Source organism: Rana temporaria, chromosome 4, assembly GCF_905171775.1.
Source record: "Rana temporaria chromosome 4, aRanTem1.1, whole genome shotgun sequence".
NCBI classification, from domain to species: Eukaryota; Metazoa; Chordata; class Amphibia; order Anura; family Ranidae; genus Rana; species Rana temporaria.
This window is the reverse complement of record NC_053492.1, coordinates 84,600,152-84,671,870: the sequence shown is the minus strand read 5'-3', so window position 1 is coordinate 84,671,870 and position 71,719 is coordinate 84,600,152. Positions and strand designations below refer to the sequence as shown.

Genomic DNA, 71,719 nt, shown 5'->3' with positions numbered 1-71,719 from the left:
TCCACCCTCCCCATAAGACAATCATTCATTGGGTGCAATATACATATAGGCGTAAATACATACAGTGTGTGTTTAGATATAGAGTTGAGAGAGGAAAAAAACAAGTAAGAGAAGGAATTAAAAGAGGGGGATAAACAAAGAAAACGAGTGAGAAAGAACATGAAAGATGGATAAAGAGCGATAGATAGGGGGTGGGGACAAGACATTAGGATAGAGCGAGATAAAAGGTAAAGAAAGGAGAACAAAGAGAAAGAGTAGTACATCCTAATGCCACATACACACGATCAGTTTGTCTGATGGACCGTTTTCATCAGACTAACCGATCGTGTGTGGACCCCCTTTGTTTTTTTATCCATCGGTTAAAAAACTAGGAACTTGTTTTAAAATGATCTGATGGTTAATTAGCCTATAGAAAAAAAACGATCGTCTGTGGGTACGTCCATCGGTTAAAATTCCATGCATGCTCAGAATCAAGTCGACGCATGCTCGGAAGCATTGAACTTAATTTTTCTCAGCACGTCGTTGTGTTTTACGTCACCGCGTTCTGACGCGATCGGTTTTTTAACTGATGGTGTGTAGGCACGACTGATGAAAGTCAGCTTCATCGGATATCTGATGAAAAAATCCATCGGACCGTTTTCATCGAATGAACCGATCGTGTGTACAGGACATAAGGGGTTTAATACTGTACGAGTGGAAGGGACTCGGCGTGCTAAATGTCCGTGGGTTAGGGGTGCAAATTACTTGCCTTGGGTGCTGACAACCCCCGCTACGCCACTGGGGCTGCTATGAAATAATTTCCAGGGCTGGTTTTTATGCCCAGTCCGGCCCTGCACACTAGTGCTCTTGAGTGCAGATGTGTAAACAGCTGCTGAGTGCCCTCTCCTTTAGACTGAGGTAATTTTGATTTGAATTCTAGTTACAAACACATCAGCTAAACACCTATGTAAAACATATTTCTTGAATATAATCAAGCCTATAAAAATTTAGTTAACCCTGTATCTTCAGAAAACATTGGGCCGGATTCAAAGAGATTTGCGCATTATTTACGGAGGCGCAGGGCAACGTTTTTGCCCTGCGCCCCCGCAAATTTGCTCCGCTGCCCTTGATTCACGGAGCAGATGCTCAGTGAATTGCGCGGGCGCGCCGGCAAAATGCCCGGCGCTAGAGCACGCAATTTAAATGATACCGTAGGGGGCGGGAATCATTTAAATTAGGCGCGTTCCCGCGCCGATCGTAGAGCGCATGCTCCGTCTGGAAACTTTCCCGACGTGCATTGCGGCAAATGACGTCGCAAGGACGTCATTTGCTTCAAAGTGCACGTGAATGGAGTCCAGCGCCATTCACGATTCACTTACGCAAACGACGTAAAATTCAAATTTCGCAACGCGGGAACGACGGGTATACGTAACATGGGCTGCCCCTGCTAATAGCAGGGGAAGCCTTGCGCGAAAACCGCCGTACGTAAACGACGTAAATAGCATACGCAGGGCTCGCGCAACGTTGTGAATCGGTGTTAGTATGCAATTTGCATACTATACACTGAGCACAACGTGAAGGCCACCTAGCGTCCACCGCAAGAATGCAGCCTAAGGCCCCGTACACACGAGATGATCGATCCGCTGAAATTGATCCGCGGATCGGTTTCAGCGGATAGATCCGCTGGTGTGTACGATCCAGCGGATATTTATCCGCGGATATATTTCGGGCCGACCGATTTCCAGCGGATAAAAATTTCTTAGCATGCTAAGAAATCTATCCGCTGGAATCGGCTCCAGCGGATCGATCCGGTGGTCTGTACAGACTCACCGGATCGATCCGTCCGAACCCATCCCTCGCATGCGTCGTAATGATTCGACGCATGCGTGGAGTTCCTTATATGACAGCGTCGCGCACGTCGCCGCGTCATCATCGCGTCGACGGCGCGACACGTCATCGCGATGGGAATTCGGCGCGGATTTCGATCCGATGGTGTGTACACTCCATCGGATCAAAATCCTCAGAGGATTTATCCGCTGAAACGGTCCGGAGGACCGTATCCGCGGATAAATCCTATCGTGTGTACTAGGCATAAGATATGCGGGCATAAAAGCCTTATGCCGCGCAGATCTTAGGCTGCAGTCGGCGTAACGAGGTTCCTGAATCAGGAGCACTCGTTACGCCGGGGCAAGTAAGCAATTGCGCTGTGTAACCTATGGTTACACAGGCGCAATTGCTTCTTGAATCCGGCCCATTGTATGTAGTGGCCGAACGGATGTGTCTGAAACAACCGTTATTTTCTAAGGTCCTATAAGCAAAAGCAACAACATGGAGCAATATGCAAGTTCATAAAAACAATAATAGGGACACAGGAGAAGTACTTACCTTTTTCAAGCATTCTCTTAATGCTCCTTAACTGTTCCAGCTCCCTCAGTTTCAGGTCTGACCACCTCTTTCTGAGCTGCTCCTTCGATCGTTTCACCCCAAAATGACGATCCAGATTTCTTTGCACTTTATCCATAATTTTGCCCTTCCTTAAATTATGGTGGGTATAGGGCCCATGCTTGTCATCGTAATCAGACTTTAGTAAGATGTCCATCATTTGCACCATTTCCGCGTAGGACATGTTAGATGCCTTGTATCTGCTCCATGTTTCTGACGTTTCCTCATCAGGCTCTGGGCTTGTTGTGTCGTCTTTAGACTAATTTATAATTACAGACACTTGTGTGGGGGTGCAGGCTGGCGCTGGTTGTCCTTAGGCAGTCTCAGTGGGGCAGATTCATCAATAGATACGCTGGCGGATCTCCTGATCCGCCGTCGTATCTGTGAGATCCGACGGTCGGATCTGTGAGATCCCACCGTCGGAGCTATGCGACTGATTCATAAGAATCAGTTCCGCATAGATCTCCCTTGGATCCGACTGGTGTAAGTGACTTACACCAGTCGAATCTTAGGCTGTAATCTCCCACCGGCCGCTAGGTGTCGTCGCGATTTTTTACCCGTCGCATATGCAAATGAGGAAAACCACCGATTCACGTCCGTACGCCCGCCCGTCGCTCGTTTTCTACGTCGTTTGCGTTCGGGTTTTTCCGGTGGATAGCTACCCCTGCTTCTATGAGGGGTAGCTAATGTTAAGTATGGCCGACGTTCCCGCGCCGATTTTTAAATTTTCTACGTCGTTTGCGTACCGCGATCGGGAATACCGATGGCCGCAAACGACGTACCCGCCGCAAACAATGACGTCGTAGCGACGTCATTTGGAGCATGCGCACTGGGCTTTTTCGCCCCGGCGCATGCGCAGTTAAATCGGCGCGGGAACGCGCCTGATTTAAATTGTACACTCCCCCTAGCCGCGGAATTTGCATTCCGCCGGGGGGAGTTAGGATCCGACGGTGCAGTTTGCGAGGTAAGTGCTTTATGAATCATGCACTTGCCTCGCTAAATTGGCGAGATCGTAAACCAGGTAGATCTAGCGGATCTAAAGATCCGCAGATCTATATGAATCTGCCCCAGTGTGTTTAGTCCGGGTGATCACCCATGAGAGAGATCTCAGTACAGGAAAATAAGACACAGACGCGATGTAGCTGAAATCATCTCTGGCTTTAGTGATAATATCATGACAATATATGCATTACAAAAAGGGGAAGGGCCGTATTATCTAAACAATATGTGATTGGCTAATAGAGATTTTTCTATTCATTAAGCGAGGCACCTGCATGGACTTATTGGAGAAAAAGGAGTAAAGTAATAGACATAGTTGAAGTTATACATAAGAGTGTACAAAGTTAATTAGTTTTAACAATTACTATTACACCTGTGAAAATAATAAGGGTAAAGATACATTTTTGCCTATTACTAAAGAATGTTGCATGTGTAATGTTTTGTTCAGAGATAAGAATTAACAAGCAATTATATGTATGCAAGGCCATCTTAGAATTCTACTAACAAGAAAGAAATAATATTCACTCTGAAAACCTCTTAACATCTTACAGTATATGTAACAGTTAAGGAAGCACCCTAGCTTCAGAACCTTAATCCCTTACAACCTGCTCATCTGATTCCGCCACGTCGTTGTTTCTGGATGATCTAGGCCTAATAGGAGACACCTGCTCATCTGATACCACCACGTCTACTTTTTCTGATGAACTAGGTCTCATTTCAGACACCTGCTCATCTAATTCCGCAATGTCGTCATTTTCTGATGAACTAGGCCTAATATCAGGCGGAATTACACCGCTTCATCAGGAAAGCCAATCTGTAGAATACATAATAGAGTAAAAACATGTACTATAATTCAGCAGTAGAGTATGTGGCGCATAAGGACAATAATAACTTGATGAGTAAATTGATAAGGCACGGAGCCGGGCGGCCCAAATGATTCCCCCCACGGCGGACATGGGGGTTTTTATAAATAAAATGGGACCCATAGCATGGCAGAATTGGGAAAGGAGGGGTAGCTCCATTGAACTGGGTGGGTAGCTCTAGGTTTAGCCTTAGCAACTATTTCCTTGCCCCCACCTTCCCTCTTTTCCGCTGTTTTAGTTAAGCCAAAAGCGATTTAAAGAGTCATTGTAATAATTTAATGAAGATTTTTATTTTGTTCACTTTGCCACATTCAAATCGAAAAAAAAAGTTTCTGATTCGGCTAATTCAAAATGTATCAATTCAAACGTTTCGACACAGAGAAATCAGTAAATTCGAAAAAGACATAAAACTAATTCTGAATACGAATTCAGCGAATTAAACAAAACAAAATAACTAGATTAATGAACCTAAACTAAACAAAACAATTTTTTTTTGTCATTTACCTGTCTAGTAAAAGCATCCTTCAGACAGTTAGAAAGCACCCCCTAGGAGCACATTTAACCCATTCCCTGCCACTGTCACTAGTGCAGTAACAGCCCATTTTTGTTAGCCCTGATCACTGTTTTAGTGTCACTTGCCCACAAAAAAGTTTCACATGTGTCAGTTAGGTGTCTGATTTGTCTGCCGCAATGTCGCAGTCCTGTTAAAAATCCCTGATCGCCACCATTACTAGTTAAAAAATATATATATAAAAATTCCAGTATATCTGCCGAAGGCGGTCGGCAAGTGGTTAAACGCACATGAACTTTAATAGCATCCGAGTCTTAGTAAGTAATGTTCAATATTGAGTTGGCCCTTCTTTTGCAGCTATAAGAGCTTCAACTCTTCTGGGAAGTCTGTCTACAAGGTTTAGGAGTGTCTACAGGAATGTTTCACCATTCTTCCAGAAGTGCATTTGTGAGGTCAGACACTGATGTGGACAAGAAGGACTGGCTAGCAGTCTCCACTCAAATTCATCCCAAAGGTGTTCTATCGGGTTGAGGCCAGGACTCTGGGCAGGCCAGTCAAGTTCCTCCACCCCAAACTCGTTCATCCATGTCTTTATGGCCTTACTTTGTGCACTGGTGTGCAGTCATGTTGGAACAGGGAGGGACCATGCCCAAACTGTTCCCACAAAGTTGGGAAAATTAAATTGTCCAAAATGTCTTGGTATGCTGACACCTTAATAGTTCCCTTCACCGAAACTAGGGGGCGAGTTTCGGGTAGAGGAACATGACTGGCCTGCACAGAGTCCTGACCTCAACTCGATAGAACACCTTTGGGATGAATTAGAGCGGAGACTGCGAGTCAGATCTTCTCGTCCAACATCAGTTCCTGACCTCATAAATGCACTTCTGGAAGAATGGTCAAACATTCCTATAGACACACTCCTAAACCTTGTAGACAGCCTTCCCAGAAGAGTTGAAGATGTTATAGCTGCAAAGGGTGGGCCAACTCAAAATTTAACGCTATGGACAAAGACTGGGATGCCATTAAACTTTTCGCCGCCAGGTCTGTACACGTACGGACCTGACAGCAGGGGGTATCAGACACAATCCCTGTGGCTGCCGCCACCGGGATTGTGTGTGAAACTGACAGACAGACTCCTGCCTGTCAGGTGAAAGCATGCCACCAGCAGCGCTGCCGTGCGACTTCTCACACACACCCCGGTACCGTCGCCCACCACATCCCGCCATGCTTTTCAGGCTTTGATTGTCTATCAGTGGGCCCAGGAGTGAGATGGCGGGTCCTGGCGGCTGGAGGTGAAGGAGAAGAGCGGACACACATCCGCTCTCCTCCCCTTCTTGATGTGACCCGAAAAGCAATGTATATGACATCACTTCCAGGTCAAGCTCTTGGTGTCCCTGGCAAGCTTAACTGGTTTCTGACCAGCTCACGTTTTTTTATGGGGGCAGTATGGCACCCCTGCGCGAAACCCCATAAGGGGTTACCTTTAAGAGCCGCCAGAGGGCGCACGCTGCACAGCAGGGGAACCCATGCGCATGGCCGGTGGTCGCAATCACCGCCAGCCACACGCGATCACGTGCACGAGAGCCAGTACGGGGATTTGTGTGTGTAAACACACAAATCCCTGCTCTGTCAGGGAAAAGGAGACATGCCATTTGTTCCTACCAAGTAGGAACAACAATATGTCTCCTCTCCTAGTCAGTCCCATCCCCTAGTCAGTCCCATAGTTGGAACACACTGAGGGAACACATTTAACCCCTTCATCGACCCCTAGTGTTAACCTTTTCCCTGCCAGTGACATTTATACAGTAATCAGTGCATATTTATAGCACTGATCTCTGTATAAATGTCAATGGTCCCAAAAATGTGTCAAAAGTGTGCGATCTGTCCACCACAATGTCGCAGTACCGCCATTACTAGTAAAAAAAAATGCCATATATCTTACCCATAGTTTGTAGATGCTATAACTTTTGTGCAAACCAATCAATATACGCTTATTGCGAATACATATTGGCCTAAACTGATGAAGACATTTTTTCTTTTTTTTGGGAGGGATATTTATTATAGCAAAAAGTAAAAAAATATTTGTTTGTTTTTTCAAAATTGTCGTTCTTTTTTTTTTTTTAATAGCACAAAAAACGCAGAGGTTATCAAATACCACCAAAATTAAACAAAAAAAATATATTTTTTTTAGATAAAATTAGACCAAAGCACATCCCCACAAATACACACATACGAATGCAACTGCATGCGTCGGTGGTATCTACGTGTGAAAACTTTCATTGCGATACATGTTACATATTGCTGCACACGCCAGAGGGAGAGCAATAATTCTACCATCACCATCAGACCTCCTCCGTAACACTAAACTGATACCCATAGGGGTCTTTTTAAGCATATTGGGTACTGAAGTTTGTCACCATTTCCCCGACGCACAAAAATTTAAGGTTGGAGATGTTATCATGGGCGTCCGCTGAACTTTTTTCAGGGGGGGCATCATTTTAAGGTCATCCATGCTCGGTCCCTTTTTGACAATGTCATGAAGGGGAGGGGCTTAGTCATTATCACATAAAGCGCAGGCATGCAAAGGTCTGAGAAACCTGATGCAACTATCAAGCAACTAGCAACTTCTGTGGACACGCTGGGGCCGCCACTCTTAAGGGACTACATTTCCAATGATGCCCCCAATCACCAGAATCTTCTGATTGGCCGCTGCTCCATTTACCAGAGGACTCGGCAGCGGCGCTGTGACAGGGAGAGGACAGCCGCGGGCTGGCTGTACTGTATATCTCCCCCGATCACCCCCTCTCTGTCATCTGGAGCTAGAAGAGAGAGAGAGTGGCTCTAATTGGATTCGCCGTGCCACTGCCTTGCTTCCTGCCCGCTGTTTTTCTCCCCGAGGATCATGGCACTGGTTTCTAGGGGGGGGGGGTGGCAAGCGCCCTCCCTTGCCCTATGGAGCGGACGCCCATGGATGTTATGTATCTATTTACTTGGCACAACCTCGTCTTTTATATTTTAAGTTTATTGCGTTTGTTTGCCCTAAAATTCACTTTAGTGTGGGTTTTTTTTTACTGAAATTTTGCAGGCCCCAGACCATCGCAGTAATAACGTATGACATACAAAAATATTCTCTAGGGTGTCTACTTTCAGAAAATATATAATTTTTTGAGGGTTTTGTGTGATATTCAGGCTGAAAATTATTTTTTAAACGTGTGCAAAAAAAACGCAAAAACGGCTCTGGCAGCGAAAAGGTTAAAGTTCATGTGCGTGTAAAGGCAGGTGTCCCAATAATTTTGACAAAATAATGTATGGAAATGCAATACACCTATAGCAAGGCCATCATTCATCAGAGTTTGGTTTTATCTACAGACATCTCCTATCCGCATAGACAGCTTTTTTGGTAAATGTGAACTATGCCTTTAAGCCATTCTTATTGGCTAATTTAAGTTATTAAAAGTGCAAACATTTAGGACTTTCCTTAGGTCCCAGAAACTTGCATCTTTAAAAATCTAAATTAGCCAATGTATAATTTAAAGCTGAACTCCGGGCATATAAAAGACACAAATGAATGCAGTTCTATATTCATTTATATAGCTTAAAAAAAATGTTTTATTTATTTATTTTGACACCCCCACCTTAACAAACTCCTGGCAGGGGTCTTCACCCCCCCCCCCCCCCCCCGTTTTTATTTTTTATTTTACTTTTTTGTGTCTGACCCCCCCCCCCACCTTTAGCACCAAAACCACAAAATCTCTGATCGCCACCATTACTAGTAAAAAAAAAGAAAAAATATTAATAAAAATGCCATAAAACGACCCCCTATTTTGTAGATGCTATAACTTTTCCACAACCCGATCAATAAACGCTTATTGAGATTTTTTTTACCAAAAACATGTAGAAGAATACGTATCGGCCTAAACTGAGGAAAACATTTTTTTTTTATATATATTTTTGTTTATAGCGCAAAAAATAAAAACTGCAAAGGTGATCAAATACCACCAAAAGAAAGCTCTATTTGTGGGAAAGAAAGGTTGTCAATTTTGTTTGGGAGGCACGTCGCACGACCACGCAATTGTCAGTTAAAGCGGCGTAGTGCTGAATCGCCTATGGTGTAGGCGCTGGCATCTCAAGTAAGGGGAAGAGGAAATGAAGCCTTGCGGCTTCACAGACGGTTTCCTACTGCGCATGTGTGAGTCGGACTTGTGATGTTTCCCAGAAGACTGAGGGGGGGGGTGCAAACTTCCAGCTCAGATCTGACTGGAAGTGGGAGTGGGTACCTGTCAAAACCAGTGACCTGCTCCCCCCCCCCCCCAAAAGAAGTGCCAAATTTGGCAGTGGAGGGGGGGAGATGCAAACAAGCGGAACTTCCCTTTTTGGGTGAAGTTTCGCTTTAATCCTCTCAGATTTGTCTTATATGTTCAGAGTATAAAGAAGAAAAACAAGCAGCTGGCTCCTGGCTTTTATGTAAGGGTCCATTCACATCAGATGCGCTGGCAGTAGTTGACCAACGCATGCCAATGCATATACAAATCGAAAAATCAATGTAGTTCAATAGGAGCAATTCACATCTTGTTAGAACAGACCTTACTGTTTTTTTTATGTAAGTCCAATGCAACGCACATAAACACAAGAGTCAAAACAGTAAATTCATGTTTCTTTTATAAATAAAGCTTGGTGAAGCTTTTTTAAAAAAGTGTTTTAGTGCAGTTTAAAATGCAACATGTTTATGTGTGCTTAATGCACACTGTGTGGTATGAATGGACCATAAAAGTGATCTGTGTGGCCCTAGACCCGTTAGATCATTTTTTTTTTGGTACTCACAGTGTACAGAGATTTTTTTCTGCTGACTATGAACCCGGAAGTGACTATGCGATTTAAACCATCATCACTCAGCCATGCTAGTTTTGTCTTCAGCACTAGAGGTCCTCTTAAAATGAACATTTCTTTTTGTCCATTCACCTTGCCTGCCCTGGAAAATGTATTGGAAGTATTATATGCTATGTAAATAAATTAAAACAAATCTGATATGGACCAATCCTTAAAAAAAAAAAAAAAAAAAAAGTGCTTTATATGTAGTAGAGTATGTAATATAATCCAGTCCTATTGATCTTTTACTCTCCCTTTCTATCTGGCCCTTGTGTCCTCTGTGATCCTCCCTAATCTCCATAGCAGTCCATGAAGTAATGCATGCAAGTCTTGGCTGCTTAGTTCTTTTGTTCTGCTAAGTATTCATGATCCCTGTCGTAGATCTGGTTACCCATGGCTACAATAAACACACCGGCAATGTGTATACTTCTCTGTGCTATTTACTTCCACAACACAGCAAAAGCACAGCTCACATCCTCCACGCACTAATGAAATAAGTCAGAGCTCGCCTAATTACACAACGTACAAGAAGCAAGGGATTTCAACATTGGAACTTTATCCCCTTGTCTTGTTTAAGCAGACGCTGGAAATGGGCAGCAAACAGATTCCGTTAAGGCGGGTCACTTCAGCCGGGTATAGGATGCCAGACAGACCCAAAACAAAGCTGACATCAACTTCATCCGTGACGCTGAGCCACGTCGGGACCAAACATTCCCCTGTTCTGTCCAAGAAGGATGAGGAGCAGCAAACTTGGGGGGATGCGGTCAGGCAGGACCATGTATGGAGAGAGTTTGTGGAAGCAGAGAGGAGAGGCGAAAAAAATTGGTAAGTCATTGAGATTTAAAAAAAAATTGTAGTTGAACCAAAGTTGTGGGTAGGCGTTTTTGCTGGTGCATTTCTACAACTTTCACAATTTGATACGCTAACGATCGCTCAATCCTTCAAATGTGGGTAATTAATCACTACTACTTGCTACTTCACTCTATGGGCCACCATTGGTTCCCAATATGTGGCGATTACATTATAACCAAAGGCAAAACTTTTTTTTAAGATTATGATAGAGAGGAGTTTGAATCACTGTCATGTTTTTTATTGCAACCTGTGTCCCCTTTAGGGAGATAACCTATCGAAAAGGCCCCTTTCACACTGGCGGAGGCCTTTACCACGTTATGCCAAAGTAAATTTGCAAAACATCATGACTGTGGCAACGTGAATGGATCTGATCACTCAATTAAAGGGGTTGTAAGGCTTCGATTTTTAAAAAAAAATAAAAAACACATCAAACTTACCTCCACTGTGCAGTTAGTTTTGCACAGAGTGGCCCCGAACACCGACTTCTGGGATCCCTCGGCAGCTCTCGCGGCTTCTTCCCATGTCAGATAACCACCTAGGAGAAGAGCTCTCCGGGGGGTGGGGGGGGTTACCTTGCGGGCACGCTCCCGAGTCATTCACTCGGCATCCATAGCCGCCGAATGTATGACTCGGCCCCGCACCCAGCGCCCGCATCATTGGATTTGATTGGCAGCAGCGGGAGCCAATGGCTGTGCTGCTATCAATCTATCCAATCAAGAGCTAGGATCCCATTGAGAGAGGGACAGCGTGACCCCAACAAGGCAAATTCAGGGCTCAGGTAAGTAAAATGGGGGGCTGAGGGGGCGGTGACTGGCAGGTATTTTTTCACCTTAATGCATAGGATGCAATAAGGTGAAAAAAACACAAGGGTTTACAAACTCTTTAAGTTAAAGTGGTTGTAGGTACAGTAGGTGGTCAGGGGGGCTAGTAAACATGAGGATCAATCACCTTTTTTATCACCCCTTTACCACCTGTGAGAACTTAACTGTTCTGATGACCAATGTCACTGGTAATGAAAGATGGAATAAATCCAATATTTTGAGTTGCCACCAGAATGAAAATGGAGGGTAAGTCTTCCAAAGGGGGTAACTGTCCACACACAAATTTTCATTTGAACATTCATAGAAAAATCATTCATCAGAACATTCTTTCTTTCTATCACTGAGTTATTTAAAGTTCATACAACATACAATCAAAATCAGGTGGTCGATCCAGGGCATTCAAATCCATTTGAATTTAGTTTGAGTCTTGGAGGAGGCTTAATTTACCGTTTCATTTGGCCAGTTGTAGGGTTGACAACTGTCATGCTTTTTGCTAGAATCGGTTTAGCTGCCATGAAAATAAATGCCAGTAGATGAAACAGGTTATTTGTACAACTCAGGTTTCAGGTTTAATAAAGCTTCTTTTGAGTTTTTTGGAATATCTTTCCCGAGGAGTATATAGACCAGGGGTGGCCAACAAGTGGCCCACGAAGCCCTCTGATGTGGCCCGCGACCTCCTTCTCTGGAATGGCAGGTTGGCAAGTCCAGATCACAGGTTGCCGACCCGCTATACCACAACATCAGTGTTGTGCATGAAGCTGGTGGTAGAGGAAGAAAGCGGTTGCGGAGCAGAGCCCCATAAGCCGATGCTTCCTCTACAGCGCCGGCTTTTGCTACAGGCGGAGTCTATGGCAAAGCTCAGCTAGCCCGCAGGATAGACACGGGTGCACTACGCTGCACCCGCGGTGTGAGTAAACCACAGCACATCAGTGTAAAAGCAGTCTTAGGCCCTTTTCACACCATTGGCCCGGCCAAATGGGACGCTTAATTCACCTCTATAGAACGACAGATGTCTGTTTACACCCACCTACCTCCAACCTGAAAAACAGAAGATAATTCGTCCCCTTTCATCTGGGCGGATCGGAGGGCCTATAGACTATCCACCCACTCTGCTCATTGTGGCCCTCGACTGGTTACCAAGTTGCTTAAAGTGGAGGTTCACCCTATAAAAAAAATTCTAACACTACATCCAGCACCGTGCTGCATATAAAATGACACTGACCTTTATTTTTTTTTTGCCGTAGATATCATTTAGCCGTGGAATTCACCCCATCTTCCGGGTAGGGAATCCCGCGGGACTGGGCGTTCCTATTGTCATGCCAATTGATTGACATGCTAAACGACGGCGCACACAGCGCGTCACGACTTCCCGAAAGAAGCTCGGGTCGGCTCGGCTCTATTCGGCGCCGGTGCGCAGGCGCCGAATAGAGCCGAGCCGACCCGAGCTTCCTTCGGGAAGACGTGACGTGCTGTGTGCGCCGTCGTTGAGCATGTCAATCAATTGGCATGACAATAGGAACGCCCACTCCCGCGGGATTCCCTACCCGGAAGCCGCTGTGAATTCCACGGCTAAACGATATCTACGGCAACAAATAAATAAAGGTCAGTGTCATTTTATATGCAGCACGGTGCTAGATGTAGTGTTAGAAATTTTTTATAGGGTGAACCTCCACTTTAAGTGGCCCTCGCTCTTCCAAAGGTTGGGCACCCCTGATATAGACCAATTGATACACCAGTCCAATATCTTCTAATTTTGGGGCAATACCGCCATATGTGTAAATGGGTACCCTGAGTCTGACATCCCCATAAGCATTAATCAGAAACATTGGAGAAAAATGTTCCCAAATGCTGAGGGACCATGTACCAGTGCATGAATAATTTGAAATTAGATTTGATTGTCAAGTCACTGTTTTAACTGTAGAGATGTAAAAAAAAAAAAATAAACACATTTAGAGAACAAGCAAACTTTTTTTTTTAAGTTTTGGATGGAGTGGGGAACAATGATTACGCATTTTTAATTTTCTTTATTTCTGTCTTTGACACTATTCAGGATATGTTCCCTCACTTGTATTATGGAAAGGTCTAATCACACTTCTGTTCATAGTTGTATTGTTGCATTTGTTACCATTCATTTTCTATATGTTACCGGAAGGGAGGGTGCGGATAAAATGTATATAATGCATATGTTGTAAATATCTGTCTATCTAGCTAGCTAGCTATTAGTTTGTGTGTGTCATTATAGACTATATTAAAGACGAATTCCAAGCAGGGTACTGTATATGTTGACAAATTTACTTACACATTTACCATACTTGGCCAATGTACCTGGAAATCACTGAAGCAGACATCGCTATTCCAGTGATCTCTACTTCCTTCTAGGTCCCACGCCAAACAGTTGTCTTGCTGTATTATGAACACAGGAGGTCAGCCCCGTGGCACAGGTGCCATTCAGAGAATGCTTTGCATTTTCTGAATGAATGAAAACTGTTCTCTAACTGGAAGAAGTTGAGAGGCTAGGCAATGATGTCGGGGGGGTCGGCCAAGTATGGTATATGCATGGTAACATTGGAACAAGCTGGACCAATGTAACTATGTATAAAATATCTATACCTGGAATTCTTCTTTAAGCTGGTCAAAGCTGCTATCAGTATAAAGTAACAAGTAACGAAGATGATTTTTCTTTTGCTTCATCTAGGCATGAAAATTGGAGCTTCCTAAAGGAGTATGATGCACTGGTAAGGCAATCTTTTAATAATTGTTAAAAAAAGAACTGGAAAATAAATATTGCCTACTAAAACTAACCTTCTGAAAATGCTAGTTTTCTGTCTGTATCTGGCTTTGGTGTCGAGTATCTGTCCTAGAACAAGTATACAGCAAGAGAATTCCAGATCTGCATACTTGTGTTTTGACTTAAAGTACTAAAGTTGTCATTTGCTCAGCATACCAGCCAGGCAATCAGCATTTTTAGGAGAGGTCAACAATGACAGAATACATTCTCCCACTGTGCCCTTTCCCATGAAATGTGACAGTGGATCTGCAAAAGACTCCCTCCAACCCAGCTATACTGACCTGCACCCCCCTAGCGCTCCTTCCTTTGCTGCAGCTGGCTGAGGCTATCCGGTGCTTCCAGGCATGGGGGAGCATCTGACGTCCATCCCTGTGACAGTTCTCAGGCCTAGAAATCTAGAAAGTCGAGAGAGATGTTATCACTCCTCTTTGGCCAGTGATTTCAGGGTGCTGGTAAGGTGCATATAAGGAACGGGGCCTTTGCAAAGACAGTGGGGGAGATTTACTAAAACTGGAGCGTGCAAAATCTGGTGCAGTTCTTCATAGAATCCAATCAACTATTACCGTATTTATTGGGGTATTGCGCACTCCGGCGTATAGCACGCACCCCTAAAGTGAACCCGACATTCCTGTAAAAAAAAAGATTTTAGTACTTACAGTTTTGGTGTCTTGCGCGGCGGCCTCGTCCGGTGTCCGTCTGCGGCTTCGGGTGTCCTCTTCGTCGGGTCCGGAGTCCTTCTGCGGCGTCCTCCCCGCTCGATCCCCGCGCCGAGTTTGAATACTGCGCCGGCATATACCGAGCGCAGTACACTCGTGTATAATCGGGCAGGCTTGGCTACTCTCGCGCTCACGTCCTGTATGTCCAGGGCGCGAGAGGAGCTGAGCCTGCCCGACTATACACGAGTGTACTGCGCTAGGTATATGCCGGCGCAGTATTCAAACTCAGCGCGGGAAAGCGGGTATCAGCGTATATCGCGCACCCACGATTTTGCCCTGATTTTCAGGGCAAAAAAAGTGCGCGGTATACGCCGATAAATACGGTATTTTTTTGTCAAAGCTTAATTAAACCAGCTGAAGTTAGAAGCGGATTGGCTACCATGCACAGCTGCACCAGAGTGCTTGGGTTTTATTAAATCCCCCCAGTCTCAGTGAGAGAGTCATATATGTGGTCATTGTTGACCTTTTGATCTAAAAAATGCTTGTCATTTTTGCCCACTAACCCCTCAGGCCTCTTTAACATGGGGTGGACTCTGCCTGCCCAGTGGGGAATCCGTCTGCTGATCCCTGCTGCAGGCAGATGGCTTGTCCATGTCCGATCTGCTTATTAAGAACAGACACAGACACAGCCTGCTGTCCTTCATAGGCAGGCAGTTTTAGGCCGGGTTCACACCTATGCAAATTGGTTGCGGCTTAAACAGCATTTAATTTGCATAACATTATAAAATACATTGATTTTAATGAGGCTGGTTCACATATGTGCGATGCATTCGCACTGCCGAAAAAACGTGTACGTTTTCTAGGCATTGCAGTGCGGCTCAGGTGCAAATTCGGGCCCATTATCTTCTATGGGCACACATCTGATTCGCATATGTGTTAATTTCTCTTCAGGATTTCTCTCATTCATCTCAATACACTTCCCCCCCACTTATAAATTCTACTCTTGGCATTCACAATACCTCCTATGTATACATAGGAATACATGTATGTCCGTATTTCATCCGAAAACGAATGGATGAAATATGGACATACTGTCCGCATGTGTGAAAGGGGCCTGAATCAAACATGCCACTGGCCCAGAGACAAGGTAATAAAACGGCTTAGTTGGAGTCTCTGGGTGAAAGCCAGATAGTTCCTAGCTATGCCCATTGTTCTGAAGCACAATGTGTATCCTGTTTGAACTAGGCCTTAGACCTCTTTTCTCTTTTTGAGATATTTTATTTGTTATAACTTATAACCATTTATTATAGCCCCAAACGGAGGCACCGATTGGAGCAGTGGTCATCAACCCGGTCCTCAGGGCCCACTAACAGGCCAGGTTTGCAAGATAACTGAAATACATCACAGGTGATATCATTTGCTGCTCAGTGATTGCAGTATTCTAGTCTGCATCTCCCCCAAGGTAATACATAAAAACCTGGCCTGTTAGTGGGCCCTGAGGACAGGGTTGATGACCACTGGATTGGAGGATACATCTAGTCCTCCCGTACTGGGCTTGGTCTCTATCCGGTCAGCAGGGGAACTCTGCATTCATAGGAAGAAGGTGGTTAGTGAAGTTGGCAGAAGTAAGGATGGAGTAGGGTGGCTAAGGAGTAGGATTGTCAGAACCAGACGCAGAGAGGCAACGGTAACTCAGTCCTTAATACACCATTCCCTCTCTGGGCAGCAAGATTGGAGAGTATGGGTTGTGTATTATTTGGGATCTTTAGGACAATAGCCTTGGGCTGATAACTCATGTGACAGGAAAAAGCTGGACTGTGAGGAAGGTTGGCAGAGGGGTGATGCCAAGGACTGCACCAATCACATGCTGAGCAAGCAGACTGGTGAAGGCAGTGGGATCTTCATCATGTGTGAGCTGCCATTGCTGACACCCCTAAATAATAACTACACAGCCTAAGGCGAGCAGTAAGATAGAAGTAGTACATACAGTATTGGGGGTGTCAGGTAGGCTGTACGGGGCCCTATGATCTCTTGTCCCCCCGACTAACCCAGCTTTGTTGTTTTCTGTTCCGTTTAGGGCAATAAAAAAGAAGTCGAAAAGCTACCTGAACAAGTGGCAGTTTTCTCAGACCAAGTGCCCAATACCACCAATCAGAACATTGGGAGCAGAATGAACACAGACCTGGGGAAGAGCCTCATACACATGGATTTCATTCTGACCAGTGGAAATCAGAAGAAGAAGTTGGGAACAGAACTTCTGCCCTGTTAATCAGAAGCACATTGGACTGATTACTTATTAACATAACACTGCAATTACTGGTAAAAGGTCACAAATGTCTATATACCTCAGCAGAACATTTTCTACACATGGTTTGAAGGAAACATGCTAGAATTCAGCACTGTAAGCAAGATAGCATCAGATGTCCTTAAGGCAACCTCTAATACCATGAGCCACAGTCTTCACGTTTTTACGGCTTACCTTAAAATAAGGTGAAACAGATCAGCTCCCAGATTATCCATTTTTTTTATTATTATTTTTTTACTAAAAACCTGAACAGTGAGTTCTAGAAATTGGGAGCTGTACAAGACAAGTCAGATTGATCCTTTTGTTTAAATTGGCTAAATACATTTCAGGTGAATCAAACCAAAAAGGTGATCAATGCCTTTGAGGTTTTTCTTAAGAAAGCAGCAACAACCCAAGTAGGAAAAAAAAACCTGTCCCCAGCCAGCAGATAGAGTGAAACCTTTGCTGGCTATGAGAAAGCAGTGGTCTCATAGCAGAGGTCCAACGCACCCCCTTACTGAGGCAGACATTTAGCTCTGATTAGCAAAGTTCATACTCCCCACTGATTGGAGAGCTCAGCAGAGGGCATTGTGGACCTCTCCCAACAAGATTTCTACTTTCCTACAGAGAGCAGGGGTCCTGCTCTACAGCATGCTTGCCGGGGACAACCTACTCTGGCTGTCACCGATTTCTAAAGAAATCAAACTTAAGACTTGCACACATTTTAACGCACCTGGAACAGCCAATCTCAACCTAAAGATCAGTCAGGATTTAATACCAGATTCTTGGCACAAACGAATGCAGCCCTGTAATCATAAACACGTATTTAGTTTTTTTAATGCAAGCAGTGCCTGAATTTTACTTGAAATCTGTTTACTGCATGTACAGTAGAGCTCAGATGGGGGCCCAAATAACTGTACTTTAGCACTCATATGCTAACTGCAGGACTGAATGGACCAATACAATCATGTTTAACCCATCATTTAGGCTTCATGTACACCACAGCTTAGGGGAGCTTCAACCTCCCTCTCCTGAACGTGGATAAATCGAGTTCACGATAGGAATGTTTTGCGTTTTACCACGGTCAAATTAGGCCATGTGTACATGAAGCCTAAAGCCTCATACACACAATACAATTGTTATCGAGGGATTGTCTGTTGACTGACTGTTGTCCTAAAATCTTACCGTTAGTATGCTCCTTTTGACAATTACTGTCCAACTTTCGGCCAACAAATGTTGGATACAGGCTAGTAAATATTTGGCAGACAACAGCTGCGCGTCTGATTTTCATATGGTCAGTACACAAATCCGTCTTGTAAAAGTACAAACATGCATGCTTGGAATCAATGCTCAAACACCAAAATTAGCAGAAGGGTCCCAAAGGGTGGCGCTCAAGAGCTGAAATTCTTTGTAGTATGTCACTACGTTCGGGTTTGTGACACGACAATTGTGTACCATTAGTATGCAAGACAAGATCCTGGTACACGCCTTTTGGCAAAAAAAAAAAAAAAAAAATAGACGCTCGGTTAGCCAACAATTGTACCGTGTGTACAAGGCTTTAATATACTCAAGTTTGACTTGGTATAAGCATCAGCTGAAATGTTTAAAGCAGAAATGCATTCATATCTGCCAGAAGATCAAACGTAATATTCCTCCAATTTTATGGCCTGTCTGACCTCCATTAGGGAGGGGTTTTCTCACCAGGGGTGCAAGCGATACCTGGACAGGAAGTCATGTACAACAGTGTGTAGTGATTTCTAGAAATTGGGAGTTGCACATAATAAAGTTAAAAAAAACTGGCAGATTCAAACCCTTTCATATAAAAAAAAAAAAAAAAAAAAAAAAAAAAAACAGTTTATAATTTTCTATCACCATAAGAGGTCAGCACAGCAAGGGGATATCTTGCCAAGAGGTTAAACAGCAATAACCTGACATTAACTTAACCCTTCCCTGCTCCAGCCAAATTAAAACTATAGTTGGACTTGAGGCAGGGTTCACACGTGCTGCGGCCGCAGCTCAAAGCAGGGGGTCCGATGCATTCCTGTTCACAGATTCAGGTGCAAATCAGTTCTGAATTTTTGCCTAAATTGGCACCCGATTCGGAGCCAAAAGACACACAGGACCCTTTCCCAATGTGGCCCGGAGCTGTGAGAACAACTCCATTGAGAGACAGCCACTCTCCTGTCATGCAAATTGAATGCAGGGAAACCCACATCCAGCATAAGTGAGAACCCAGCCTTAAAGTGGAAATAAATTCAGCTATACTTACCTTTGGCATCACTGGTCCAATGTTTAAGAAGTCTCTCAACAGCATCTCCTCACATGGAGACTTTGAAGGGATGTGGAAACGGCTGTGACAGCAAAGCACGTAGGACATTCTTCTACCCGCCTGACCATTGCCTCATTGATTTTATGTGATACATCATGGAATAAGACTCCCTAGTGTGCGTTTTTATTTTAAGGTTTGTAATAACATACATAATCTTCAAGATTTATCTGTTTATTTGTTGAATCAGATATACTATTAAGAGGCTATCCTTGACCATTTTTTTTTTCCTGCCTCTAAACACTGCTAAAATCCTATGTGTGCAAGGACACAGGCTAACATGTAGAGGAGTTTAGAAGCCAAAAAAAAATAAAAATTGATGGATGCCATTAGAAGCAGCCACAAAAACATCCTGTGTGCATGAAACCTAACAGGCATAACTCCGATTCGATAGTGACAGCCAGGGCTTTTTTTTTCAGGGGGAACTTGGGGAAACTCAGTTCCACCACCTCTGGCTCAGACCCTTTGGTGCCTGCTCACCACAATCACTTGTAAACACAGAATTCTGGTTTCTGTGTTTACCAGTGACAGCTCTGCACTCTGTGTGTAACCCCCCTGAACTCTGCACTCTGTATGTAATGCAATCCTGATATTTAATGCCCCTTTATGACCCTTCTACTGTTTTTGAAATCTGAACGGGGTCGTGGTTGAGTTCCTGCACCTATTTTCTGAGAAAAAAAGCTCTGGTGATAGCCATGCATGTCAAACCTCTTATGAAAACATTTTATCGCTTGCGCCATAAGTACAAAGAAAAACAATTTTCCGGAAAAAAAAAAACCCCACACACACACCTCTGCTTGGGTATACATTCCAGAGAATGTAAAGCGGGCAGGTAGGTTTATTAATTACAGTACACTGCATGCCTGTTTTTACACACTCAGTTAACCACTTGAGACCCGCGCTATAGACGAAAGACGTCCACATCGTGGCTCTCAACTGCCAGGACGACGTCCTTCTATTTACATTCCCCGCGCACGGCGCCAAGGGTGCGCAGCGGGGAAAAACTCTGCCCAGTGTGTCACGTGATGCCAATGTCCGCCAGGTACCCGCGATCGGCAGTGACAGAGCAAGGACGTGGATCTCTGTGTGTAAACACAGAGCTCCACGTCCTGTCAGGGAGAGGAGACCGATGCTGTGTCCCTTTACATAGGGACACAGATCGGTCAGTCCCCTCCCACCACAGTAAGAATCACTCCCAGGGAATACATTTAACCCCTTCCCTGCCAGTCACATTTATACAGCAATCAGTGCATATGTGAATGGTCCCAAAATAGTGTCAAGTGTCCAATGTGTCCGCCGCAATATCGCAGGCCTGACAAAAATCGCAGATCGCCGCCATTACTAGTATAAAAAAAATAAAAAAAAAAAAAAATCAAAAATCTATCCCCTATTTTGTAGGCGCTATAACTTTTGCGCAAATCAATATACGCCTATTACGTATTTTTCTACATATTTTTGGTAAAAAAAAAAAAATCGCATCGGCCTAAACTGAGGAAAAAAATTAAAATTGGGATATTATAAACAAAAAGTAAAAAAAATAAAAATAAAAAGTGTCTCAAAACTGTCGGGCTTTATAAAATAAAAACCGCAGAGATGATCAAATACCACCAAAAGAAAGCTCTATTTGTGGGGGAAGTAAATGAACAAATATAATTTGGGTACAGTGTTGCATGACCGCGCAATTGTCATTCAAAATGAGTCAGCGCTGAAAATTGGTCTGGGTGGGAAGGGGGTTTAAGTGCCCAAGTAAGGAAGTGGTTAAACTGCGTTTCAAAATACAATAGCAGTCATTACATATTAACAGTAGATGGCGCTAGCTGCTGACATTTCCATCTAGCACATGGCAAGAGAGACCCCCCCACCCAATGTGTGCACCTTTTTTGTTGTAAATATTTAAAGCCTTGCCAAGCAATACACATTATACAGTATCTCTATACAGCATCTCACAAAAGAAAGTACACCCCTCACATTTTTGTAAATATTTTACTATATTTACATTGTAGCAAAGTGTCAGTTCCTCATTGTCACATGAAAAGTATTGAATATACAGCTTGTACAACAGTGTAAATTTTCTGTCCCCTCAAAATAACTCAAAGCCATTAACGCCATTAAGCCCCATACACGATCGGACTTTCCTGTGGATTTTGGTCTGAAGGTCATTGGCCGTGAACTTGGTATGCACATGGCACAAAATTTTTAGCCAACATTCACCAAACCACATAGTTTTTCAGCTCTTTACCAACACCCTTTGGGAAACCTCTGCTATTGTTGTCTAATGTTTAGCATGGGTTCCACGCATGCATGTTTGTACTTGGAACGACTTGTGTACACACGATCGGATAAACCGATGCAACAGATTTATTGCGAGACAGTTGGTGAGCACGTACAGCCAATATTTGTTGTCGTCAATTCAGCCAACAATTGTCTGCTGGAGCATACAGATGGTCGGATTATCCGACGAGACGTCCATCAGACAATTATGGCCATAAAATTGGATCGTGTGCATGGGCCTTTAGTGTTACAAGGTCTCAGGTATGAATGGGGAGAAGGTGTGTAAAATTTGGTGTCATCGCTCTCACTCCCTCATACTGGTCATTGAAAGCGCAACATGGCACCTCATGGCAAAGAACCCAGAAGATCTGGGAAAAAAGAAAAAGAAGAATTGTTGCTCTACATAAAGATGGCCTAGACCAGGGATATGCAATTAGCAGACCTACAGCTGTTGCAAAACTACAAGTCCCATCATGGCTCTGGGTGTCATGCTTGTGGCTGTCAGTCTTGATATGCCTTATAGTCCTGTAACAGCTGGAGGTCTGCCAATTGCATATCCATGGCCTAGGCTATAAGATTGCCAAGACCATGAAAATGAGCTGCAGCACGGTGGCCAAGACCATACAGTGCTTTAACAGGACAGGTTCCACTCAGAACAGTCCTCGCCATGGTCGACCAAAGGAGTTGAGTGCACATGATCAGCGTCATATCCCAAGGTTGTCTTTGGGAAATGGATGTTTAAGTGCTGCCAGTATTGCTGCAAAAGTTGAAGGGGTAGGGGGTCAGCCTGTCAGAACTCAGACCATACACCGCACACTGCAAATTGGTCTGCATGGCTGTCATGCCAGAAGAAAGCCTCTTCTAAAGATGCAAGGGAAAGCCTGCAGTTTGCTGAAGACCAGGCAAGGAGTACAAAGACAAGTGTGTCTTGCCTACAGTCAAACATGGTGGTGGGAGTGTCATGGTCTGGGGAGCTACAGTTCATTGAGGGAACCATTAATGCAAACATGTACTGTGACATACTGAAGCAGAGCATAATCCCCTCCCTTCAGAGACTGGGCCGCAGGGCAGTATGCCAACATAACGACCCCAAACACCTCCAAGATGACCGCTGCCTTGCTAAAATAGCTGAGGGTTAAGGTGATGGACTGGCCAAGCATGTCCCCAGACCTAAACCTTATTAAGCATCTGTGGGGCATCCTCAAAACGGAAGGAGGAGGAGCACAAGGTCTCTAATATCCACCAGCTCTGTGATGTCATCATGGAGGAGGAGTGGAAGAGGACTCCAAAGGCAACTTGGGAAGCTCTGGTGAACTCCATGCCCAAGAGGGTTAAGGCACACAAATAATGGTGGCCACACAAAATATTGACACTTTGGGCCCAATTTGGACATATCACTTTTGTTGCCAGCGGTTTAGTCATTAATGGCTGTGTGTTGAGTTATTTTGAGAGGACAGCAAATTTACACTGTTATACAAGCTGTACACTCACTACTTTACATTGTAGCAAAGTGTCATCACATGAAAATATATAAAATTGAATATTTACAAAAATGTGAGGGATGTACTTGCTTACTTTTGTGACAATACATAAAATAAAAAGGGGGGGGGGGGGAGACAGACAAACTCCTAGCTCTTGTAAATGGCTTTAATTGTGATTTGTTTCCAAAAATTTAATATAACTAGAACAAACAGGAAAATGGCTGTATTTTATTTATAAAAGAGAAAAAAAAACACACACACACACACACACACACACACACACACACACACGAAAAATCTTCACAAAACTGAAACAAAGAGCAGCTCCTGCTGTCACAGGTAATGGTAGTGTCTCGGTTGGAAGGGCACGGTAGAAAAGCATTATGACCATTCGGATTTTCATATCCTGGCTCTTTAGACCTGGCGATACTTCTCATAGACATGTGTCCCCGCAGCCCTATTATTCAAACATCTGAAGGGAAGAGAAACCGACACATTCAGTGGCAACACCACAAGCCCTTTATACAATAAATACAAAATATTAAACTTTAAAAGTTAGCAAGGAGCAACAAGTTTAATGTAAATCTATATACATGAATCCATATTTGCTCATTACATATGCAGGCTATATTTCCTGCTTGAGGCCCTTTCACAGATCAGTTTTTAATTTTGGCATTTAAAAAGCAGAACAAAAATGCATCCCTTTAAAACCCAAGGAACTCTTGACACCAATGTGCCGTGGGCATGGTGTTTTTATAAGTCCTGAATCTTTACAAAGTGCACCAAAAACACCTCAACATTGAAATCAGTGGAAAAAAAAAAAAAAAGGAAGAAAACCATGATTCCGTGTGCTATCTGAATGCATCAAAAATGCATCTACGTTTTTACTGCAGAGAAGTGTGAAAGGGCCCTTACTAGTACCGTTTAGCATCACTTCCCCTCTTTATGCAAGCTTCGCAGTTTGCCTGCATACTCTCCATGGCCAACAAATATCATCTCAGCGATGATTTTCCAGTGTTCTGACTACTGGCTATATAAAAAAAAAAAAAAAAAAGGAAAACTAGAGGGAGAAGCAAGAAAAAAGTCAAACCAAAAAACTGGGATAAAAAAAAAAAAAAAAAAAAGTGTGAAGGTAAGAAAAGTAGGTAGTCTGCCAAGGCCCTAGATCAGGCTGTCCTGGCACACAGACTGTTGTGTCTGAAGCACTGGGCACATAGGCTTTTTCACAAACAGTTTCAGGGCTGGTAAGCATACCATCAGCTACTATAGGGATTTAGAATGCTGGACATCCAGGTAGAAGATCAATGCTCAGTACCCTAAACCGCTCTTGTTTCACTGGTGTATTATTTAAAGTCTCGATATTCCACCCCCAAGATATCTGAAGCCTGGACAGGTCACTCACTAGTGCAATTCTTAGGCCCGTGCTGCAATCAGCTGGTGGGTCTCTGGTCTTCCAACATCATCCATCTTCTCCCTCTCAGCCTCTTCTTCCTGCAGCTGAAATAAAATGCAGTAGAATAGGTTAGAATGGAGTTAGGCCAGGTCATGGCCACTTGGTACTTCATAGATCTAAATATGAGCTTTAGAAGTCCCTGTTCCTAAGATTTTCTACCTCCAGTTTCTAAAACAAAATGGTTGGATTTGGGTGCTGCGGTCAGCAATGGTTAAAGTAAGCAGAGCTTACAAAGAAACCCTTGTGGCAAAGTAGACCTGTGCGGTTCTTGAGCAATCACTTGATGGTGGCTGAAGAGGTTTATTTTGCAGCCATAAACTGTAGGCAACACCATCTACACAGTGAAATACTAATGCCCCGTACACACACGATAATTTTTTCAATCAGAATTCTGACAGGTTTTTGAGACGGAATTCCGCTCAAGCTGTCTTGCATACACACAGACCAAATTCCAACCGTCCAAAACGGGGTGACGTACAACACTATGACGAGCCTAGAAAAATTAAGTTCGATGCTTCCGAGCATGCGTTGACTTGTTTGAGCATGTGTGTTTTGCCGTCGGAGTTCTATACAGACAAATGGAATTTGATATTTTTTCCCCCCCTGATGGAATTAAAAAAAAAAAAGGGGGATTTTTTTTTTTTGGAAAAAATGAACATGTCCCTTTTCTAATTCCGTTGGAAAAAGTCCGATGAAGCATACACGTGGCCGGAATACCCGAAAAAAAGTCCGACGTAATTTTTTCAGCGGAAATTCCGATCGTGTGTATGAGGCATAATGGTTTAATATTCCAAAAGGATTTGCAATTCTGTTGACAACGTGAACTAAAGCTCCTAAAACATTTACAATGGAATTGCATGCAAAAAAATAAATCTTTTTTTTTACCAAAATGTACACTACAAAAATGCAAACGCTCATGCGGCCACCGCCCACCTCGCTTGGATTGTGTGGTTCGCAGATAAAAGCAGCCTTAGCTTGATTCATCCAGACCATGCACCCCCCCCCCCCCCCCCAACATATTTTGCCTGCCCCCCAGGCTTAATTATGGACCTCTATGATGAAGCCCCAGGAGCAGGGAGCAACAGGTTGGAGGCATGGTCTGGATGAATTGAACCGAGGTGTGCGACGCAGGATTATCACTTTTTATTTCTACAGCGAACTCTGTCTTTGATTAACCTTTAGACTCCTTTCACACTGAGGAGTTTTTTTTTAGGTGGTACAGCGCTAAAAATAGCGCTGCTATACCACCTGAAAAACTCCTGCCCAGCAACCTCAATGTGAAAGCGAGAGGGCTTTCACACAGGCGATGCGCTGGCAGGAGAGAAAAAAAAACCCTGTCAGCAGCATCTTTGTAGCGGTATGTATACCTCTACTTCCCATTTAAAACAATGGGAAAGCACAGCAATACCGCCCGCAATGCGCCTCTGCAGCCTGGGAAGGGGCACCCAAGCATTTCTTGTGCATCTCCAAAATGTGGTTTTTAAGACCCATCAGCACTGCACCCCCTCAGGGTGCAGTGATAAATTAAAGGATTATGGCCTCCAGACAGAAAAAATTTCCTTCAAGACACTTTTATTTAGCCTTTAGTATTTGACCTACCTTTTCTCTGAGGTAAGTCTCCCCGCATGGGCCAATGCCCCTCAATATGAATGCCACAATGCAGAAGCGGACAGACAGTGCTGCCTCCACTGCAGACAGAAACATGGAGGGGAACCAGAGAGCCAGGGTCGTGTCCTGCACAGATGAGAAAAAAAAAAAAAGAAAAAAAACACACCACACACATCACTAATAAGACAGCAATGATGCAAAAATATAAATACTGAAAGTAGATTGAGGGAAAAAAAAAAAAAAAATAACTGTTGGTTCTGATAGGCAACCAAGCACATCTGGAGACTGTTGGAATAGGCAGTTTAACATTCATTCACCGTTTTTTCCAATTCAGAAGCACAGTCCAACAGAAAAAAAAAAAAGTCAAACTGGCTCCAGAAAGCTGTTGTAGTATTAAACCTCTTCTGGACTTCAAAGGGAAATCGTTAACAGTTGGACAGTGAAATCTCCAGCCAGTCTTTTAGCTTAGCGATAATGAGGGGGGGTTAGGGAGGAGCTGCATACTCAGCAAGTGATTAAAGCAGTATTAACTCAAAACCCAATGGGATATATTGCAACAAAACAAACCCGTCTATACTTGCCTGCTCTGTGTAACTGGGGGCACTCCTGCATGCTCGCACCCGAGCCCTGCTGCTGCGTCCATTGACAGACATCGTGACTTGGCCCCCTATGTCCGTCACTGGCTTTGATTGACAGGACTGAGCAAATGGATCCCCAGCAAAGCCAGCAAGACCCAGAATTAAGGGGACCTGCAGGGTGCTGGATCGAATGAGGGCTCAGGTAAAGGGGGGGGGGGGTGCTGATACCTAAACATTTAACCTAAATGCAAGGAATGCATTCAGGTAAAAATAAAAAAATAAATAAATTGGGCTTTACAACCACCAAGTTGCAACATGCAGGAATTATAACCATCTTCTAGAAGTCCGCTATACCATAACGGGTTCAACTAAAACAAAACAGGCACTTCATGGCAACTTATTGAACAATTAATCATCACCACGTATAAGCAACCAGACAATAAGAGAAGCTAGGGGAGCTTGGCGGTGTAAACAAGAACGCACAACTCCAAATCTTTTGGTAGGTAATATAATTAAAAAGTGGAAAGCAACTGCGCTATGATAATAAATGTGTGTATGGATTAAAAAGCTGCAGTTATTACGTCAAACAAACATAAGAAAACAACTAGAAAAAATATAACTGCGCTAAACCAAATTATAGTGATCTCTGTCGGAGAAAACTAAAACGCTACAATGGGCATAGGCCCAAGTGTCATTGGGAATATGAACTTTCTCCTGTCTTAATTTTTTCTTTATTTTCTTTTTGTGTGTTTTTCACAACATTTGTCACTTCTGGCGAACCCCAGAGGTGTTTTTGCATCACTAATTTATTTTGGGCGTCCAGGGTCTTGGAGCCCAAATACTATGTAAATGGTCACTCATTGAAATTTATTTTGAATTGCATGTCAATGTGTATCTGACATTTATATATCCTTATACACTTGGGCCTATGCCCATTATAGCGTTTTAGTTTTCTCTGACAGAGATCACTATAATTTGGTTTAGCGCAGTTATATTTTTTCTAGGTAATATAATTTGCCAAGACATGTCAACTGTGTTTTTAGTATGGCTTTGAATCATATTTAAATCAAATCTATTAAAATATATAAAAAACAAAATAACCAGTCATTTCGGAAACTCACATAGATCCGCGTAGTGTCAAAGGGGCACTCATTGCTCATGATGACAGAGCGGGTGTCTGCAGGAAGGACCGTAGCATTACATCCAACTATGAGGTTCTTGCCTCCATTGGCAATTGTAAGCGAGATGGACAGGACAAGACCCACAAAACAGGCTGCCGATATCAGAGCATTCAGCAAGGAGAGGGCCAGGAGGGCCCAGTGCTGCAAGGACACAAACAGGTTAATGACAGAACTAAGTAGGGTCCCAAAGTAGGGACAAGAGATCAAAGTAGTAGAAAAGAGAAGATAGATGTGTGGTAAACCAAGACACTAGGAAAGATTGAGGGGAAAGAAATAAAAATAAAGTAGAATAGGTAAAAGGTAAATAGACACACACAGAAGACAGCCTATAATCAAGAGGCAGGAAGACCTATCAAAGAAAGCTCTGTCACATTGCTTGGTAATATATAGCAAGGTATATGGATATTCTAGAAGATTAAGCACAAGCGCAAATCTAGTGAAAGGTTGCCCACACCTACTAGATTCCTTCTTTCCTTGTACCAAGGCAAAATAAAACCTGCCTGGGGGCTACAGACAACCACTCCACCGGTCTCATTTCAGTTATTACGACAGGTATACACATAGGCGTGCGCACATAGGGTGTAAGGTGTGCCTGGGCACACCCTAATCACCCTGTACTATGCAGATTCCCCCTGCTGCCTGGCTGCAGAGAAAGGGACTCTCTGTCCTCAGTCCCTTTCTCTGTCTCAAAAGTTAGACATCAGGGGTCTGTTTAGACCACTGATACTTCACCAAAGCCTCCAAACAGGGCTCCTAAAAAAATAATAATAATAAATACAAATAAAGATAAACTACTGACGCCGATCTCTGCCCTCCTGACAAAGCCCTACTGACTTGCCCACTGCCATATACAGTATATTACACACGCATGTGTGTTTGAGCTTTGGTGTGCACACCCTAATGCAATAGGCTGCGCACACCTATGGGTATACCACATATGGTACATTGAGTTGAGTGGTATCTTAACAGAGCGGTCTTACCCCGAAAAGTCCCGACATGCATACATTCACATCAGTCCTCAAACAGCTTACAATCCAATATCCCTAAACTCACATACACAGAATAGGGCCAATTTAGACACCAGCCAAATAACCTAACAGTTTGTTCGGCATGTGAGAGGAAACCCATGCAAGCCCAAGAACATGCAAACTCCATGCTGTACGGTCCCTGTTGGGATTCAGAGGACCAGAGTGCTGCTAGGCGGAACTCTGATCAGACAAAGAATTCATGAGAGAAGAAGTAATGGCATACACTTACAAGTTTGGCGTTTGCAAGGTTCCTGGAGGCTAGGATTGCACATATCCCTGTAGTGATGCTCTGCAGGACACAGAAAAGTTATTACATGTCAACATTTTACTGAAACCGTGCACGTGTGTAAAGGCTGCATGACTTTTCACCCAGCTTTGCTGTATAGAGGTCACTTACAAGCCGTGAATAAAAATACATTTAGTATTGACAACTAAAGTCTGGTAATGATACACAAATGGACCAACAGGGGCAAGTTAGTTTAAACTCAAGTTCATAATTTGAGCGATTTGAGAGATCAAATCACATGAGACAAGTCGCAGCCTATTGGAGACAATGGGGGTTATTTTTTACAAAAGGCAAATCCACTTTTGCACTACAAGTGCACTTGAAATTGCAGATTTACAATCTAGGGGGTATATCCAAAATGAGGGGAAGCTCTGCTGATTTTATCATCCAATTATGTACAAGCTAAAATTATTTTATTTTTTTTCCCCCTTGCATGTCCCCCTCGGAAGTGCAGTCGCTGTAGATCCAAGTGCACTTTCAGTGCAATTTCAAGTGCACTTTGCATTTGAAGTGCAAAGTGGATTTCCCTTTAGTAAATAACCCCCAATCGGTGCGACACCAATTTTGCAGTGCCACACAGATTTGAAAAAAGTAGTTCCTGCACTTTTGCTGATTTAGGGTGCGACTAATTGACATCTGTGCATGAAGCCACACAAATGTCTATCAAGTAGCACCTGAAATCGCGCTGACCTTGCTACTCTGAAATTGCGCTACTTCAAGTGAAGGAGCACGATTTCAAAATATCATCAATGTGAACCAGGGCCAATATGGGATTCTGAAGGAGATAGAAAAGGCTCCAAAGTAGCAAGTAAACTTATTTAAGCGGAATCCATACTGAGAAAAGCAATTGAAGCCTTCCTGGCAAATATGGCAAATAACTTCGTCACTACATGAATTATGAAAGAAAGAAAGACCTGCCATCCGCATTTCAATATGCCTATAGCTCTGTAGGCACAATAGGATTAGTTCATTGATGCAATCTGCCATCGAAAATATCTGCTGGTAGAAAACGGTTGGTTGTCGGCAACACTCCGTCAAGGCCGTGCTGGAGACCAAGCGATTTTTATCTGCCTTGTTTTGTTGTATTGGGCCGAAAGACAAAGTCATGCTAAACCTGGATGGCGCTTCATTCCTTTCATAAATGGCAACCTGTAGTGATATCTAAAGCAACCGCAGCTATAGATGGCATCATATGGTGAGACTTTAGTGTTCATTTAAATACGGCTTATGAAAAAGTACACACACACACACACACACACACACACACACACACACACACACACACACACACACACACACACACACACACACACACACACACACACACACACACACACACACACACACACACACACTTCTAGGTGGAGAACTACAATAGTGCAAACTCCCCTATCCTTGCACAGAACTTTACCTGAGAAACACTGGGCTACACCGATAATGTAACATGCCTAGCTTACACAACCTACTTGGTTGAAAGCAACCTTTGTGAGAACCATTACTCATCATAAATGTTATTGTGAACACTTTTCTACCTATGCCAACACATATAGGTGTGTGGAAAGCTTTGATTCTTTTTTTCTTCTAGAAGGAGCAACCCACCCACTTGGGTGAAAAGAGATTGCTACTCACCCCAAACCTTTGGAGATAGGACAAAATGCTCTCAAGGGCTTTTAGGCAGCAGAAAACTTCAAACGAAATGATAAAAATGTATAACTTTTTTTTTTTTTTTTTTTTTTATTGATACAAAATATCAAGGACACTTTAAAGACCTCCATATATGACCAACAAAGGCGTCCTTATATACACTGGCAAATAATATATAGAGACAGACATCGCACTTAATGTCATTGCAAGGACCCAAACGCATTTCAATTATACAAGCTTCAATCTTCCTCAGGGGGATTAGGACATCTTTTAAATTAAGGTGTGGGGCCAGAGCAGGATAAACAAACACCAAAACTGGGTAATTACCTAAGGGTCGCCCCTCCAAGACGGGTGCGGGGTTCGGGAAACCAAGAACGGCCTACAAGGTCACACTTGCTAGGTATGGGGGGCCGACAGCATCCATTGGGGTCCTTCCCCAGAGAATGGCGTGTTGATAGACTATGGTCAGAAAGATGCCGACGAGGGGTAAAAAAACCCAAGAGTGGCTGTGTTCCCTCAATGAGGCAAAGTAGGTAGATGTATCAAAAGTTGCAGGCATTAATGTCCTGTGACCAATTCCTCCGATAGAAAAATGTGAAGTGGCAGCATCAGACTTGGGTTTGATTCTTCTTGACTTCCCATTCACATGTATCTGTAAAAATACTGCATGCCTCCAACATACATATGTTTTCCTGTGAACCTCCACAAGAGGGCGATGTGTGTATTAAAGGAATGCCAACCATTTCTAACTTTGAGTAGTCAGAGTGCGTACTTGGAGTCAATATCCATAAAGTAAATTTTGTTAACTCACAGAAGCCATTACAAGACAAGAACAGGATTCCCCATTTACATTTAAGCACATTGCAGCAAAGAACTTCCAAGTTACATATATGTTTTAATCTGTGACACTCAGTCTAGAGCAAACTAATCATTTGAGCACAGACAAACCATCCGGAAGTTAAATGCTTTGAAACAGAACCAAATTGAAAGTACCTTTATCTAAGCAAAAAGGATATATACTCGTGGGCTGGACTTCGCAGTAAGGATAAACGGTTTTGTAAATAACTTCCTATACATAGTGAAAGGACTGGTTTATGTATAGAAAGAGTGGTTACATATACACACACACACACACATACAGTACAGACCAAAAGTTTGGACACACCTTCTCATTCAAAGAGTTTTCCTTATTTTCATGACTATGAAAATTGTAGATTCACACTGAAGGCATCAAAACTATGCATTAACACATGTGGAATTATACATAACAAAAAAGTGTGAAACAACTGAAAAACCGGAGTTAGGCTTACCGGTAACTCTGTTTCTAGGAGTCTTCCAGGACAGCCTCTTGGGACCTTGGGCTCCTCCCTCCGGGACAGGAAACACGTACACCCTTTTCTTTAAAGGGCAGTCCTCCAGGTCTCCTCCTCAGTTTGCCCGAGAAATAACAGAAGACTCTGAAAGACACAATCTACACATGGTTAGATCATTACCACACTACCAGTTCCTAAATTGACACCGGGTGGGAAAAACTCCGGCTGTCCTGGAAGACTCCTAGAAACAGAGTTACCGGTAAGCCTAACTCCGGTTTTTCTCTAGTCGTCTTCCAGGACAGCCTCTTGAGATGATAAGCAAGAAACTTACTCTTTTTTAGGGTGGGACCACTGTCTGTAGGACCCTTCGTCCGAAGGCCTGATCTTTATCTGACATAAGGTCCAACCGATAATGTCTTGCAAAGGTTGAAAAAGATGTCCAGGCTGCCGCCTTACAGATCTCTTCCGGGGAAGCTCCGGCTCTCTCTGCCCAAGAAACTGCAACTGCCCGGGTAGAGTGGGCTTTGACAATCGGTGGTTCTTTACCCCCTATCTGATAAGCCTCAGTAATTAACATCCTCAGCCATCTGGCTATAGAGGATTTAGACGTCCCGTAACCTTTACGGGTACCAGAAAAATTAACAAAAAGGGAATCACCAAGTCTAAACTGCTTAGTGGCCTCTAAATAAAATAAAATATTTCTTTTAACGTCCAGTAGGGACAACAATTCCCCCTCATCATTCTCTGACGAGGAATGCAGAGTTGGTAGGATAATATCCTGAGTTCTGTGGAAGGTCGATGCCACTTTTGGCAAAAAATTTGGGTCCGTCCTAAGAATGACCCTATCATCCAAAACCTTCGGGAAGGGCTCTCTAATAGAGAGGGCCTGAAGATCACCAACTCTCCTAGCCGAGGTTATGGCGACTAGGAATGCTGTCTTTAATGTCACATGCTTCAGAGAAGATTCCTCCAGCGGCTCAAAAGGTTTGTTGGTGAGAGCTTTTAGTACCAGCGAGAGATCCCACGTAGGGCATGCTTTAACCCTAACGGGCTTGGATCTTGCCAGGCTTTTGAAAAAGTTTCTAACAAAGCGATCTTGCTGAAGGGGAGTCTCCAAAAAAATGCTTAAGGCCGCAGCCTGTACCTTGAGGGTGCTTATGGATAAGCCCAGTTCTACCCCAGCTTGCAGAAAATCCAGCACTGCTGGAATATTAGTTTGGAAAGACCCTTGCTCCAACCTCCAGGAATTGAACTTTTTCCAGATCTTGGAGTAGATAGCCCTTGTCACTGGCTTGCGACATTCCAGTAGGGTTTTCACTACCCTATCTGAAAAGCCACGGGCTTTTAAGAGTTGTTCCTCAGAAACCAAACAGTTAATTTCATGCTCTTTATCCGAGGGTGAAGAACCGGACCTATGGACAGTAGGTCCTCTCTTTCCGGAAGTGACCAAGGTGGATATAGAGCCAGTCTCTTTAGGCTGGTGAACCAAGGCCGCTTCGGCCAAAACGGCGTGACCAGAATCAGGTCCGTGCATTCCCTGATAAACTTTTGAATTACCCTGGGAATTAATCTCACTGGGGGAAAGGCATATGCTAGGTTGAAATGCCAGGGATGAGCGAAGGCATCTATGCCCTTCGACCTGTCCTGATGGTGGATAGAGAAGAACACTGGAACTTTCTTGTTCCCTTCTGCTGCGAATAGGTCCACTTCTGGAAATCCCCAGAGAGACACTATTTGCTCGAACACAACCTGGTTCAGACACCACTCGTCCTGATTTACCGACTGTCTGCTGAGAAAGTCGGCCAGGGTATTTAGAGATCCCTTCAAGTGGACTGCCGAAAGGTATATCAAATTCTTCTCTGCCCAGCTTAGAATTTGTGTCGCCGTGGCCTGAAGGGCTGGACTTCTTGTGCCCCCTTGTTTGTTTAGGTAGGCTACCGTAGACGCATTGTCTGTTCTTACTTGTAGGTGTTGTCCTACTAGGCGACTCCCGAAAGTCTGTATGGCTCTTAGGACGGCCAACAGCTCCTTTTGGTTTGATGACTTTAGGACTTCTGAAGAGGACCATTGTCCCTGGGTCCAAGTCTCCTCTAAGTGGGCTTCCCAACCCTTTCCGCTGGCGTCGGTGGTCAGCACCAGAGCAGTTGGGGGTTGCCATGAGATCCCTCCCTCTAGGTTCTTTTTGGACCGCCACCACCACAGATCTCTTGATTCTGTCTGGGATAGGCATTGGAAGGTCCAACCCCTCCTTCCTGCCATTCCAATGTTTGAGCATAAGCCCCTGTAGGGGGCGTAGGTGGAACCGGGCCCAGGGCACCGCTGGGAAACAGGCTGACATGAGTCCCAAGACTCTCATCACCTCCCTGATGCTGGCTTCTAAATTTGTTTGAAGCTGTGCAATTGCTTGTTCCAATTTGTGGAATTTTTTTCAGTGGGAGAAAGGTCTTTCTTTCCACCGAGGAAATTCTGTATCCCAAATACATGACTTCTTGGGAAGGTACCAGTTGTGATTTGTCCTTGTTGACCAACCACCCTAAGGAGCTCAGGAAGGACAGGGCCACCCTTAGGTCGCTCTCTAGTTGGGGACCTGATGGGGCTAAGAATAAGAGGTCGTCTAAGTATGGAATCACTGTGATATTCCGTGTTCTCAGGTGCGCCAAGGCTTCTGCCAGCACTTTGGTGAAGATTCTTGGGGAGGACGAGAGTCCAAAGGGGAGAGCCCTGAACTGGAAATGTTTGATTGTTCGATCCCATCTTCACTGCCAACCTCAGAAATTTCTGACTTTCCGGGCGAATTGGGATATGCAGGTATGCGTCCCTCAGATCCACCGTGGCCATAAAGCAATTTGGAAAGATAAGATTGGTCACTGAAAAAATCGACTCCATTCTGAAGCGCTTGTACCTGACAAACTTGTTGAGGGGGCGCAAATTCAATATCAGTCTGTATTTTCCTGAGGGTTTTTTCACCACGAACACGTGTGAATACACTCACAGACCCTTTTCCGCTAGGGGAACCTCCACCAAGACTCTCTGGTCTAATAAGTCTCCTATGAGGAGGCTTAAGGCTTCCGCTTTCTCCCGATCTTTTGGTAGTTGGGTGATTAGAAGTAATGGAGGGGGAGGGGACAGGAATTCTAGTCTGTAACCGTTTTTTATTATATCCAAAACAAACGGACTGACTGTAGACTTTGTCCATTGCAGGAGGAACTCCCCCAGTCTTCCTCCCACGGGGACCTGAATGTCACTGGGTTTTGGGGGTAGCCTGAGGAGGGTTGAACAAGATTCCCCCTCGTCCTTTCTGGTTAGCCCAGTGTTTTTTAGGACGGTTATCGTCTTTTTGGTTCTGCTTGACCCCTCGAAAAAACGTTCTATTCCCATCTTTTTTCTTTCTCTCGGGAAAAGCTTTTTTTTTATCCTGCGTCCTTTCCAAAGCCTCTTGGAGGCCCGGACCAAACAAATGGTCCCCCGAAAAAGGCAAGCCGCAGAGTTTTAGTTTTGACGCTGCATCTCCGGTCCACGTCTTTAACCAGACTGACCTTCTGGCCGCATTAACCAGGGCAGCTGATCTAGCTGCCAGCTTCACTGATTCAGAAGAAGCATCAGCTAGAAAGCCTACAGCTTTCATAAGCAACGGGAAAGATTTTAAAATCTGTTGCCTAGAAGTACCTGCTGTAATGTGGGCTTGAAGCTGATTGAGCCAACATTCTAGACTCCTAGCCACGCACATAGCCGCCAGAGCAGGTTTTAGTGCAATGGTGGAGGCATCCCATGCTCTTTTGAGTAGTATTTCACCCCTCTTGTCCATGGGATCCTTAAGACATCCAAGGTCGTCAAAGGCCAGGTCGGTTCTTTTAGAGACCTTGGCTAGGGGTACATCAAGCTTGGGGTTTTTGTTCCAGGGCTGTGATGCATTATCCTCAAAAGGGAATCTCCTTTTTAAATTCCCCGCAAAAAAGGGCCTTTTTTCTGGCTGCTCCCACTCCTGCAAGATAGCTTCTATTAGCGACTTGTGGACAGGGAAGACCTTGGTCTTTTGAGCACCGCACCCTTGGTATAACTGGTCGTGCTTTGATAACTGGACCGGTTCCTCTCGGATCTCTAAGGTTTCGTAGATAGCATTAAGCAATTCTCCTACGTCCTCTAGAGATAACTTATATCTTGTCCCCCTGGAGGAATCTTCCTCTACCTCTGAGCCCGATGCGGAGTCCATCTGGGAAGAGGCTTGGGACCGTGTGGACCCACCAGCCTCCTCTTCCTCCTGCTCAAACACTCCGGGAGTGGCTACCAAGGATGGTGCACTAGAGACTTTATAAATTGGGGATGGCATTTGCACCCTATCCATCATCCCCCTAAAGGAGCTGAAGGTGGATGCCAATTCGTCCCTGACAGATGTCAAAACTTTATGACATTCAGCAGTGGAGTCGTCTAACTAAACTGGCGATGCACTCAGCACATAGAGGCTTTTTCCAGCTAGAGCCTAACTTCTCCCCACACACAGCGCACTTTCTTTTTGGGGCCTGGACTGCTGTCTTGTCCTGAGCTTTGACCTGCAAGCAAACACATAGCCAAGCACAATCGTCAGAAACAGCCCCTATGACCACACACCACTGTGAGATAGTCAGAAAATAAGTGCGGGGGAGTCCCTCCACCAAAGTTCCCCACCCAGGGAGGGAGAAGTGATAGTGGTCTGCTTCCAGACCTAATCCCCCAGAGTAAGGCAGAACGGCCTCGCCCCCTTACCTGGGAGATGCCGGAGCCGGTGGACCCGGAGTCTGTAGCCCTCGCTTCCTCCATCAGTCCCCGTGTTGTAAACAGCGCTGCTGCCGTGTAACACGCCGCTCCGGAGCCTTCGTTCCTCTGCTGCGCCTGTTGACGGACGGGACCACATCCGTCGGCGCCCCTTGATGACTCGTTCCTCTGACGCACTTCCGCCCGAGGAACGAATCCGCCCCGCCCCTCAGCGCCGCTCCGAAAGAAGGAAGTAAGTGCCGAGCGGCATGGCTAAGCCAGCGTCACTCGCCGCCGCCATGCTGAGTCCCCTGCTGTGGAAAATCCACGCTACCGAGGTCAGGTACTGGGGATAGGGGGGAGGATTTTAAGCCCCAAGGGTCCCCGCTCTCCCCGAGCGTAAAGGACAGCAGCAGGAACTTGGTGACCTCCTCTTCCGACCAGGAACAGAGGGGTACCAAGGCAGAGAGGGAAGTCCAGCATTTTCTAGTCCCTTTAACGTGCTCCTTCCCTTCTGGCAGGAAACACAAATAACTGAGGAGGAGACCTGGAGGACTGCCCTTTAAAGAAAAGGGTGTACGTGTTTCCTGTCCCGGAGGGAGGAGCCCAAGGTCTCAAGAGGCTGTCCTGGAAGACGACTAGAGAAAATATATTTCATATTCTAGGTTCTTCAAAGTAGCCACCTTTTGCAGCAGACACATCTCTAGAACTGGTAAGAGGAGACTGTGTGAATCAGGCCTTCATGGTAGAATATCTGCTAGGAAACCACTGCTAAAGAAAGGCAACAAGCAGAAGAGACTTGTTTGGGCTAAAGAACACAAGGAATGGACATTAGACCAGTGGAAATCTGTGCTTTGGTCTGATGAGTCCAAACTTGAGATCTTTGGTTCCAACCCCCGTGTCTTTGTGCGACGCAGAAAAGGTGAACGGATGGACTCTACATGCCTGGTTCCCACCGTGAAGCATGGAGGAGGAGGTGTGATGGTGTGGGGGTGCTTTGCTGGTGACACTGTTGGGGATTTATTCAAAATTGAAGGCATACTGAACCAGCATGGCTACCACAGCATCTTGCAGCGGCATGCTATTCCATCCGGTTTGCGTTTAGTTGGACCATCATTTATTTTTCAACAGGACAATGACCCCAAACACACCTCCAGGCTGTGTAAGGGCTAAGAAGGAGAGCGATGGGGTGCTGCGCCAGGTGACTACCTCTTGAAGCTCATCAAGAGAATGCCAAGAGTGTGCCAAGCAGTAATCAAAGCAAAAGGTGGCTACTTTGAAGAACCTAGAATATGAAATATATTTTCAGTTGTTTCACACTTTGTTATGTATAATTCCACATGTGTTAATTCATAGTTTTGATGCCTTCAGTGTGAATCTACAATTTTCATAGTCATGAAAATAAAGAAAACTCTTTGCATGAGAAGGCGTGTCCAAACGTTTGGTCTGTACATCTTCTAGTATATTCAATTCTTAAGGTCCATTCACACCATATGTACTGGTCAGCCTACTCCCCATGCAAGGTAATTTGTCTCGAGACTTCAGCTCACTTCACGCCACTGGGCTGGTGCATTAAAAAAATAAAAATAAAAGAAGAAGTGCTTAAAAAATGGCAATACCATCATAGGGAATAGACTGCCATAATGCAACACACTGCACAGATATAAATCTTAAATATTGACCCCATCCCCACTTACCAACAGTCCTGACACGACAGAGATGATATTGGCGGTGCAATATTCCGGGCTCACCCGCTTCTCTGGATTGGCCACATGCCTTAAGACCGTTCCATGAACAATGGCTCCCAAGATAAAGTTGATATGGCCCACAAAGATCAGGGCAATACCAGTTCTCATCAACTGCCGGGGTCCCTTCTCCAGGCCTAAAAACAGTAAAACAAGGGCTTAGATTTTCATTGTAGTGAAAGGGACTAAAACAGCCATAGTAAACCAGTAATATATCCTCTTGATGACTATAAGGAATAAGTTTTTGTGGACTTCAGTCAAGACCACTTTTCTTATGGTGGGATGGTAAAATTTTGACATATGTGCACAGATCGTCCCAAAAGAGAATCCCCAGTATAGGTACTCTAACAATATTATTTGTACAACAAAGAAAATGCATAATTGGTCAACAGTATTTACCCTAGGTTCACATCTCTGTTTTTTAGTTTGCAGAAACGCACTACAGTCTAACACACACAGCCATTGAGAAACTGACATCACAGGGGTGTGTGGATGACAGTCAACTCAGAAAGGGAGGAGCTATGTGGCATTTAGCCCCTGTTAACGTTGAAGCAACTAGTCAAAAAGCATGACAAGTCACCCTATTGCTGGCAATCGCACAAATCGGTGCAACACTGACCTTGCATTGCCACACCAATATGAAAAAGTAGTTATTGCGCTACTTTGCCCAATTTCAGGTGCAACCAGTGTTAATTGTCAACTAAAACATTTTAGTTGACTAAACAAATACTATTTTAGTCAACTACAACTAAAACAATTGCGATGACTAAAATACGACTAAAACAGCATTTTAGGCAAAAGACTAAAATGGGACTAGCTAAAATGACATTTTATAGTCAAAAGACTAGGACTAAAACTAAATAGAAATTTGACTTCAAAATGAACACTGGTCTGTAGTGCATGTTCATGCCTCAATACCATAATAACATATTAGCTTTTTCACTCCAGCAGTAGGAGTTTGGAAATTATAGAGAAATGTTAAACTAATGCATTACAATTTAATTACACCCATTAGATTTTAGACAACTAAATTTAGTTTTAGTCGACTAAAATGTACTGGAGATTATAGCCGACTAAAAACGTAGGACAGTTTTAGTTGACTAAATTATACTAGAGATTTAGCCGACTAAATGCAACTAAAACAATTGCAGAGGACTAACATGAGACTAAAAACTAAAATGCCGAGGCACCTAATTTTACCACAAAAAAAATAAAAAAAGGAAAAAATAACTTGACTCGAGTATAAGCCTAGGGTGTCCATCTGAATGCCTCACTGTGTCTATGTGAAAGCCTCACATTTAACATGCGAGTCTATGGAAGGGGTGCCTGGCTTTAAAAAAAAAAAATAATAATATTAAAAAATCATTGCTCCCCAGCCGTAGGTCTTCCAGACAACAAACTTTGCAGACTTGTAGAGGAAGAGCGGAGCTACATGTGTGCCAATTTTGGGGTCCAGGGGACCTACGGCCAAGACGGGTCCAGGAGATAAGGCGCAAAAAGGTGACCCGAGTATAAGCCGAGGGGGGCATTTTCAACACAAAAAAAAAAAAAACACTCGGCTTATACAGTAAATCAAAATGTTCACCCAAAATCAACACTGGGAACAATGTGCATAGACATCTGTGCATGAAGCCATGTCTTCCAAAGATGCACCTGAAGTTGCACTGACATGCGGTTTTGAAATTGTGCGAAGTTGTGAACTTGGCATAACATGGCACAGAAGTGAAAAACTTTACATTACCTGAGGAAGATTACAGTGTATTGGAATACAAAGGCTTAAATTTCAGAGCAAGGCTTCCAACCACTACAAAAGGCATTGGGCTGGTTCTTACGAGATGCCTTGGGCTGTGCCGAGTGGCCTTGCCAACGCAGTCCCATTACATAAGGCAAAAAGCCTCATTCCCCATTAGGACAGATCACCCCACTGTGCTGCTTGGTGCCATGCAACCCAAAACATCACACTGGGCCAATAGAACTGAATGAAATGTCACTTCAGGACAAAAAAAAAAAAAAAATATGATTATGAATATAGCACATCAAACACTGTTGCCTTCACATCAATCCCCAACAGGGTGTGCAATAGTGTGTGCTAGTGGTGTAAACTGGCCCTTGTGACTGATGAATCTAGAATTGTTCATCTGTACCAGGCAGATTCTCCCCCATGTTCCCAGAGTGGTACTCTAGACACAAACCACTGGGAATGTTCATGTAGGAGGTCCATTGTCTCTTCCTCCCTCAGGGAGTCTGGAAAGGACATACAAGTCATATATTTACATGATAGTAGGATAAGATCTTACTGGTTTCGCAGCAAACAATACAGACTGGGTGTGGAGGCCGTGATCTCTCCTCTGCAATACAGGACTACATTTTATTTGTGTAGCAGAGAGAAAATAGAAAACCGGTCACCAATAAAACCAGGTAAGGTGTACTGAGCAGCAGATAAAACACAAAGACTAGATTAGTCATAGACACACATAAAATGATTTCTGTAAAGTCTGGTATAAGTCATATGAAGGTATGAAGACTCCATTTTTTTTTTACCCATTTCTGAGGTGCCAATAATATGGCAGCTGTGGGGTCCTTTCCCAGAATTCCCACCAGTTCAAAATACAATTCCAACTCTATCCAATGGTGGAAGGGGGTTGGTAATTTGTCACTTTTTTTGTTCGTTAATTGTTTTCAGCTTTCCCATTTGGGAGATATGTCACCTGTTCCCACAAAGGCTGGCTTTAACGCAGGGGAAAAGGGTAACCTGCCCCTAGAGCCCACAAATAGTTTTCCCAGTGTAGCCGGGCAGCTGATACTCAATCCCATGCAAGGAGGGGCTGTACATATATATTGGGCAAACTGCAATTTTAGCACCATTACAATGAGTTCAGAATAGGATAAGCCTCAATAATCATGGGTCAGAAAAAAGGCAAGAAAAGAACAGTTTGGAGACCACTGTACTATATTATTACATTTGAGGCCAAGCTTAAAAGCAGAATTAAACCTGCTCTTAATCTGCTCAGAATAAAAAAAATAAAGAGAAGGCCAGAAGGAGCTTTATACCATAATGTACTATTAGACACAGCATTTATTAGCACATTATGAATGACTTACCCCCTTTAAAACCATCCCCTCCGGTGCTGTGAGGTCAGCACTCTCATCTGTTATGGGCACCTTCGTCTCCTGGTCTTCCTTCCTTGGACTCGTTGGCTGCTTGACTGGCAGGCAGCGAAGATGTCACATTCTAATAGGAGTCACATCATCACAGCAAAAAGTAGTGGCATAAATGTATGCTGAGCAGCGCATGCAAGGCTCAGTGTACATTAATGCCGATAGGCAGGATGAAGCGGTTATGAAAGATGGTACCGGTCAAGTGTTTTGTTTGTTGAGTGCTCAAGTACCCTTTAAAGCAGTAGTAAACTCCAAATGGCAAAAAGAAAACAAAATGCCTACCCTGCAGGCATAGGCGTGCACACAGGGTGTGCCAGGTGTGCCCAGGCACACCCTAATCACTCTGTGAAGCACAGATTCCCCCTACTACCCTGGCTCCCATCTTTCCCCCCAGGGTGCTGCCAGCTTCCCTCCTCTCCTATTGGCTGTTGCTGCTGGGTGGAAATTTAGGAGTGGGCAAGGTACCTGTAAATATGTAATTTACCGGACCCTTCCCTTTCTGAATGAACATCGTGAGTGATCGATAGCAGTGGTGGCTGGTGCTCAAAATTTTTGGGGGGGCGCAAACGGAAAAAAAAATTGCAGCCTCACTGTGCCCATTAAATGCAGCCACTGTGCCATCAATTGTCACCAATCTGCCATGCCATCAAACGCAGCCATGGTGCCATCAATTCGCACCACTGTGCCATGGCATCAAATGCAGTCACTATGCCATGCCATCAAACGCAGCCACTGTGCCATGAATTGTCACCACCGTTCAGTTGGGGAATAGACAGGATAGTTTTGGAAATAGTTGCTTGGCAGAGAGGAATAGGTAAACCTTTCTGCAGCATTTATGGCAAAACTGTAAAGACAAATGCCTTGTAGGTGGAATAGTATTGTCGTCAGACTCGAGTCGTCACTGTGCCCTTTAATTGTCGCCGCTGTGCCAATTGTCCCAATTGATGTCACTGTGCCCCTTTCCCCACCCGGCACTTACCTTTACTGGAGTGAGCCATCCACATCCTCGACCCTCGCCTCGATCTCTTCTCCCGCCCTCGATGACGCTTCAGCCAATCAGGTTACCGGTAGCCAGAACCGGCCAACCTGATTGGCTGAGACGCCTGTCAGTCTTATCCAAGGAGCGCACATACCGTGCGTTCCGAGGATAAACTTCCGGGGACCCGAGGGCTTTACTCGGAAAGCCTATAAGATCCGCTGGCTCTGATAGGCACTTCCGTACAGCCAACCAGCTGCCGTTATTCAGCTGGCTGGCGCTCAACATCCGGCAAACTGAATAGTGGGCGGCAGCGGGACAATAACATAGATTCGTGCAATGCATGAATCTATGTTATTAGACTCAGTGGCGGTGAGAGCCAGAGGGGGCGGCGCTCCAGCGCCATCTATGGATGAACCGCCACTGATCGATAGTGTGTGTTTGGGCTTTGGGGTGCACATCCTAATGCAATAGGCTGCGCACACCTATGCCTGCAGGTTTAAGTCATAATGTACTAGCATGCACCGGATATCAGTACATTATGACAGACTTGCCTACAAACTGAGCCCTCCAGCAATTGCGCCAACATGGCTCTCCCTGGTGGCTTCCACCCTTGCCTGGTCTTCCTTCCAAATTTTGTATCTTTGGCCACTTGAATGGCCAGCTGAGAAGTCACTCCTGTACATGTGCCCAGGGAGTCCCACCCCCATGGCACACAGTGCAGGCCATAAATGTGGTCCAAGTGCCAGTACCTAAAGCCAAACATTCTTTTCGTTTCGGATAGGGATGGGAATGTTTAATATCTGTCAAGTTACGCCCCCCTCCCCCCCGTCTTTTAAGGGGGATTTCACACGACCCTGACCTCACTGCTGCCCCCTGACATCTGGGCGCGCCCCCCATCCCCCCGAGTCCCCAGACAACAGCCGTGGGCACACAGTACAGCCAGGGCTGGAACAGAGGCCCTTAAATTTAGCCAAATAAACATAGTGAGAAGCAAATAACTCTCTAACCCCCAATTTACAGCAGCACCTACTATGAAAGTAGCCAGGCGCTACACAAGTGTCCCCAGTGGAAGGTTTCCCTTCTATTCCTGCTGCAACAACCAAAAATGTTAGATTTTCTCTTGCTTTGTATTGGTGAAGGTGGTCTTCAAAACAAAGCCAAATTCCTCCAGTGGGGGGTCACAAAGTGCAATAAAAGCTAGACAGGGGTTCAAACTTTTCCCTTAAAGTAGTACTAAAGCTGCAATTCATGCCGATTAGAAATGGATCCCTCTTGCCTTTATTGATCACCAGACAATTAATGACAGAAGTCTCCAATCAGCCCTCCCCAGGGATACGCGCTCCATCATCCCTCGTCCCGCTGTGCATGCACACCCCATCATGAGGTCATGGTTTCTACGCCTCTGGCCTGACTGTGGAGTGTCTAGCACAGGCAGCAGCTGCATGTAAGAGTGGCTCAGGCAGGGCTCCATAGGCGGTCTCCAGTAGGACAATTCTGGGAAAACGCCACCCAAATCCTCAGAGCGGAAATAGGTAGGACAATATCAGAAGATTGTTCAAGTGCAGCCATAATGTGCCCTCACCACTTGAACCAGCATTTGCCAGCCAAGATCACAGGGCGGCCAGTGCACGCCCCAGTGCCCATCACATGGTGGCCAGTGCACCACAGTGCCCATCACATGGTGGCCAGTGCACCACAGTGCCCATCACATGGTGGCCAGTGTTCATCACATGGTGGCCAGTGCACCACAGTGCCCATCACATGGCCAGTGAAACCCTGGTGCCCATCACATGGCCAGTGCCAGCTACATGATGAATATCAGAGCACTAATCACATGGCCAATGCCCTGGCATCTCATACAGTTGTACTAAATCCATGCAGAGAGCAAAAAAAAGTTAACTATGTGTGTATAATATGAGAAATATGCATATTCATTTCAGTGCACTAAAAAAAAGTTATAAAAGGTTTGCAACTGCGTGAAAAGCAAAATACAAGACCAATCAAAATGTAACCATCACTGATCATACGACATACAACTGAGGCCTGATGGGCTATTAAGTATGGCTGCACTTCGCCCTGCTCCGTCATTGATAAACCCCCCTGTATACATTGGGGAGAGTGGGCATTACATTTTGTTCCATTATTCTCTATGGGCATTCTATGGCCTGTTAAAGTCTATGGACATTCCTTTACTGTCGATCCCTTTAGCTATTACGTCCCGTGAAGAGTGATGAGACCAGCCCCAGGGTCACCGGTACTCACTGAATCCACATAGCGCTTGCCCGCTCCTCCCGGCGGCCATGTTTGCTTTCCAAGTCTCACCTGAGAGACCCGCCCCGGGAGTATTCATCTCGTCCGGACCCGCCCACTGACGTCATCACACCTGTCCGCTGAGGACTCACCTGGGAATGTCGGGCTTCGAAGTTCTGAGAGCCACGCCTCTTGTGTATAGAGCCTCGCCCATCACTGTCAGTATGGGAGGGGCCATGTACATCAGAGGGAGGAGCTATTACCTCTGCCGCTCAGGACTTACCTGAGATCTGTGATCCCCGCCCCTTGTGTACTGAACCCGGCCCCTCACTGTGTCTGGCCAATAGAGGCCAATAGAGGCGGAGCCCGTCCAGTCAGGAAGAGGAAATGAGCGTCCTCTGACAGTACACGAGCTAGGATTCCATCCTCCAGGAGATCGCTCATCATGGCGCCGGACACGGAACTGCTGGTGTTCGCTAACTGGAGCACTCTGCTAGTGTGTATGGTGCTGAAATTCCCCCAGATCCTGTCTGTCATGAAAGCCCGGAGTGCGGAGGGGCTGAGCCTGGGGAGTGTGCTGCTGGAAGTGACCGGGTAAGACCAATGATGACCAATAGGGACTGAGATCTGTGACCCTCTCCTCAGTCTCCTGACCAACCACAGCTCACCCCAACCTGGGTGACGCCTAACAATTGGGCATTGCAAGGCACTATCACCCCTTCCTGCCCAGGACAGCTTTCAGCGCTCTCACACTTTGAATGACAATTACTCAGTCATGCTACGCGTTACCCAAACTAAATGTATCATTTTTTTCCCCACACAGACAGAGCTTTCTTTTTGTGGTGTTTAACCACTTCAGCCCCAGAAGGATTTCCCCCCTCAATGACCGGGCCATTTTTTGCGATTCGGCACTGCGTCACTTTAACTGACAATTGCGCGGTCGTGTGACGCTGTCCCCAAATAAAATCGATTGCCTCTTTCCCCCCACAAATAGAGCTTTCTTTTGGTGGTATTTGATCACATCTGCTGTTTTTATTTTTTGCGATATAAACAAAAAAGAGCAACATTTTTGGAAAAAGCAAATAATGTTTTATCGAATTTCTTCATCAGTTCATGCCAATATGTATTCTGCTACATGTTTGTGGTTAAAAAACAAAACAAAACAAAAAAGCTTATATTGATTGGTTTGTGCAAAAGTCCTCCTGTCCACACCAGGGGTAGGCAACCTTCCAGAGGTGGAGATCTACCTGAACAACACGGAAGTCATAGATCAGCGGGCACAGTGCCGCCTCCTCACACCTGATTTCATAGATCAGCGGGCACAGTGCCGCCTCACACCTGATTTAATCCTCCAATTGCTGTGTCACAATCGCGTGCATTGCATGGCAATTATGGGTTTAAATCAAGTGGTGAGGAGGCGACATACCATGACATGTGTACACCCCTTGCCACTGCAGCTAAAGGGGGCCTGGTTGGTGCAAGGGTGGTAAAAATACACCCCCCCCCCCCCCAAATGTAAATGACCCCTTCCTGTCTGAGCCCCCTATAAGGCTGCTTTCACACTTCCTGTAGCTACACTTTGCCATAGACTTCTATTATATCCTGCAGGTGTGAAAGTGCATCAAACCTGCTGGATATAATAGAAGTCTATGGCAATTGGCTAAGCTCAGGAAAGCTGCAGGTACACTACTCTGCACCGGTGGTGTGGACAAACCGCAGCACATCAGTATGGAAGCAGCCCTATACTATTATGCCCAGTGTATTGCTTCACACTGACCTGAAGATCTCTTCATTCCCGCTGCTGTCACCACTCTGGAGACCGATAGCCGGGATAAGGGGTGGAGCGCAGTTGGTATCACTCCGCATAGGACAGGAGGCAGCACTACAGAGGAGGCATTGTCTTATGCGACTCTTGCTCCCTTCTCCAACTTTACAAGTAGTCCCTTGGCATTGCACTCTGTTTGATGCCCTGGGATGGCGAGTCCACAAGCCTGGACTGCGATCTACCAGTCACCTGGCCGCAATCTACTGGGTGCTGACCCCCGGTCTGCAATTTATGGGATAGACTTTTGGAATACTTATTTACTTTTATTTTTTTACTAGTAATATCAGCAACTTGTAGCGGGACTGCGATATTGCGGCAGACAAATCGGACACCTAACTGGCACTTTTGAAATTTTTGGGGGACCAGTGACACTAATACAGTGATAAGTGCTAGAACTATGCACTGTCACTGTACTAATGACACTGACAGGGAAGGGGTTAACAGGGATCAAAGTGTTAAATGTGTTCCTAGAGAGTGCTTGCTAACTGTGTGTGCGTGTACGCAATATCACTGCCTTCCCTTGTCACAGAACAGTGATCTGCCTTGTGCTGATCGCTGGTCTGCCTGTGTCTCCAACGATCAGTGGGTGTGGATCACATCGGGAGCGGGTCGCCTGTAAATGATTCTGCCCTGCCCCAATAAATGTGCATGGGGCGGTCCACATCGGGTTAATCACGTAAAGCGGGGGTTCACCCTAAAAACGATTTTCTAATATTACATCCAGCTCACTCTCTACATTCACAGTATGCCGTTTGTTTTTGCTGTACATACCTCGTACAGCTATTTTCTTCCCCGGCTTCCGGGTCGGGACTCCCGCGGGAGTGGGCGTTCCTATCCAGCAGGTGATTGACGAGATGACAAAAACGACCTCCCCTGTCGCATAAGGAGCGTCACGAGTTGCCGAAAGAAGCCGAACGTCGGTGCGCAGGCGCCGTATAGCGCCGACTCGCCGTTCGGCAACTCGTGACGCTCCTAAAGCGATGGGGGGAGGTCGTTTTTGTCATCACGTCAATCACCTGCTGGATAGGAACGCCCACTCCCGCGGGAGTCCCGACCCGGAAGCCGGGAAAGAAAATAGCTGTACGAGGTATGTACAGCAAAAACAAACGGCATACTATCAGTGTAGAGAGTGAGCTGGATGTAATGTTAGAAAATCGTTTTTAGGGTGACCCCCCGCTTTAACCAGAGACTCGCTCACCTGGAGCAGCTTTTCCTGTTTCATTAATCACTGCTGGGTTTTTTATTTTTTGCTAAAAAAAAAAGACAAAAATTGTCATATTTTGATATAAAATTTGCAAACGGGTAATTCTTCTCCTTCACTGATTGGTTGTACTGATAATAAGGACACTGATAACTGGCTTGTGTTTACATAATGATCAGCTGCGATTGGACACAGCTGATCACGTGGTAAAGAGCTGATGTGATTGGCTCTTTACCCTGTTCTTTGAGCAGCCGTGCCCCAGCGGGCACATGGGAGGCATGATTACAGGAGGATGTCATATGATGCCCTCCCAGCAATGTGCAACCACGCCGTGGCAGTCATTTGGCTATAGCGCAGTCAGGAACTGGTTAAAGAGATACTCCACCTGTCTGATAGTTTGTACCCCTCCCCCTTATTGAAATAAAAAGGCCATCAGGAACATTCTTGGTAATGGCAGCCTCCAGGTTTCTCTGATAATCGGTCATACTGTTCACTGAACTATGCTGCATTGTTTCTTTCCCTCCTAGATTTCTTGTATTTCTACGATACCAGATGTACTATGACTACCCAATGCAAACCTACCTGGAGTATCCAATGCTCATAGCACAAGGTGAGTGTAAAGGACCCCATGTACAGCTTAGTCTTGTTTTATCATTAGTTGTATGGCTTTATGAAGTGATCTGCCGTCTTCCACCAGCTAGGACCACATTGCAGGCAATGGGAGGCAAAGCAATGCTATTTATCAAAGATATTGCTGATGGATGACCCATAGCATACGTTGTAGTTTTCAGGATGTTTCATCAATTATCTAAGAGGGATATCCTCGTTTCCAAACTTTTATTGTGGTACAATAAGAGGTTTCAGTAAAGATAACATATAAAAGTATGTGTAGCAATTCATTGGCCCATCGCCTATCGCTGGAAATCTCCTTCAGTTGCGATAAATTCATTAAAAACAAGAATTAGTTCCATTATTCAGATGGGAGGAAAAAACTTTCACATATTGTACAACTCTGTACAATTTTATAATAATAATAAAACAGGATTCTTGGTGCTCACATGGAGATGTATTGTTCAGTAATGCAAATGGTTGAATAGAGATGTTTGTTCAAGTGTGTGTGTGTATATAATACACATACATACATACATCTCTATTCAACCATTTGCATTACTGAACAATACATACATACATACATCTCTATTCAACCATTTGCATTACTGAACAATACATACATACATACATACATACATACATACATACATACATACATACATACATACATACATACATACATACATCTCTATTCAACCATTTGCATTACTGAACAATACATACATACATCCATACATACATACATAGGGTTTGACAAATTTGCTTGGAATCTTGGAGCCAGCTAAAAAAGTTAGGAGCCAGAAAACGCGCCCGTCCCGACGAGCTTGCGCGCAGAAGCGAACCCATACGTGAGCAGCGCCCGCATATGTAAACGGTATTCAAACCACACGTGAGGTGGGCAGCTTCTGCTAATGTTGTGTTATGGTGAGCATTGCTTCTGAACATGCGTGTTTGTACTTTGGACTTTTGTCCGACGGAACTTGTGTACACACAATTGTTGGCTGACAATTTTAAAGCATGCTATCCCACATTTGTCAGCAGAAAGTCGGACAACATTTGTACAGTCGGATTTTAGGCCAGCAGCCTGTAATCACACAATTCCCGTTGGAATCCGATCGTGTGTACGAGGCTTAAAGGGGAAAAAAATGTTTTTTCCCATAAATAGCTTCCTTTACCTTAGTGCAGTCTCCCTTCACTTACCTCATCCTTCCATTTTGCTTTTAAATGTCCTTTTTTCTTCTGAGAAATCCTCACTTCCTGTTCTTCTGTCTGTAACTCACCACTGTAATGGGAGGCTTTCTCCATGGTGTGGAGAAAGCCTATTGAGGGGGGCGAGCAGGAGTGTCAGGACGCCCACTAACACACAGCTCCTTTCTCTATCTGCAAAATTGAGAGTGTCCTGACTTGCCTGCTCGCCCCCTCCCCCCTCGAGGCTTTCTCCACCCCAGGGAGAAAGCCTCCTATTACGTTGTGTAGTTACAGACAGAAGAACAGGAAGTGAGGATTTCTCAGAAGAAATAAGGACATTTAAAAGCAAAATGGAAGGATGAGGTAAGTGAAGGAGGACTGCACTAAGGTAAAGGAAGCTATTTAGGGAAAAAAATCCTTTACAACCCCTTTTAAGAGTTATAGTTCATGATTTGAAATTGGTTTTGACCAGAGTAAAGCTGGGTACAGACTATTTTTATTTTTTTCATTCAACCATGCGGGTTGGAAAAAAAAAACTGTCTTCTCCAATCAGAGCTGCTGTACTAACCATGCAAGGTTAGTTCAGCGATCCACCTCCACCAGAACACTCTGACCAGTGCTCTCTGCCATTGGTTGAGTGCTGATCAGGAGTCGGTCGAATGCTGGTGTTCCAGTATGCATGTCCAACAGAAGCCGGCCAGACTAACATACACACGGGCCGAATGACGGTCTTTTTCTTACCAGCCTGTGTGTGACGGGGCTCAAGTGAAAAAAAGAAGGACAGAGATGGAAAGTTTTTGTCCAGCCTGAGGCTGGGTTTACACTTCTACACTACTTTCATCCTACTTTGCTCTGTGTTCAATGTTTCCCTACGAGAGCGTCTTGTAGCGTCCTACACAAGTCGGTCCGACTTTGAAAATGCTCCCTGTACTACTTTTGGTCCTACATTGATCCTACTTCAGGCCCATTGAATATCATTGAAGTCGGACCAAAGTAGTATCCTGTTCATGAAAGTAGGATGGATGTAGGACCAATGTAGGATAAATGTAGGACCAATGTAGCAGAGCAAAGTAGGATGAAAGTAGTGTAGTAGTGTGAACCCAGCCTAAAAGGGACAAACAGATTTATAATCATTGGCACCTGGCTGAGAATAATCGTAACTAGTCCAATGATCAAGCAACATTTCATCTCTTCGGCACACGCCCATGTCTGTCTATGGAAATACAGCTATACATTTATATAGGAAAATATTCTACATTCCCTTTTTGAAGAACTGATGATCCTTTCTACTTTTTAGATGTGCATTATGAATGATGTGACTCCATCTTTACCTGTCTGTTACTGGTTCCCGTGCTGATTACTGGAACTCTCTCAATGTTAACCAATTTCCGTTGTAACAATGACCAAGCGGCTCAAGTTGACCATTGGAGAAAAGCAATTATGTTATTTACTGAATCATGCCAAGTATTTCTTTTTCTTCCAGATGTTGTTCTTTTGTTGTTTGTCTTCTACTACACTGGAAGCATGCAAAATGCCCTGACTTACTCCGGCATGTATCCTTTACAATTGAGGTAGTTGGACTCCTCGTATGGGAAGGTTGTGTGTAATACTGGGAAGTAGAGAAGCAATTGTATTTATTATTACAGATAGTTATATAGTGCCGACTATTTACATATATACATTGACATCAGTCCCTGCCCTCAAGGAGCTCACGCTCTAAGGATCCCCAACTCGTATACATACTAGGGCCAATTTAGAAAGGACACAATTAATCTACCAGCATGTATTTAGATTGTGAGAGCAAACCCACAAAGACCCAGGAGAACATGCAAGTCCTATGCCGGTAGTACCGTGGTTGGGATTCAAACCAATGAGTCAATGACCTTGGTGCTGCCAGGCAGAAGTGCTGAACACTTAGCCACTGTGCTGCCTGTGACTTCAACAATCACTCATGGGAGCTGTGACAGTTCACAGTGTACAATAGATGGGGGTATTGTAGTGCTGGCAGCCCAGCAATGGTACTTTTTATTAAAAAAAAGAAAAAAAAAAAAAAAAAAAATACTATATATATATATATATATATATATATATATATATATATATATATATATATATATATATATATATAATTGTGTGTGTGTGTGTGTATTCAGGTTGACTACAAGTTAAGGAGGAAGTAAACCCTCTAGAAATTTCCCCCCCAAAAAAGAACCCTGCAAGAGAAAGGCATAATGAGCTAGTATGCAACGCATACTAGCTCATTATGAATGACTTACCTGAGATTGAAGCACTCCTCATTCCCCTCCTCAGCTGCCGCCATGTCTCCTCCAAGTGCCTTCCGGGTATCGCCGTAACAGCGCTGTGACTGGCCGGAGCGGCGATGATGTCGCATGCGCGGGATCGGCAGATCCAATTCAAGACCCGGCACGCTCAGTGTGCCTGCACTGTTGTCTACGCCGCGCATGTGCCGTAGACAGCAGTGCATTCTTTTTGGCAAATATCTCCTAAACCGTGTCGTTTTTTTAAAATTTGTCTGAATATCTCACTTGCTGTTCCTCCTCGGTAAACTTCACACCATCATCCGAGCCGTTCTGGCTGGGGGTTAGTCAGGGTGCTCGCCCCCTCCCTTGGGACTACATCCCAGCGGGGAGACGCTGCGTTCACTTGACACCTAACTTTTTCCCCTTAACTGACTCTGAAATTTTCAAGGCTAATTTCACCTTTAATAAATGCACATTTTATGTGCATGTATTGTTTGTTCTTTCTTTTCTTTTCTTTCTTGCAAAGTATTGCTCTCGCAATGCCAGCCTCCTACAGACTCTTCCTCTAGCTCTCACTCTACCTTTTTCAGTTGCAGAGCGGGGCATTTGCACCATATTACACCCTCAATACAAGTGTAACATGGTGCAAAAGGTGAACTAAGCCTATGAAGTAGATGACTTTAAAGCAGTAGTAAACTGATGGGCTTGTGTTGTGTGTTTATTTATTTTTATTTTTTCCTGACCTGCAAGATATCATAATATGCATCGCATACTAGCACATTATGTGACACTTACCTGAAAAAGAAGCATTCCAGCAAAGTGCTGTCATCGTTTGAGGCCGCTTCCATCTTTACCTGTCTTTCTTCGGGGTCCACAGACTCTGGCCAGAGCCGCGATTATGTTATTCCCACGCATGCACATGGGAGCCGCTGTTTAAGGCATAGGACTCTGAAAGAACGGCCTGGGCGGCCATTCCTTCAGAGCACAGGCCCTGATGATGTCATCGGCTGCATATACAGTTAATATCTTCTAAACGGCGCATGTTTAGGAGATATTTACAGTGGCCCGGATTCAGATACAATAGTGTATCTATCGGCGGGCGTAACGTATCTCAGATATTCAGAAAGAACTTGTGCCCTAAGTTAAGGTGGCGTAGCTTATGTGGTCCGGCGTAAGCCCACGTAATTCAAATTCTCCATGCAGTGGGCGTGTTGTATGGTAATGATGGCTGACCCCACGTAAATGACGTTTTTGGCTAACGGTGCATGCGCTGTCCGTGAACGTATCCCAGTGCGCATGCTCCAAATTAACCCGCAAAAAGCCAATGCTTTCGATGGTCGGATCTTAGGGAAATCTATGCGTAACTGATTCTATGAATTGGTCGCATAGATACAACCCCGCAACTCAGAGTTACGACGGCGTATCCGGAGATACGCCGTCGTAACTCCTATCTGAATCCGGGCCAGTATCTATAGGTAAGCCTTTTTGTATGCTTACCTTCCTAATAGGTACAAGTCAGAAATAGGAGTTTACTCCCACTTTAAATGAGACGCAATTGCTGACCGCCATCTAAAATTGCTGGTTGCTGGCTGTAAAATTGACACATGGATCTCAGTACTTTTAGTCACTGACTCTAACAAATGTGTAGATAAGGAGTTTTGGAGAGCGGTCATAAATCTTTACATGCATACTTGTTATTGATCAGTGACACTATGGGGGTTATTTACGAAAGGCAAATCCACTTTGCACTACAAGTGTAAATCTGAGGGGGAGATCTGAAATGAGGGGAAGCTCTGCTGATTTTATTATCCAATCATGTGCAAGCTAAAATGCTGTTTTTTTTTTGTTTGTTTGTTTGTTTGTTTTTTCTTTTCCTTGCATGTCCCCCTCATATCTACAGCGACTGCACTTCCAAGTGCACAGTAAACCATCTATGGGGCATATTTTATAACACAACGAATGTGACCTTCACATAATATACCCCTAAGTGTTGGAAGAAAAGGGTCAGGGTGACAACCAGGTAACTAGTATGTTTGACAGTTGTCAGACATGGCAGCCTCCCCAATTCCCTTAAGACAAATTTCTTCTAAGCTGACCTACATATTTAACAATGAACGTAAAGCCAACTAAACTGTCTTATCCACGGAAGATGATGCCATCTTAGCCTCTGGTTAGCCCTACATTTGCTATTGTGCTGCACATGTGATGAGCTATGACGCCAGTCATTTGAGGACTTGAAAGTTTTTGGGGGGGTTTTCTTTTTCAGTGAAGGACTTAAAAGATTAGGGTAGACCTGGCATAAGCACACTGGCAACTGTGTCGGTTATCACCATGCCTTGAGTGTAGCATACACTGTACTTAAACTTTTTGAATGAAAACATTTTAGAATACAACTGATTAAAAAATGAATACCATTTATTGAACTCCTCTAATGTGAGCTTTCTTTTGAGAAACAGTAAAATTGGCAGATTTATTTCACATGTAGTCCCAATGCAAAAAGCTTTGCATTGTAGGACTTGTTTAAACCAACAGGGTGGAGTTTCTCCGCAAGCTTCAAGTATCACTGCCTCCCTTATTATTTAACTCTAGTGTGAAACTACAAATCTGTATAAAAATGTGGCACAGCAAGAAAATAGATTCCATAAAACAAATCGGACATTGCTGTCAGGTAAACATTGTAGTAGGACCTCTCGTAGTTTTCCTTTAACTGCACATTAGCTTTTTTGCACTCTGGAATGTTTTGGTCCTCCAGAAATGGATAATAGACTTGGCACTGGTAAGTCTGATGTTTATAAGGCCATATATAAGAAGTGTGAGGTCCTCTTGCATTGGGCTGTGCTCAGAAAAGCCCCGGTACCCCCACCTGCTTCTAGTGGCATTTAGGGAAGTTGGTGCGCAGCGGTCCTGCTGTGGTTACAAATGCTGTGCTGGCTGGCAGAGTGCGGTGCAAAGATTCTCTATAGAACTGTGATCAGTTGATATTCTTTGTAATCAGTCCAGTGAAGGTAGGGTTCTTCTAGCCACGTATGGTCTTCTCTTGTCTTAAGTTTCTGTAGAATATTTTACTTTGTATGTATTGTAAGAAAGGCAACTGTATATTATGCACCAATCTGTCATAATATTATGGCCACCGAGGCATGGACTCCACTAGACTTCTTAAGGTATATCTTGGTATCTGACGCCAATCCATCAGTAGCAACTCCTTTTAAGTTCTGTAAGTTGCAAGGTGGGACCTCCGTGAATTAGATTTGCCTTTAAAGCATATTCACAAATGCTTGATTGGATTGAGAGCTGAAGAATTTGGAAGCCAAGTCAACACCTCAAACACGTTGTGTTTCTTAAACCATTCTTTCAAGGTGCGTTATCCTGCTGAAAGAGGCCGTGTTAGTAGTGCCCCATCATTGGTGTGAGAGGAAGGAATAGTGCACCATCATTGTTTTCAGTGGGGCTAATATTGCCCCATTGTTTAGTTTCAGTTTGAGGACTAGAGCCCCATAATTGGGAGGAATAATGCCCCATCATTGGTATCAGAGGGAGAGGAATAGTGTCCTGTATCGGTGGGGGAAAAAAAAGTTCCCCAAGGGCTGGATAAAGAAAAGCAAAGGGCTGCATTCAGTCCCAAGGCCGCAGTTTGGAGACCCCTGGTTTAGATTATTCCATGTGCTGTTATTGTAATGCTAACTTTGTGTCTTTCAGAATCTGTGCACAGTGATCAGCGCCTCAAGCAAGTTTCTCCAACTGCAACATCTCTGGCGTGCAAAAGACTCTGGACAAGCTAGCGCCCTCACATGGGCCATGGCGACCTATACCTCTGCTAGTAAGACTCTCACCATGATTGAAGGCAGAACGTTTACTAAATCAATTTTAAAATGAAGAGCGGCTGCCATTGTTGACCTACTTTTGAAAATGTCAGCTGCCTGGCATCAATGCTGATTCTCTTGGATCCGTTGGCTTGCAATAAGCATGTAGTAAATGAAATCCGAACTGCTGATCTGCCTGGTCTTTAAATCTGAAAAAATTGGAACAGCAGGACAGCCAGGAAACTGATGTTTTTAGAAAGCGAGATTAGTAATGGCAGTCTTCAGGTGGCTTTCTTCACAGATTTTCTTTAGTGGAAGCAGATATTATATGGAGTAAGGATCACACCACATGCAGACCAGTGCGTGTTTTTTTTTTTTCTGCAACAAAAACACATGGAAAGTAGGTTATATGGTTTCCAATGGCATAGTTCACGCCACTGCGATCAGTTCCAGGGCAATGCAGAAAAAAAAAAATGCCAACCTGCTGCACTTTTACTGTACTGTAAGGCACTTCAAAAACGGACCAAAATGCACTGAAACGCATCAAAAAGACAGCAGACCCCAGTACAGTGGGGAAAAAAAAAAAGAAGCAAATAAATAAAATAAAAGCTAATGGAATGCATTCAAAAATGCATCAGACGCACCAGAATGCGTTAACGCGCATGCAGAAATGCATCCAGTACGAATCCGCAGTGTGTTTTTGTGGTGTGAACTAGCAATAACAGTCTGTCTAGGAAGATCTCTGAAAAAAAAAAACTATTTTCTCGATCTTTATTACTTATTAGAAACAACATAGGTTAAAGCTAAGAAAATCTGCAGCATAACTGATAAATGTTTTAATTTCTGTATAATTACACATGTATATAACAAAACTTTTCTCTCTTTATAGCAAGAATATTTACAACATTGGTGACCACAGGAGACAAAGCAGGTACTGTAAGGGAATTCACAGGACACAGCACTTCAGGGTCTGACCTCAATACCATTGAAATCCTGTGGCTGATATAAAACCCACCCCTGCTGTTCCTTACATTTTCAAATCTTTTGTGAACTGTTTTATAAATGTTTCTGTTTATAGAGTATAGTTTAACATACAGTACATTCCTTCCCTCCCAGAAGTGTAAGGCCCCTTTCACACATGGGAACCGTTTTTCATCCATCCATTGATTGATGTAAATGGATGATCATCCGTTTACATTTGCTTCAGTCAACATAATTTTTTTGTTAATGGATCAAAGCCCTCTTTTTTTCATCGGATGAAAAACAGATGTAAAAACTGACAAATGGTCTGTTTTTTGCATTGAAAAAATGGTTCCAGGACTCGAGTAGTTAAAGCGGAGCTCCACCCAAAAGAGGAAGATCCGCTTGTTTGCTTCTGGCTCTGGTGCCACATTTGCCACCTTTCGAGGGAAGTGGGTACCTGTTTTTTGATGGGTATCCATCCCTACTTCCGTAAGACACTGTCGTGGCAAGATTCCTTGGAACATTCCAGTGAAGCCGCAAGGCTTCAGTGCCAGTTTACCTTACAACGAATGGCAGCGGCAGCACCTGAGAGCCGATTGGAAAATCAGCTGGGGTGCCGACATCGCAGGATCCCTGGACAGGTAAGTGTCTTAATATTAAAAGTCAGAAGCTACAGCATTTCAATTTTTTGGTGGGCAGGCGGAACTCCTCTTTTAGGATTTTAGCTCTAAAATACGGATGAAAAACAGAAGACAAACTGATGTAAACTTCATCTGTTTGTTTCTTTGATAAAATGTGACAGAACTGATCAAACGAATGGTCAGTAGGTGTGCATGCACCCTTAGGCTGCATTTACACCTGAGCGTTTTGTAGCCTGAAGCTAGAAAACGCTAGAGGGGGGAAAAAATACATTATTCTCAATGGAGATGGTTCACATCTCCACTCCAAAACGCGTATCAGGCTGATTTGGGCGTTTTTGAACGTTTGTATTCCCATAGAAACTAATGGAAACGCTCGATTCAAGCGTCTAGCGCGACAACGAGCGTTTCTACGGGCGTTTTGTTGCTTTAATCTGTTCTGTGAAATAGAACATTCACCCAGGAAGAAGATAAAAAAAAATCTACAAACATGGCAACAAATGATGAAAGGGATGATCATTTTTCCTATTGGCTAAAATAAAAAACGACGAAGATCTAAAATGTCGGACAACGATGTATGTGACCGAAAACGCTACGCTCAGGTGTGAATGCGGCCTTAGTGATGCTGAATCTGCAAAGAAAGATTCCAGCTCTTCTTTCTGCCTGGGGTTCTCCTTTTAATGTTTAGACCAGTGTTTCTCAACTCCAGTCCTCAAGGTGCCAAAACAGGTCATGTTTTCAGGATGTTCCTCAGATGAAACGGCTGCGGGAATTACTAAGGCAGTGAAACTGATCAAATCGCCTGTGAAAAATAATGGAAATCCTGAAAACATGTCCTGTTGGGGCACTTTGTGCACTGCAGTTGAGAAACACTGGTTAAAGGAGTTCTCCAAGCTAAAACTTTTAACCCCCGCTGTGCCCGGGCTGTAAAACTATACAAAATAAACTTTCACTTACCTGCCTACGATCCCCCGTTGTTCCGATATCGCCGTCCCGGTCTCTTCCACTTCCTGCGGGTTGGTGACTCACAGTGCCCTCAGCCTATCAGCGGGCGCAACGGGACATTGCTGCGGCCGCTGATAGGCTGAGCGCACTGTGAGTCACCGACCTGCAGGAAGTGGAACAGACCGGGACCGAAGAACGGGACGGCGATATCGGAACAACGGGGGATCGTAGGCAGGTAAGTGAAAGTTTATTTTGTATAGTTTTACAGCCCGGGCACAGCGGGGGTTAAAAGTTTTAGCTTGGAGAACTCCTTTAAGGCTGGGTTCACACCTATTCGCATGACAGGAGCTTGTGATTGGATCCGGTTCACATATCTCTGTTGCGGATTGCACAGGGGTCCTGTACGTCTTTGGCTCTGTTTCAAGGTCGAATTTAGGCAAAAATGTGTCCCCGAAACAGAGAATAGTTACGCACCAGACCCATGCTGTGAGCCGCATCCGGCGAAGGTGTGAACCCAGCCTTAAGCCCCATACACACATACACCAAAACCGTGTAGTGCAAGAGCCTTAAGGTTTGACCTTGTATTATATGGTTTTGGTAAGTCTGCAGAAAATGTATTGGTGTGTATGGGGCTTTGGACAACTTTTGCAACGGTTTGAGAGTTGTGTGAAATGTGTATTGCATTAGGTAGTAATATACATGATCTTCCTTTTGCAGTTTTGCTGCGGTTTATCGTGCTGCTAATCCTCAATTTCTGGGTCACCCTGGTGATTGTAAAATACAGGAAGAAAGAAGACCAGAAGGACACCAAGAAAAAAGACTAGCATCTCCTGCATCACCTCACACATGGGGGAAACATTCCCGGGGTATTCCTGCACAGCAAGGTTAGCAGGGATAAGGACTAACAATGTTATATAAAACTAAAATCCTGCACAAAGAGAAAATGAAGGTTGGCATTCCTGACATCTACTTCCGAAAATGCTAGTTGCCTGGCTGTTATGCTGATCCAGTGGCTTGTATACATTGAGGCACTAACCAAGAACAAGTATGCAGGAATAAAGACTAATCTGCATGCTTATCCTAGGTCAGGGACATGGTATAGAAGCAAACAAGGCCATTCCATCTGAGGCCAACTGTGGCCCCACTCATGGAATCTTCACACTGGCATTCTGGTCTTAGTGCTGTTCGGTAACTGAGCCTGTAAAAAAAAGCACAGGCCTGGCATTGGTGAGCTCACTGCCCAGCCCATTAGAACTGTGGGCTCAGTGTTGGAGAGTGCAGATGGGCACAGCAGCCAGGCAGAAACTTTTTGACACTGAGCTGTGTGTGAGACAGTACTTGCCCACATGGGTAGTGCTACTGCCACCACAGGTGGGCATTTGTGCTGCAGCAAGAATGGCCACCTCAGGTACACTTCTAGAAGCGGAGAAAGGCAGTCAAGCACTGTTTACAAAGAGGTCCGCAATGGCACTCCCCTTCCGTCTATCAGTGCTGGCTTGCTTTAATAAAGAAATGTAGATTGCAGTATATAATAGAGACTATCACTACTGGATGGAGAACCATATGCAGCAGGCTGCAGCCCCCAAGACTATGCACAGAACATACTGATCACCCCTAGTCCAACATTAAGTCCAGTATAGCTCACCTATCCAAGGCTTCTGTCACCAGCACCCCCTAAATGTCCATTTCACTCATTTTGTTGTTGAAACAGCACAAAGGGCACAATAGCCAATGTTTCTTGCAGGGTCCCATTCTGGAAATATGTTTTCTTATTCAAATGAGCAGGCCAGCTACTTCTGACCAGTGGCGCCCGCTCCATTAGGGGCACCGCCCCCTTATCTATGCACCCAACCCCTAATCTACATGCATGGATTTCAATGGTTTAAGGCTCTAATTGACTTAAAAAAAAAGGGTGGGCTCGGCGCACAAAGCACTAGGATTTGACTGACCGAACAAGGGGTGGGGTTTCGGGGTGGTTTGTTTGCAGCCACCACTGCTTTTGACACTGCCTGCTGCGCTTCTCTGCATGCTACAGGAGGGCTAGAATGATAATCAGTGAGGTCACTCTGCCACCCCACTGCCTTTTCCCATCCTTGTCTGTTTTCTGGCCTCTCTGCATCCAGTTTCCAGTACGGCACATGGCATGTATACATTCCCTTTTTAAAGGAACCCTTTCATAAAAGAAACATGCAAACCTCTCCTGATGCCAGTTATCATGCTTCTATAGTTTGACCCCTTTCACACTGAGGAGTTTTTCAGGCGGTACAGCGCTAAAAATAGCGCTGCTATACCGCCTGAAAAACTCCTGCCCAGCAACCTCAATGTGAAAGCCAGAGAGCTCAAGGATAAATCCCAGAGATCAAGGCAACCAGAAATCTGCAAAACAATGCACACAAAACAGAGCGGCATGTTGCGCCAGTTGATAGTCCCACAATGGGCTCCAGCTGGGAAAGGAGAAATAGCCCAGCGGGTTAGAGCTTGTTGGGATTATTATCCGGCACTTGATACCTTCACCGCCTGCCCTTCCATCAATACGAAGGTTCCTGGGTCTACTAATGAATTGGATCTGCTGCCATAGCCCAGCCTGTTGGGATTATTATCCAGCGCTTGATACCTTCACCGTCTAAGAAGTGGTGATGGGATATTCACATTCCATGTTATTTGTGTTTTGAGGAACACTTTTTTTTATTTGGTTCACCTAATTCACTTTGGTCTTCCCTTTTGGACTAAAGTGTGTGTATATGTGTGTGTATATATATATATATATATATATATATATATATATATATATATATATATATATATATATATATATATAAATTTATTTTTTAACCGCAGGTTTTTTCTGACGGAATGTTGGCTCAAACATGTGTTGCATACACACGGTCACACAAATCTTGTCAGAAATTCCGACCGTCAAGAACGCGGTGACGTACAACGAGCCGAGATCAATGACGTTCAATAGGCAGTTCGGCTTGATTTTAAGCATGCATGTTTTTTTTTTTTTTGCTAGTCGCGATTGCATACAGACTATAGGATTTTTTTCCGTTGGAAAAATAGAGAACCTGCTCTCCTCAAGCTTTTGTTGGCGGAAATTCTGACAGAAAAAGTCTGATGGAATTTCCGTCCAAAAGCGCACATGGGACTTTTTCTTGTTGGAATTTCTGATCGTGTGTACGTGGCATTACTGTTATGTTTCTTATGCAGCACATATACAGAGGTAGGATTCAAGTCATTTTTGGGTGAAGAGGGGTTAAATCTTGCCCAGAATATACTGTACTGTATATCAAAGGTTGAGGTACTTGGATTATGTTCACAACACATGCAGTAGGACTGCGTTGGGCAGCTATTCCAGATCAGTCCCACCGCATATACTAGGCAAAATGCCTCGTCTCTTATGTGTCTGGTTCACACTACTGCTTTGCGTGCTGTCCTGAAAAAGAGCCAGTGGCACCTGCTGTTGTCTCTGAGCCTGTAAGGAGAGGGCAAGAGAGAGTAGCACTGCTGCAGATGGGCACAGCACTAGATCTATCCTGGACTAAGTATTTGGGGGGAGTAACATCTAGTGGAAGTTTTTTTTTTTTTTTTACCTTAATGCAGGTAATGCATGAAGGTAAAAATCTTCTACCTTTAGAACCACTTTAAGGGCACACCAATAGTTATGTTAGAATGTAGCTTCTGGTGTGTGGTGTAAAGGCAGTGGTGTTGTGTTTTTCTTGGTTGCAGTGTCATGCAATGGATTGTGCCATGCTGCAATAGGAACATGACTTTTTGCCATGTCTTCCATTGGGACTGTGCTGAGCAGGGGTGCCCAGCACAATCCAAAAGCACTTTGTATGAACAGGCTATATGCTATGCCCTCTCATCAAATAGTTTATATTGCACGCATGTATATACCACAATAGTATCTACTTTCCTATTTTATAGGACCATGCAAATGGTCTTATGCAAACACTGCTTGATTTATTAACAAGTTAGTTACAATGTAGTTTTAATATATATATATATACACACACACACACATATACAGTGAATAGTCATTAAAGCGGATGTATACCCAGAACAAAACAAAAAATTGATACGGCAAAGGCATAATGAGCTAGTATGCACCGCATTCTAGCTCATTATGAAATATTTAACTTAGAACAAAGCCCCTGCACCGTCTCCTGGTCACCCCTGAGGGAGATGACATTTGGCCTGGTTCGCAGCTCCGGCGCCATGAATGGAAAAACCTTTGATCGTATAGGTACAATGCATGCAGACTAAATTAAAAAATACATTTTTATGTCTGAAGTTTTCACAGCTACACCACAATGGGAGTTCTGTGTATGCACTTATTTGCACTTAGTTGATGCATTATTAAAGAACTACAGTTTTTCAGCAATTATTTCTGTTTAAATTACAATTTTAGCTGCTCTTTTACATTCATTTGCAAAGCTTATTCATGGAACATGTCTTAATTCTTCTTTTCTTTCCAGGCAGCAGAAAAAAGGTCATGTATATTTTGGACAAAAATGGGCAGTTTTATATATTTTTTGATCTACTGTATCTTGCTGCAAGAGGAAATGTTATATTTTTTGGTAAAAGGTTATGTATATTTTGTTTAAAAATGGAGCGTTTGTATATTTTTGCTTTTTTAAACTAACTAGGAGTACAAGAGGAAAAAGTTAAAAATGGTGATTTTTGCTCTTAAGAAAAGAAAGCTTTTAAACCTGAATAAAGTGGTGTATTTTTTCTCAGTAAAACTTGTGTGCATTTTTGTTTTTCACGACATTGGATTTTAGCCTACTAGAACTCCCGTTAGTCTGGATGTGACACAAGGGTTTCCAACTAATAGACTGGAGCGGCAATTCATTAAGCATGACATACATGAAGCATTTTTCATCACCCTTTGGCCAGATTCAAGAAGCACTTGCGCCCGCGCAACCATAGGTTGCGCGGCGCAAGGGCTTACTTGCTCCGGTGTAACGAGTGCTCCTGATTCAGGAACCTCGTTACACCGACTGCAGCCTAGGATGTGACAGACATAAGCCTCCTTATGCCTTCACATCCCAGGCTGCATTCTTGCGTTGGCCGCTAGGGGGCGCGGCCATTGTGATCGGCGTATAGTATGCAAATTGCATACTACCACCGATTCACAAAAGTTGCGCGGGCCCTGCGCACGCAAGGTACGGAGTTTCCGTACGGCGACTTTAGCATAAGGCTGCTCCTGCTAATAGCAGGCGCAACCAATGCTAAAGTATGGCTGCGCTTCCCGCTCGTGAAATTTAAATTTCACGTCGTTTACGTAAGTGAACCGTGAATGGCGCTGGACGCCATTCACATTCACTTAGAAGTAAATGACGTCCTTGCGACGTCATTTGCCGCAATGCACGTCGGGAAAGTTTCCCGACGGAGCATGCGCTGTTCGCTCGGCGCGGGAGCGCGCCTAATTTAAATGATTCCCGCCCCCGGCGGGATCATTTACATTGGGCGCCCTTACGCAGGGCTATTTAGCATATCGCCCGCGCAATTTACGGAGCAACTGCTCCGTGAATCGCGGGCATTTCAAAATATTTGCGTGGGCGCAGAGAAAAATCTTTGCTCTTTGCCCACGCAAATATTGCGTGATTCTACCTGAATCTGGGCCCTTGTGTTTTTTGTGCATATGTAAAATGTTTTACATTCTCAGAGGTGGGCAACTTTGTAGATGTGGAGAGCTGCTGGAACAATATGGAACAGATAAAAGATCACCCTTTTTAAGCAGATAAGCTAGCAAGGCCCCATAAAAAGGATATTTAAAGTAAAGGCAATACAAATATTACTGTGAAATGAAAAAGAATCCTTCCTTTTTAGCGTTGCTTGATCTGCCTGAGCTGTTTTTCCATCCCTAGGGACTTTATATGAAATCGTGGCCTGGTGAGGTCATGCATTTCCATCCTTATTACATTCTAGAGGATGAGAGCAAAGAGGGTGGGACTTTGTGTGAAGCACATGGTTGCAAGAGAGTAGATGGGGTGAACCAAAATAATTTTATTGAAATATAATATTGCACATGCAAACAATAGGTTCAATTGGTTAATTTCCCCACAGGGTTGCCCTGTGTTTCTATGCCTGCCCCCTGTGGTCCGTTCGCCACGGCCCCCGGGTGCGTGGGGCAGCATGGCGTTGGAAGCGGATGCCTCCTCCCCAGTAATACATGAGTTGGCAACTGGTCCCCCATGCACCTGCTGTGTCAGTGGACGCTATGTCAGCGGTCCTGGAAGCTTTCGTTGCCAGGGTGGAAGCAGCATGTGAGCAAACGGGGGGGGGGGGGGGGTTAAACTAGCATCGAGTAGGTTAGCATAGTGTAGTTTAGTGTAGGTCCTTCCCTAAAAAAGTCTACCTTGTCATGGTGGGCAGGCTTGTAATCTTTTGGTTAAAATTGACAAAACGGTAGAAAGAATCAATTCTTTAGACAGTTTCACTTTTGACCATTTGATTCAACTAAAAGACTCTTAGATTTATTATGGACAGAAAATTAAAATACATATATAGATGGATACATAGAAAAATATCCATCTATAGATATATATAAACAAAAAGATGCAGACAGTTATAGGTATCTGTATATATTACGTTTGGTTTGCATGTTGGTAGTATTTAAATTTTTGTATCTTTCATGTTGAGAGGATTTCTGTGATGTACATGTTGGCTTGACCTGTGTATACATCTTGGTGAGTGAAAATACACTGCCTTTTAAAATGTAGGCTAGTAAAGCCCCTTTCACATGTACGAATCCCGTTAGGATCCGTACATGTCTCATCCGCTTGCTCTGCAGGGATCTCTCCGTTGATTCCCGCTGTGCCGGCAGATGACAGGGCGTGTGCAGGGACCGCCCTGTCAGATCTACGCTCTCCCCTATGGAGGGATCGGCTGAACATGGACCATCTGTCGGTTTTCATCCAATCGCTCTGAAGACGGATGGAAAAATAGGATTTATTTTTTGTTCATGGACGGACACAGCAGCAATCTTGACAAAGTGGGTATTCAGCCTTCAATCAGGAGAGGACTAGGCAGAAAACAGGTTAAATGTTTAAACACATCAAAAAATTGTACAGTACCGGCCCGGAGGCTGTCCCTCTAGGTACAACCGCTCTCCCTGCATCATGCAGCTCAGTTTTTTTTTTCTGCTTGGTGTAGAAGGACGTGGCTCCTTTTGGGCCAATGGGTCCGGGTAAATTTTTTTTCTATTTTTCTCTACTTTCTGTTCCTGAGAATCTACCATCAACTGCCGACTGGGCGACAGGCTGTGTCCCAGATCCTTGTAGTCCCCCCCAGTTTCGGCCATCGAGCGTGTGCCGACTGCTCTCTGTGCGCTGGGTTGTCCACGACATGCCCTGTTACTCCAGGGGCGGCCGGCGAGCTACATGCTTCGGGGCACACATATGACCGGGCTCTATGCTTGAATCGCAGTGTGCTGGGCCGACAGCCACCCCTGTAACCGAGCGGGAGATGGATGGACCTGTCAGGAATGCCTTCCAGCGTATCCACACAGGACAGGCAAGTAGTAGCTCCCCCTCGATTAGAGGGTACCACCCTACCTTTCCTACCTGGGCCCTTGAGCTAGGCTGGCTGTATGTGGTGGGGGTCCGCCGGGGGGGGGGGGCTCTATCCGTTAGCGGGGGGCTGCGCTGCTGCTCCGGCCTCCTGAGGTGCTGTTTTGGCTGTCATTCTTGTGGGGGGCCGTTGTGTGGAGGCCTCGGGTGTTTGGCGCCTACTTCGTGACTGTTCATTTCTACATGCGGCCTGTAGGCATTTTGGGCTCTGTTTTCACAGCAGCCATTTTCTTGTGGCCACGTGCCTCTTTACAGTGCAGCCGCTGGGTGGCCATTTTGGAGGAGTACTTTTTGGCCTCTGGTGTCTATATTACAGCGTGAATGGCGCAGCCACGCTACAGTGAGGCAGTGTGACACAGGCAGCGGTGGAGCACCTCAGGCGGAAGACGGACGGCAGCTGGGCAGTACCGTTCGGGTGGCGAGTCCTCTGGGGGGGACCCCCCCTCATTCTCTCTGAGGCAGCTAGGAGGGTGGGCTCTGTACCTTGCCTTTACGTCCCTGGGGGGGGGGGGGGGGTCTAATCCACGGATGCCTGTTATGTCTCACCAACACTTCCTCAGCAACGCACCACATTTGTAAGTATGCACCTCAGTGCAGTGGGTTTACATTTTACCCCTACCCATACTTCCACCAATGTACTTACACGCAATCTCTATTCCAGATAAAGCATGCGCATACTCCTGATGAGTGGCACAGTAGCCACAAAACGCGCCAAGCTATCCGATACCATGTTTATCATTTTTTATATTCTGATTTCCCCAAGTAATCCCTAACTCTACAGGTTCAACGAGGCGTTAGGCCCTGCAGGCATTATGTCTAACTACGATTATCCTTATAGCAGTGGTTACATCATGAGACTTTTTGTTATCATCATGTTTATCGTTTACACTATTGTTTGCATGTGTAATATATTTCAATAAAATTATTTTGGTTCACACTATCTACTCTCCTGCAACCATTTGCTTCACACAAAGTCCCACCCTATTTGCTCTGACCCTTTTATAACGTATACTGCTTACAAAAAATAAAGGAACACTTTGAAAACATATCAGATCTCAACGGGCAAAAATCTCATGCTGAATATCTATACTGATATGGACTGGGTAATGTGTTAGGATTGAAAGGATGTCACATCATTTGATGGAAATGATAATTATACACCTACAGAGGGATGAATTTAAACACACTCCGAAAATCTAAGTGAAAAAATTATGCAGCAAGCTAGACCATTTTGCTGAAACTTCATTGCAACAAATCAAAATGGTCCTCAGTAGTTTGTATGGCCTCCAAGTGCTTGTATGCATGCCTGACAACATCAGGGCATGCTCCTAAAGAGACGACAGATGGTGGGCCAAAGCATCACTGAGCTCCTGAACAGACTGAAGTGCAACCTGGCAGCACCGGATGGACCAAAACATAATGTCCCAGAGATGTTTTTTTTTTTGGATTTAGGTCAGGTGAGCGTGGGGGCCATTCAATGGTATAAATTTCTTCATCCTCCAGGAACTGGCTGCATGCTCTCGACACATGAGGCCGGGCATTGTCGTGCACCAGGAGGAACCCAGGACCCACTGCACCAGCGTAGGGTCTGACAACAGGATTTTATCCTGATATCTAATGGAAGTCAGGGTGCCATTGTGTAGCCTGTAGAGGTCTGTGCGTCCCTCCATGGATATGCCTCCCAGACCATCACTGACCCACCACCAAACCGGTCATGCTGAACGATGTTACAGACCGCATAAAGTTCTCCGCGGCTTCTCCAGACCCTTTCACGTCTGTCACATATGCTCAGGGTAGACCTGCTCTCATCTGTGAAAAGCATGGTGCACCAGTGGCGGACCTGCCAATTCTGGTGTTCAATGGAAAAATGTCAATCGAGCTCCACAGTGTCCAGCAGTGAGCACAGAGCACACTAGAGGACGTCTGGCCCTCAGGCCACCCCCATGAAGTCTGTTTCTGATTGTTTGGTCAGAGACATTCACACCAGTGGCCTGCTGGAGGTAATGTTGTAAGGCTCTGGCAGTGCTCTTCCTGTTCCTTCTTGCACAAAAGAGCAGATACCGATCCTGCTGATGGGTTAAGGACCTTCTACGGCTCTGTCCAGCTCTACTAGAGTAACTGCCTGTCTCCTGAAATCTCCTCCATGCTCTTGAGACTGTGTTGGGAAACATGGCAAACCTTCTGGCAATGACACGTATTGATGTGCCATCCTGGAGGAGTTGGACTGCCTGTGCAACCTTTATAGGGTCCAAGTATCGCCTCGTGCTACCAGTAGTGACACTGACCCTAGCCAAATGTAAAACTAGTGAAAAACAGTCAGAAAAGATGAGATGGGGAAAAAAATGTCAGACACCTCCACCTGAAAAACCATTTCTGTTTTGGAGGTCATCTCATTGTTGCCCATCTAGTGCACCTGTTGTTAATTTCAATTAACAGCAAAGCAGCTGAAACTGATTAACAACCCCCCTCTGCATACACCCCTCCCCCTCTGCTACTTAACTGACCAGATCAATATCCCAGTAGTTCTGATTCTCTTAAATTTTTTTGAGCAGTATATATACCAGCTGCTGTTGAACATGCCTGTAAATTTCTACACCACAATTTAATTTCTTTTGTGGAGACCACCCATTTATTTCTCTATATCAGCCTTTATCAACCTTTCTCTTTCGTTCATGGACGGACACAGCCTTAATCTTGACAGAGTGGGTATTGGCCTTCCTTTAGGAGTGACTAGGCAGAAAGTGTTAACAACTTCAAAAGCTGAACAGCCCCGCCCAGGGGGCGGTCCTACTGGCTATATCCCCTCAATCTGCACTAAGCAGCTCAGTTTTTTTCTGCCTAGCTAAGGAGAAGACATTGCTCACTTTGGGCCCATAAGCCTGGAGGTTTCTTATTCCAGATTGAAATTTTATTACGGTATTTTATTTTTATTTTTTTGTTCCTGTGATCTTCGATCAACTGCCGACTGGGCGACAGGCTGGATCCTTGTAGTCCCCCCAGTTTCGGCCATCGAGCGTGTGCCAACCATAGTTACGCACTGGGTCGTCCACGACATGCCCGTCGCTCTACGGGTGGCCGGTGAGCTATACGCTCTAGGGCTTGCATAGGACCGGTCTACAGGGCCGACAGTAGCCTGGCTGACAGTCACCTCCGTCACCATGCGGAAGATGATCTGTCCAGGATGCTTCCAGCACAATCCTCAGGAAGAGTAAGTATAATCCCCTACTTCGGCAGGAAGACAGAGCTGGACATTCCTGGAGAGGTGAGTAAAGGGTTCTATCCTTCCCTTCTCCTCTCCCTTCCCTCCTCCCTGGGCTCTCTGAGCTAGCTGCTGTGGTGCGGGTTCACCTGGGAAGGGCTTCATCTGGGGGGGAACGGTGCACATACGTCCGCTAAATCATTGTTATAAGCTGCATAAAGAGATTTTGCTTACCCGTGTGTCCTGCTCCATGCTGTCGGTGACCTTTTTTGCTATGATCCATGCTGTATTGCTCTATCTGCACTGGGGGCCATGTTCTTGTGGCCACGCTGTATTTGGCCTCTATCTTCCGCTTGGCGGCCATGTTTTTTGTGATCCTGCTGTGTTTACTTTTTTTTATAAATTAAAGAAAACTTACGTCTCGGTTTGTGGTTTGCATCATGTGTGGTATATATTCTGTGCTCTTTTTTTTTTTTAAAGTAGCCTAGCGCGAAAACAGAAAACACTGGCTTTTCATATACTTCAAGTTGTGACAATAGCCCCCTTTTTTTTTCTCCCCTTTGAATTATTCGTGTACATAACAATATATGTAACGGCCACCCGCTGGGGCAGTAAGGTCTTGGCCCCACTTCCTTAACCCTCTACGTCCCAGCTGGACTGGAAGGGACGGGACAAATTACCATATAGCCAAATTTATAAATTGTTTACGCCCCCCTCCCCCTCATGGCTCCCAGGAATCTCCTAACTTTTCGCTCGAATAAAAGAACAGTCTCAAACGTTCATCTGAGAATAAAAAGTATGTGAATCGCTCTAGGAAATGACCGTAGAAGGGATAGATGTAGTTTCAAAACTACCTACATATATCTTGTTACTAGCAAACCCTGACTCTCTCAGCATAACTCCATGTTTTTTTTGTAATCCTTCCATTTTTCCCATTTCTCCCTATGTTCACCGATCGTCTCTAGGTGGCTATCCTTTAACTCTTCTAACCTGTACGTTTCCTCCACTTCGTCTATCCAATTCCAGACGTGTGGGCTTTCCATCTCCTGCCACTTTTTGGGTATGAGTCTCTTAGCAGCATTTAGAAGATGAGGGAGTAAAGACTGCTTGTATTTTTTTTACCCCCTCTTGGCTGCAATGAAAGAGCACGACCCAGGGGTCTTTCTTTAATTCTTCGCCCGTAATAGCTTTAATTTGACTCAGAATTATGTCCCAATAGGTTTGAATTTTTGGGCATTGTGTTTACTTTCTACTGCGCTGGTGGCCATGTTCTTGTTGTCTGCGCTGTTTGGCCTCTAGCGGCTGCTCGGTGGCCATCTTTGCTGTGATCCAGGCTGGGCGTTTGACTATTCATGCTCGGTGGCCATGTTTTTGTGGCCGTGCTATGTTCTGCCTCTAGCGGACGCTCAGCGGCCTTTGTCCTGGGCTCCTTGCCTATCTACACCCAGTGGTCATGCGCTCGTGTACCATGGCATTGATTGGTCTCGATCGGCCGCTCAGCGGCCTGTTTTTTCCATGAGATCCATGCACTGGCTATGGTCGGCGGCCATGTTTTGTGGCCTCACTGTGTGGGCTTCTAGCTGCCGCCTGGTGGCCATTTTCTTGGTGCCATTACGCTCGGCAGCCTTGTTCTTGTGGCCCACGATCGTTAGTGGCCGCTCGGCGGCCATTTTGCCATCTATCAGACAGCACTTAAACGGTGCAGGCACATGGTGCTGAAGGGTCAGACTGCATATCTGACAAGGAAGCAGCTCTACCAAGTAGCGGACGGCAGCATACTACTGTTCCAGGTTGGTGAGTTCTCCGAGTGGGATTCTCTCATCTCTGCTGCAGCTAGGAGGGTAGGTTACTGTGCCTTGAAGTCCCTGTGTCAGACATGTGGGTCAGCATGGCATCAGAAGCAGACGCTTTTTCCCCTGTAACACCTGAGCTTGCAATTGATGCCCCTGCACCCGATGTATCGGTGGACACTATGTTGGCAATCCTAGATGCCTTTGTTGCCAAGATGGAAGCAGCGCATGGGAAAACGGGGGCTAGAAACCCCCCCCGCCATTTTCTGGGAACAACTCAGGTGCGGAGCCAGGTCCAGCTACGGCTCATGACCCTTGCTCTGAGGTATCTGAGAATGCGGACCGAGATCGGGGGACAGTGAGGAAGACTCCAGACCTGGGTCAACACGCGATAGGGCTCTGGTAATTCACCTTATCACCGCAGTGCGTGATACTCTCAAAATAGAGGAGTCTGCAGAAGCAATTGAAGCGCTGGTTCCCTTTGGGTTCCGTAAGGCAACCCGCACTGCTAAGGTGTTTAAAAGTTTGTCTGTATAAGACACACAAGGAAACAGGTTTTCTCAGACCCTAGAAATCTAGCAGTGCGTTATCCTCTTCAAGAGTTTCTTGAAAAAGTGGACCCTCCTTTG

The 71,719-nt window shown here is 44.7% G+C and overlaps 3 protein-coding genes across 4 annotated transcripts; 2 read left to right on the top strand and 1 right to left on the bottom strand.

Annotated features, from left to right (window-relative positions):
• Positions 1-10,035: 10,035 nt before the first annotated feature.
• C4H2orf50 (chromosome 4 C2orf50 homolog) lies at positions 10,036-17,433 on the top strand. The gene is made up of 3 exons (XM_040348589.1): positions 10,036-10,485; positions 14,029-14,068; positions 16,855-17,433. The coding sequence occupies exons 1-3, from the start codon at positions 10,250-10,252 to the stop codon at positions 17,044-17,046; spliced, it is 468 nt and encodes a 155-aa protein (XP_040204523.1). The 5' UTR covers positions 10,036-10,249; the 3' UTR covers positions 17,047-17,433.
• Positions 17,434-23,291: 5,858 nt separating this feature from the next.
• On the bottom strand, positions 23,292-45,219 carry KRTCAP3 (keratinocyte associated protein 3). 2 transcript variants are annotated; one of them, XM_040348587.1, is made up of 7 exons: positions 45,164-45,219; positions 38,656-38,840; positions 29,217-29,276; positions 27,900-28,100; positions 26,192-26,326; positions 24,542-24,636; positions 23,292-23,611 (listed from the first exon to the last, which is right to left on the bottom strand). In XM_040348587.1, exons 1-6 carry the CDS (start codon positions 45,189-45,191, stop codon positions 24,553-24,555), a joined length of 693 nt encoding a protein of 230 aa, XP_040204521.1. In that variant the 5' UTR covers positions 45,192-45,219; the 3' UTR covers positions 23,292-23,611; positions 24,542-24,552. The 2 variants fall into 2 exon arrangements, with proteins under 2 accessions (XP_040204521.1, XP_040204520.1); XM_040348586.1 differs by having other exon boundaries at positions 45,104-45,211.
• Positions 45,220-45,467: 248 nt separating this feature from the next.
• Positions 45,468-63,269, top strand: SLC66A3 (solute carrier family 66 member 3). Its single transcript, XM_040348588.1, has 8 exons — positions 45,468-45,685; positions 48,645-48,727; positions 51,401-51,470; positions 54,897-54,954; positions 55,875-55,995; positions 56,868-56,909; positions 59,242-59,408; positions 63,003-63,269. Exons 1-7 carry the CDS (start codon positions 45,537-45,539, stop codon positions 59,346-59,348), a joined length of 630 nt encoding a protein of 209 aa, XP_040204522.1. The 5' UTR covers positions 45,468-45,536; the 3' UTR covers positions 59,349-59,408; positions 63,003-63,269.
• The last annotated feature ends 8,450 nt before the right edge of the window (positions 63,270-71,719 follow it).

Excerpts from the sequence above, each read along its gene's own strand:
- C4H2orf50 (XM_040348589.1), top strand. The coding sequence starts at position 10,250 with ATGGGCAGCAAACAGATTCCGTTAAGGCGGGTCACTTCAGCCGGGTAT. Across the intron at positions 10,486-14,028 it reads AGGAGAGGCGAAAAAAATTG|GCATGAAAATTGGAGCTTCC; the intron begins GTAAGTCATTGA and ends TGCTTCATCTAG. Across the intron at positions 14,069-16,854 it reads TAAAGGAGTATGATGCACTG|GGCAATAAAAAAGAAGTCGA; the intron begins GTAAGGCAATCT and ends TGTTCCGTTTAG.
- KRTCAP3 (XM_040348586.1), bottom strand. The coding sequence starts at position 45,191 with ATGAATACTCCCGGGGCGGGTCTCTCAGGTGAGACTTGGAAAGCAAAC. Across the intron at positions 38,841-45,103 it reads GCAAGCGCTATGTGGATTCA|GCCTGGAGAAGGGACCCCGG; the intron begins GTGAGTACCGGT and ends TACTGTTTTTAG. Across the intron at positions 29,277-38,655 it reads CTGTCGTGTCAGGACTGTTG|AGCATCACTACAGGGATATG; the intron begins GTAAGTGGGGAT and ends TGTGTCCTGCAG.
- SLC66A3 (XM_040348588.1), top strand. The coding sequence starts at position 45,537 with ATGGCGCCGGACACGGAACTGCTGGTGTTCGCTAACTGGAGCACTCTG. Across the intron at positions 48,728-51,400 it reads TCCAATGCTCATAGCACAAG|ATGTTGTTCTTTTGTTGTTT; the intron begins GTGAGTGTAAAG and ends TTTTTCTTCCAG. Across the intron at positions 51,471-54,896 it reads GCCCTGACTTACTCCGGCAT|CTTTTTTGCACTCTGGAATG; the intron begins GTATCCTTTACA and ends ACTGCACATTAG.